We start from the raw sequence: 72,089 nt of genomic DNA on the forward strand, positions 1-72,089 counted from the left end.
AATGCCCGCCAGGTGGGATCCGAACCCACGACCTCCAGAATACCGGGCTGGTGCGATAACCACTACGCTACCGGCGGGGCTTTTTTTCCCCTTCACTTTCTGGGGTATTTATGTCAATGTAATTTTTTCCTGTGCTTGGGGGTGGTAGCCAGCGCCATTCCGACTACTCGGGGAGACGAGGACCTTCTTTTTAACCCCCAGGCCGTGACTGGAGTGTCTACGACATGTCGAGAGTGGTCGACGAGCGTTGAACCCTCTTAAGCTCCCTATGGCACCAAGACTGCCAGAACAGAGGCCCTCGCTATGCATGTAGCGAATCAGAAGAGGAAATGAGGGGCTCGTTGAAAACAAGACAGAAATAAGGGTTGGCAGTCAAGAAAACCTCGGAAAACAAAGGGGAGGATATGGTAGGTCATTGAAACAGATAAAGAATTTGGAAAGAAAGAAAGTGAAGAAAAAATGCCCGCCAGGTGGGATCCGAACCCACGACCTCCAGAATACCGGGCTGGTGCGATAACCACTACGCTACCGGCGGGGCTTTTTTTCCCCTTCACGTTCTGGGGTATTTATGTATTCCTATATTCCTATATATATATATATATATATATATATATATATATATATATATATATATACTTTGATTGCGAGAAGGGCTGTCTTTGGTTGCCGTAGCGAATAGTAAAAAATGGGTATAGCTTCTAACAAAACTATTTATTGGTCGACGTTTCGATCGGATGCCGATCTTTCTCGAGAAAGATCGGCATCCGATCGAAACGTCGACCAATAAACAGTTTTGTTAGAAGCTATACCCATATATATATATATATATATATATATATATATATATATATATATATATATATATATATATATATATATATATATATATATATATATATATATATATATCTAGAAAAAGATAAACTCACAAAGCGCGCAGAAATAGTATAAGTAAAGAGTCGGATACACAGCAAGAACAATAACAAACAATGTTTACTTACGTAGCGGCAACGGGACTTGCCTTCATCAGAGTAAAGTTAAGCAAAATCATGTAACTTTACTCTGATGAAGGCAAGTCCCGTTGCCGCTACGTAAGTAAACATTGTTTGTTATTGTTCTTGCTGTGTATCCGACTCTTTACTTATACTATATATATATATATATATATATATATATATATATATATATATATATATATATATATATATATATATATATATATATATATATATATATATATATATATATATATATATATATATATATATATATATATATATATATATATATATTCAACTAACTTTTGCCACAGTAAAAATATGTCGATGAACTCTAAGACAACGCGGCCAAATGCGTGTTGCTCACTTTTGTATGATGTGGCAGCGCTTTTTTATGTATCTTGCCTGACTGGATAATTGCCATTTTTAATGAGCCAACGAAGCTGGACAAAACTTCCAATTACAAATTTTCCGAGCGGTTTGCAAAATCTCCGAATACACAGTTTCTGTCTTTCTGACAATTAGGTATGAGTGTTTTTTAGCTTCCTGGGGCCCTATTATCGACTGCACAAATTGCCGGCAATTCAGGCAATTTGCCGGAAGTCTTTTCTGATTGGCTTTCAATTTTGGTCACGTGCTTTCGGTTGACAAAGCGGTTGTTTGTGCTGTCGTCATTTTGACGTTTCAGGTCGTTTATGGACACCAGTTCTAAAGTTTGCCTTATTTCTCGTTATTAAATGCGCATAATTCTTAGCCGGCAATGAAAAACCAGACTAAATGCAGCGGACATGAGAACGTAAGCCTGTCTTTAATATTCAACAACAATACTGCTTGTAATACACACCCCCTCTGTGATTGGCTGAGAAGGCGTGCCGTAATTTAAACAGTTGGCGGGAACGAATACGTCATGCATTTGCAACTTCAGCCTGCGTAAAAGTGACGTAATGCTACGTAACAGCTTGAAAATGGCGGCTGTGGTTTATGCAAAATACAAGCAAAAGAGGGCAAAAAATTGCCCCGGCTTACGGCGCCGCGTAATGTGCGGCAATTTGCAGCAGGCGCAGTTTCGCATGCGCGCTGTTTAAAGCATGTTTCCTACCGATACAAATTGTAGTTTCAACTGCTTCTAAGTCAGCGATCATGGAGAATACAAATAACGTGCAGTATTTTGCTTTTATGATTGGCAATCAAATAAAAATTATTTGTTTGGCGTAACCGCAACATAAGAGGGCAGTACAAGCCTCTTCATGACAAAGAGAACCCAATGCATGGCATTTGTGCATACTCGTCCTGGTAAGCTGTTGGGTCACATGATCGAACTCAAGAGAAAAATAACAAAGAAAGGTGACTATTTGGTTGATTACAGCGCTGATTGAAGTCGAGCTTGACGAATGAGTGAATCGGCGACATCGGTGCGCTCTGCGGTTATCAGGCGTAGCGCTTCGCTGCTCTTATCTGTCATAGAAGCGATGGTCGCGGCCGTATTTTTCTGAGATCACGCCATAAACTTTTAACATAGCAGCAGACGATGGCGTGGAGGCGGTGGCGGCATGGAAGGTGATAACGCAACAAAGCTTGCATTGAAGCAGAGAACCCAGCTGTGTTATTAAAAGCGATTGAAAGAAATAAATAAATACGGTAAAAAAATTGTGTGATGTTCTTTAGCTCGACATCCGCCTTTCGCTCGATTTTGGATCAACGTTAGTCGATCGCCTTGTGGTGTTGACGCCAAATTGGACCTCCAGAAATGTGCTTTTCTTGCCAGCCTCAGCTACCGTCCTAATTTTTATAGTACATGAGAAGTGTTTTTATATCTTTCTCGCACAATTTTGATACCTTGGTAGTGATCTTTACGAGTGACTCGTCAAATTACACTGCATGTTGTCATAGCTGTAGGTGCAGCACGTCACTGATTGCTTACGTCGTGCTTACGCAAAAAAACATGGGCGAGTTGCCGGCAATTTGTGCAGTCGAGGATAGGGCCTCTGAGGATGCCCGCGAAACACAAGAAACAACATGTGACGTGGAGGCTTCCGCGTCTTGATTGCAGTGCTTCCAAACGTTCCCCGCACGAACTGCCTTAGACGCGTTTCCGCTTAAATGGCGACCAGGCAGCAACCTGGGCGTTGGCGGTGCCATTTGTGCAAGCGATATCCTTCCCTCGCGCCAGTTCGTCATAGCGATAAGCACACGTAGCGGTTATCGATGTTCTGCAGGAAGCAACAGGTTCGTCATCTGCCTTGTCGTTTTTAAACAGGTGCGGGAGCGCCCGCCAGATGGCGCCGAGCACGAATGCGTGCTCCCGGTGCTCGAAGAGTTTTTACTGGAAACAAAAGTTCCTTCGATTAGCCGACTGTGAACGTCGAGTGCATGTAAAGTGTGTCACCTAGGCAGATGAAGAGCTGGCTATGCTGGAGTTTCTGTATACATAAATGACATTAATATTGGCCTCAAATGTTTATTCAAAATCGTCGCGAATGACTGCGGCGAATGAACTATGGCGAATAACCGTGATTCCGAATACCTGCAGCATGACTCGAATTTAATAACATCCTGGTGTGCTGATTCAGAAAAGTCGTTGAATGTGAAAAAGTGTGTTAACGTCCCCTTTACAAGAAAACATTCATTCCAATTATCCGTAAATTACGCTACTTTAAGAAAAGCCTGGAAATATAAATAACTAGGAGTGTATTTAACGAGAGGTTAGAGATTAAAAAGGCATGTTCACAACACAAAATTTACGGCTGGACGTGCTTTTGTCTTTCTGAGACGAAATTTCAGCGAACCTCCATTTCACTTAAACGAACAACCGTATTTCACTCATGTGCGCTCAATGTTGGAGTACGCATGTGTTTGTTGTGATCCCTTCACCGAAGAGCTGGTTGATACGCTCGAAAACATACGGAATAGAGAAGTGCAATTCGTATTAGGTAATTGGCACTGTAAACTTAGAATAGGGAGGAGTAAAAGTGAACTTAAATGATAAGACGTGAAAGATCACGGGCGAAACCTCAGGCTGAAATTTTTTCGTGATATCTATTATTCTAAAACTGGAATAGAAGGGGCGAAGTATGCCCAAGCGCCATTCTACATATCCCAAAGTGGGACCGCAATCTTAAAGCAAATTATTAACATTCCTTTAAGGGTGACGCCTTGGATGATTCATTTTATATTACATCAATGCGAGCCTGTAATTATCTTCCATGAATGATTTCATCCACTCTTTATATTGACGATTTTCACCATGCTTTGTAGAATTATTGTATTTTGTCTCAAATTTCATGCTTAGTGTTATGTATCTCCCTGCTGTAATGCATGAAAAGGCAAGACCGGTTTCGAATAAATACACAAATGAAAATAAATAAATAAATAAATAAGTATAAATAAATAAATAAATAACCTTGCGGAGCCGCAACTTCGCCCTCGATCGGTTGAGAGCCTTACGCATTCAAACTCAAGGAATGGAATGTTTATTGTTTTATTCGTTGCAGTACGCAAGGTTTGCTTTATGCATACTACCATTGTGCTATGTTATTGGTTTGCAACAAATTATGAATCTCTAGTCTTACGCCTTTCCTTGCGTGAACTCAGAGGGATACAACTGCAGCCACCAGAAGCAGGGCGTCATTCGCAACGTGTCTAGAATTTTTTATCGTAGTACAACATTAGAGGATACTTAAGTTATTTTGGAATATTAAGTGGTGTGCACGTAACTCAAGAAAACAACATCAAAATTAGATTGAAAATGAAAGTATTTGTTCACTCTTTCCTAGGATCAGCCCTGTGCAAGATCGTCAGAAAAGTTGATGGGGTAGAAAATTTCTTTGCAAGAAAAATGGTCAAAAACTAGACATAATTTTTGTTTGAAAGAAATTATGTTGAATGCTCCTGAGTGTTTTGTGGAGTACCAAAACGCTTCGTAAAGGCATTAGCGCCGGTTTTATATACAACTAAACTGCTCAAGCAACTGTTGTAAAAATAGTTGATTTAGTCAGAGATTGGAAGTGTTCAGGAAGACTGTTCTAAAAGAAATTGGCTAAAACCATCACTTTCATTGTGAAATTCAGAACCTAAAGTATGCGACTTCAACCCCCCCCCCCCCCCCCGCCCCCTTCCTTCCCCGTTTATTTCAGGTAAGCGGCCCCACAGAAGATATCAGGTCCTGGAAAATACAACTATTCTAGCTCTGCATTTTCTGTTTCCGATGAACATTTTCTGCATCCCACAGTAAAAGGAGGCACAGCAAATAAAGGAACGAGCATTTCTTAGCAATGTTTAATAAATTAATTTTGCTGTCAACTGACGCTGATAATTAAGCAAGGCTGCGCTGAAGGCTCGACAGCTGGTGGTGGCGTGTGGGCTCACTTTGATGTGGGAGCAGTGGACCCAAAATGATGGATTTGTGCTGCTGCACGGGGTGACTGAGTCATCTGCTTGCGCTGCATGCAGTAGTCGCCGACCGGCCTCAGTACAGTTAACGCCCTGTGGCTGAACTCCAATTCCCGTAGCATGGCTGAACTTCCGGCAGCTTTAGTCCGGCTGGAGTCCGACGACCGCATCTCGGCTGTCCTCCGGTGGCCGTACCTCGGCCGCATTCGGGTGGCTTTGGAATAGACCTTATGCAAAAACTGGCGCCCTCTTGCGGGAACGGCGTGCGCTTCCGCCATGTTGGGGAATTCCCGGATCTCCGGACACCGCAGTATACATGGTAGCCCGGGGTTAGCGACGTGCACGTCGGCATTTATCGTTGTCCAAGATGCTTAAATACGGGGCAGAAACGTGCGGGGCACCTACGGGGCAGAAACCTTCTGCACCTAAGGGGCAGAAACCTGGAGGCTCACTAAGAGGGTTCAACTTACATTGAGAACGACTCAGCGTGCAATGGAGCGGAAAATGATAGGTGCAACATTAAGGGACAAGAAGAGAGCGGAGTGGGTCAGGGAACAAACACGTGTTAAGGACATATTAGTAGAGACTAAGAAAAAGAAATGGACGTGGGCAGGGCATGTAATGCGAACGCAAGATAACCGCTGGTCATTAAGGGTAACAGAGGGGATCCCTAGAGAAGGCAAGCGTTGCAGGGGGCGGCAGAAAGTTAGATGGGCAGATGAGATCAAGAAGTTTGCGCAGATAAATTGGTCACCGTTGGCACAGGACCAGGGTAATTGGAGAATAATGGGAGAGGCCTTTGCCCTGCAGTGGGCGTAGATAGGCTGATGTTGATGTTGGTGATGATGATGATGATGATGATGATGATGATGATGATGATGCTTAAATACTGCCGTGTAACTTGTTGTGCAGGAAGATGATGCGAGGACGACCACGGAAATAGCGTACACAACTTTTTTTTTATTTCTCAACGGAAGCATGACTCGAGCCCTGCGAGAAATCGCTTGCGGGTGTTGGCTTTCCTTCTCGCCTTAATATTATAGCTAGATCGCAAGCATAGTCACGAAACGAATAATATGTGCAGGGCTAAAAAGGTCCCAAAGTGAGCAATTTTCTAGCCCTGTATTTGCCGCTGAGCACTCCTGCCTGCTGGTAGTTAAGGCGCACTGCGTCGGTCTGCTCGTCCTTTATGGTGTGAGATGAGGTTTGAGTCTGCCCTTCGTGCTTTGCGCGCCCGTGTTTTCTTTTTATTTTGGACGTCCGGTGTACTTTTATGGAAGTACTAAGCATTCTTTCGTTTGCCAAACGTTACAGGAATTACGTTACAGGAAACGTTACAAGAAATACAGGAAAAGAGTGTGTCCCAAGACCGGCCCGTCTATCGCCGCTTTCTGGCATGTCTGGCCAGCATTCAGGTTCTGGCAGCCACTGATCATACGATGAACGGCCAACATTCGGCAACCAGCGCTTCGGTATTTCTGTGGCCGCCCTTGTTCAGACGCACAGCGGCAGTTGCCCGGCTTCCAGATATTCAGTTGCCTTTCGGCTGCCGATGTTCAGAACGAAATCGGCCGGAGTACGGCTTTAGGGCATCCGTTTTTCCTTCGGGAAGCGGTGTTCAGCCGAAGAACGGCAAGCGACCGGCCAGAGGATATCCGTATTCTTGTAGCAGTTGGTGTTCGAAAGGAGACCGGCCGTAGCGCGGCTGCCGCGCAACGGTGAACCTCGCGTCCGGCGGCAGAATATTCGTTTTCATCTGGCAGCCGGTGTTTTAAAGTTGACCGGCCGAGTTACGGCCTCAGAATGTACGTTTTTCATTTGGTGAGCGGTCCTCAGCCGAATTACGGCAAGCGAACGGCCGCAGAATTTTCGGCAACCGGTGTTCAAGAGGAGACCGGCCTTCGTAAGTTATGAGGTTATACTTCATTACGCGAACAACGGCGCGCGTCTGGGCGCCGAGAATTCATTCACAGACGTGCTTGGAAGAAGACCCACCGACGTAGGACCGGTTCTTCCCTGGGTGAAGAATGAGCCTATAGGGGGTCGAATGGCGCAGACACGTTTTTCATCCGCTCGGTGTTTCTGCGTTTTAAATGAACGAACTACGTTTGTAAAACAGTAATGAGTGTTATAGGTGAATGGACAAGGTGCAAGGACTCACTGGAAATTACCAGGGAAACGTTTAGGCCATCGAAATGCCATTTATTCCCACAAGAAGACAGTGCCACACCGACGGGTGAGCTAAGCCTCACCAGTCATAGCCGCTACAACGCCTCACCCGTCGGCTTCGTCGACACATCAGCTCGAGGCTATTCGCCCCTCAAGAAATCGAGACCATTGAAGACATCAACCCGGCAGCAATGTCTGACCCGAGATGGCGGTGGTTCACCAAATTAGGTGGGCTTAAAGAGTGTCGAGCAAGCGGCCACCACGCAGGAGCTTAACCGGCGCCATGTCAAGGACTCCCCACCAAAGAAAGGCAAGGGCGTGCAAAAGCGCAAGTTTCCGGCTATTCGTCTCACAATATTACTGCGAAAAACTATGTGCACTATATTGTTTGTGATAAACGTAGAAGAGGCTAAGCTCGTGCATTGGTAAGCTCAACTTCGTGCCCTGTACTATGTTACTTCATGGGATTTTATTACTGCCTATTTATAAACAAGTGTTATTTTGAATTTGCCATAACAACAGAGCCTTGTGGATGACGAACCCTGGATGTTAATTTAGTTGCGGTGTTTGAAATTGAGATTGGCTACACTTGGGATATGACTCATTTGGTTAACCATAATTGCCAGCATCCTAGCAAACACGGATTTCGACAAGTTTTTCTTGCTCAACGCAGCTCGTTGAGTTCACGAACGAGTTGGCTCTAGCAATAGATAATCTTAAAGTAGCTGACTATTTTCTTGCGCGGCAAAAAAGCATTTGACGGTGTTCGTATCACCTTCTTGTTAGTACATTGCGGGAAATAAACTGAATGAATCGGTTATGTCATGGATAGCTGAGGATATCTCTCTAAGACAGCAGTTGGTCGCTCTCAATGCTTGTTCGTCCGGATATCTTCCCGCGACCTCAGGAATTCCACAAGGCACAGTTGCGGGTCGTCTTTTGTTTGTGTGGCCTTAAATCTTGTTTAAAAATGTACGCGAATGACTGCGTAATTTACAGGATTATAGCGAATGAACGTGATTCCGAATACTTGCAGCATGATTCAAATTATTAACATGCTGGTGTGGCGATTCATAAAAGTCGTTGAATCTTAAAAAGTGTGGTAACGTTAACTTTACAAGAAAACCTTCATTCCAATTGAATGCGTATACAGTAAATTACACTGCTTTAAGAACGTCCGGGGAATATAAATAACCAGGAGTTTATTTAACGAGTTGTTAGAGAAATAGGCACGTTCACAACATAACACTTACGGCTGCACGTGTTTTTGGCTTTCGGAGATAAAATTCAGCGAACCTCCACCTAACTTAAAAGAACAACCATATTTCACTCATGTGCGCTCAATGTAGAAGTACGCATGTGTTTTCTGGGATCCCTACAGCAAAGAGCTGGTTGATCCGCTCGAAAACATACAGAATAGGGCAGTGCGATTCGTATTAGGTAATTGGCACTGTCCACTTAGGGTGAGGGAAAATAAAAGTAAACTTAAATGGTAAGACGGGAAATATAATAGACGAAACCTGAGGTTGAAATTTTTTCGTAATATCTATCATTCGAAAACTGGAATAGAAGGGGAGAAGTATATCCAAGCGCCAGTCTACATATCCCAAAGTGGGATCGCTAGCTTGAAGCAAATTATTAACTTTCCTTTAAGGTGACACCTTGCGCGATTCATTTTATTTTAGATCAAGATGAGTGTGTAATTATCTTCCACATATGATTTTATCTGCTATTTATAATGACGATTTTCACCGCGCTTTGTAGAATTACGGTATTTTGTTTTCTGGTCTCATATTTGATGCTTAGTGTTATGTATCTCCCTGCTGTAACTCATGCAAGGGCAAGCAGTATCAAATAAATAAATAAATAAATAAATAATTAAACAAATAAATAAATAAAAAAATAAATAAATAAATAAATAAATAAAAAAATAAATAATAAATAAATAATAAATAAATAAATAAATAAATAAATACATACATAAATAAATGAACTTCCGGAGCCGCAAGTTCGCCTCCGACGGGTTGAGAACCCTACGTTTTCAAACTTGACCAATGAAATATTTATCGCATTATTTGTTCAGTATGCAAGGTTTGCTGTATGAATACTACCATTGCTAAGTTATTTGTTTCAAAGAAAATATGAAGATCTTGTCTTACGCCTTTCCTTGCGTGAACACAGAGGATACAACTGCAGCCATCTGAAGAAGGGCATCATTTGCAACACGTCTGGAATTTTATTAACGTAGTACGACTTTAGAGGAAAATTAAGTTCTCTTGGACTATTAAGGAGTGCGCACGTAACTTATGAAAACAACATAAAAATATATTGAAACTGAAAGTATTTCTTTGATCTCTTCTAGGATCAGCCCTGTGAAAGATAAAAAGAAAAGTTGATCGAGTAGAAAATTTCTTTGCAAGAAAAATGGGCAAATTCTGGACATACTTTTCGTGTGAAGTAAATTATATTGAATGCTGCTGAGTGTTTTGTGGAGTACCGAACCGCTTCGTAAAGGCATTCGCACCGGTTTTATATACCAAAAAAAAAACTGGTCAAGCAGCTGTTGTAAAAATAGTTGATTTAGTCAGAGCATGAAAGTACTGTATTAAAAGAACTTGCCTAAAAGCGGCACTTTCATCTTTGTGAAATTCAACCCAATAAAGTATGCGCCTTCCGCACCACCCCCCATCGTTCCTTGTATATTACAGGTAAGCCGCCCACAGAACATATCAGGACCTGGGCAATACATCTATTCCAGCTCTGCAAAGAAATGAATATTTGCTGTATTCGACAGTAACAGAGGCACAGCAATTAAAGCAACGACCATTTGTGAGCACTGTTGAATAAATTAATTTTGGTGTGAACTAGCGCTGATAATTAAGCCAGGCTGCGCTGAAGGCTGGACGGCTGGTGGTTGCGCGCGGGCTCACTTTGATGTGGGTGCAGTGGACACAAAATGGTGGGTTTGTGCTGCTGGACAGCGCGATTGAGTCATCTGCTAGCGCTGCATGCAGTGGTCGTCCACCGGACTCAGTACAGTTAACGTACTGTGGCTGAACTACAATGCCTGTAGCACGGCCGAATTTCCGGCAGCTTGAGTCCGGCTGGAGTCCGACGACCGCATCTCGACTGTCCTCCGGTGGCCGTACTTCGGCCCCACACGGGTGGCTGTGGGATGGCCGGAGCCCTACGGCTGGAATCTGGCCGTATGAACGTAAGCCGATCGACTGGCCGACGGATACTGGCCGTTGGGCAGTGATGGGAGTACGGCCGTATACGGCCAAAAGGTACACATTTGGAAACTGGCTGAACATGGTTGCCGGAGAAAGGCCGGGCAGAAAATCACCGGCCAAAGTACACCGGCTTGACTAAGGCCGAACAGTACTGTGCTGCCTGGGGAGACCCGGGGGGAAAAGGGGGCGGGGGGTGTCCCTTCTGCTGTTTCACATGAATTAGCTGAACTAACTGGGCAACGCCCCTTTAGACAGAATAATTACCCCATTAGATTGGGTGAAAAGTCAAACTGATGAGGCTAAGGCGTGTAACGTATCAGATGAAAGGTCCCGATTAACGAAATCACGCGAGGTAAACAAAAAAAATGCTTCCTGATTGCAGTCATCAGGCAGTCATAAGGAGTGATAGATTGGGTTAAAATTCAAAATGACGCTGTGAGGGCATGTGTGGAATCAAATTCAAGGTCTCGATGTGGGGTATCATTCGGGACAAAAATGAGTTATGGTTATATCATGACCTAGTCATGGTTAGTCATAAATTCGGCTAAAATTTAAGTTCATGACGGTAGGGCGTGTGGGGTATCAAATTAAAGGATTCGATGAGGATAATCACTTGCTTCCTGATTATTATCATGATTCATGACATTCTCAAGGTGGGTCATAAATTAGGGTAAAATTCACAATGAGGCCAGTGTGTGTGCGGGGCATCGAATTGAAGGTTCCGATGAGGGAAATCACGTGGGACAAAAATGCCGTATAGCTATATCATGAAATAGTCATGGTTAGTCATTGATTGGGTTAACATTCAAATTGATTCCTCTAGGATATGATGGGTATCAAATTAATGGTCTTGATGAGCGGAATCGCTTGGGAGAAATACAAAAATGCTTCCTGGTTATAACCATAAGATAGTCATGGCGAGTCTTATATTGGGTTAAAATTCGAAGTGATCCCGCTAGGGCGCGTAGGGTATCAAATCTACGGTCTTGACGAGGGCAGTCACTTGGTACAAATAAAAAAGGCTTCGTGGTTCTAATTATAAGATAGTCATTATGAGTCATAGATTGGGTTACATTCAAGGTGAGGCCGTTAAAGCATGTGGGGTGTCAAATTGAAGGTTTCAGTTTGGGGAATTACGTCGGACAATTAAATAATGCGTCCTGGTAACAGTCATGCGAGTCATTGTTAGTTTGACGGGTATGAATTCCATATGATCCTTCTAGGGTGTGTGGGGTATGACATGAAAGGTCTCGTCGAGGGGTATCACGTGGGACAAATATAAAAATGTTTTCTGGTTAGATTTATGAGGATATAGCAAAAGGTCTCTTTCTTTCAATGCTGGGTCGGGGTTAACCAAAATTCTTTGCCAACCCGTAAGGCAGTTGTGCTAATACATGCGAAGGCTTGTGCAGAGATGTCCATCAATGCGGTATGTAGTAATAAAAATATTGGCGTGTAATTGCTGAATTATCGAGGCAGGATGGCATGGGGAAAACAAAAGTCATGCCAAGCTCTCGAACTTTAATCACCAGACTCAAAAACTCTCTGCTAATAACTGCCATTCAAACGTTACTTCCTCCAATTCCCCCTCTCCCAACAAACAAGCAAATCCTTCGACACATATGGTGTCGTGGAAATTGTGGACGACCATAGGTAACAGGGGGCATCAGAGTTTATCAGAAAGGCGAATTTCACATTTGTTTATGAATAAGCCTTGCGGCCACGTTTCGTGTTCGTAATTTCCTTCCCACAGTGTACCAGCGTGCACTCGAATCCAGAATTGGCCAATTACATGTGAGACATTACTCCTTGCTAGAGTGTTAGAGATAGAGAGGCAACAGCGCCACCAAGACATAAACAGACATTGCGACAGAAGGAAAACACTTCAGAAAAATAAGCAAGCGCAGTTTGTGTGTGCACTCCAACTACTATTATTAAAATTAAAAATCAGCTCAAGATATCAAAGCTAGCACAGGATAACAATGTAAAGGAAAAGAATTAACTAGGGGTCCGAGTTTTCCAACGAGTACATGTCAAACACAATAAAAGAACGGATGACTGACGCAACACACACGCACACACACCACACACACACACACACACACACACACACACACGCAAACGCACGCGCAAACGCACTCGCACTCGCATTCGCACACGCACAGGCGTGCATGCTGGAAGTTAACAGCTGGGTACGGTGGTGGTAATTGCTTACAATGATAGAGTGGTGCTTTTCCGAGCTACGAGAGCTCATCCCACCTAGCAAATGCTATATAAAAAAAATACAAGTGCATCAGCAAACAACGAGGAACTTTTCTGTTTGTCCCACGTGATTTTTTTCCTCGAGACCCTCAATTTGATACCCCACATTCTTTAGCGCCACATCTCTCTGAATGTTAACCCAATCTGAGACTATCCATGACTCCCGTGTTACACGGTTCGCCATTTTCGAAATTTTTTGTTATTATTTCCTTTTTTAGTTTTTTAACATTTAGTTTGAACGATTGTCTATCTTTACCCTTTTATAATGACTATAGGTTGAACTTCCGTGATATCTGCATTTTTGTGTAAATGCAGGGCGTTACATGATTCTGGCGGGGGTTCGAGGAGGGAGTACTCGGCAAAGGATGCTACGGATTAAAAAAGCAAAGGCATATCCATGAACGCCTCGCGCATCAGAGATTCGCGGAAACAGTTCGCGTTGACACAAGGCGTGTTTTCCGAATGCAGAGCAGGAATGTCCGGAACCATAACCTTAAACAGCTTCGACGTAAATGAACGGACCAGTGAGCGCACGTCCCCTCGCCCAATCTTGCTTGTTTTGACCCAGGGACCCAGCACACCGTCGAGTCTGGACGCCTGTGTCATAAACACAAACACGGAGGCTACATCAAGAGTTTCGTATCTAATATATACGTACAGTTGCTTGCAACCAGCGCTAGTAATACAGCTAAGTATAGCTGTATTAAATCTGCAACGAAAATTGTTTCCGACCTCACAGGAGCTACGGTGTCATGTCGTGCTGAATGCAAGAGTTTGGGCTCACGAATTTGCACCCGTAATATTTTTACCACGCGTGAATTTGAAAAAACTGAATGCTAATGAAATCAGACTCAATCTGAGCCCTAGAACGAGAGAGTTGTGAGGCCATTTGAGTTCTGAATTCATTTTGAGTTCTCAGCCCATTTTGAGTCGAGACTTCATTTTGAGTTTTGAGTATATTTTGAGTTTTGAGTCCATTTTGAGATTGAGTACATTTTCAGTTTGAGTGCATTTTGAGTTTGAGTACATTTTGAGTTTTGAGTACATTTTGAGTTTGAGTACGTTTTGAGTTTGAGTACATTTTCAGTTTTGAGTTGATTTTGAGTTTGAGTACATTTTGAATTTTGAGTACATTTTGAGTTTGAGTCCATTATGAATTTAAAGTACATTTTGAGGTTTGAGTCCATTTTGAGTTTGAGTGCATTTTGAGTTTTTAGTACATTTTGAGTTTGAGTATATTTTGAGTTCTGAGTACATTTTGACTTGTGAGTACGTTTTGAGTTTTGAGTACATTTTGAGTTTGAGTACATTTTGAGTTCTGAGTACATTTTGAATTTTGTGTCCGAGTGAGTTCTGAGTTTTGCGATGAATGTGAGTTTGAGTTTGACTGAGCACAGATGTGTTGCTCAGCCTTGAGTCTGAGTTTGAGTGTGTGGTGATTTGAAAAAAAAAATTGAGTAAGTTTGAGTGAGCAGCGCCAACTTTGCCGAGGTATGCAGATCGCATTTCAGAGGTTGAAACTACATAGTCTGGAATAACAGTTTGGTCTGTCTGCTTGTCTGTCTGCGACTCGATTCAGCCGCCGCAGCGGTGGCTTTTCTGATGGACGAAAAAGCAAAAATGCCCGTGTGTACTAGATTTCGGCGCACGTTAAAGATCCCCAGGTGGTCAAAATTAATCCGGAGCCCTCCACTAGGGCGCGCCTCATCGCCTCCGTTGCGTCGGCGCGTTAAACACTACAATCAATCAATCGATTCAGCCACCCGGCCAAAGTAAAATTGATATTGCGGAATAGTCTTATATACTCACAGCCAAATGTAAACGTGTAAGCCCCTTTATATGTTCATACTTGTCAACTTTGTTGAACAAGAAGAAGACATTACGCAAATATAGGGCAGGGAACTAGTACGCAAGAGAGATTTACAGTGTTCCTTTATTAAAAAATTCATGGATGCTTGGTTTTTCGATAGCAAATGATATTCTACATCTACTGCAGGAAACCGCCGCCCCCTGGTGGCATATGAAAATCACGCGGCAACCGCAACGAAAGGTTCCACTAGCTAGGTTCCACGTTCTGCTTGGAATGCACGTGAAGCACGGCCACACGGTTCTATAAACCTTGTAGTCGGCAGCCTCAGTTCACACGCTGCTCCGCCGTACTGCGGCGCTGGCATCCAGGAACCCGGCCTGTAGCAGTGGAACACGGTAAATTCAGATCGCCTTGCGCAAACCTTTAGTGTGTTTACCTTGGGATGAGCGCGACGGTACAGGAACAGCATGAGAGGTGAGCGGGAAAGCAAAGGGGGCATTTCCTTGGCAAATGTGTACAAAGACTATCGTCTTTTGACGATATTTGCATGGAAAGGAACAGATACGGAGCAAATTTTATTACGTCATTTGAATACAAAACCAACGGCAGCATCTGCAGGTGAATGTAGCTGATATTTTTTCAGAAAGCACGAAAAACAACAAGAGGTTTAGGCCCAGCATTCACAATGTTGATTTGGAAACAATGACTGGCTCTTCACTACAAAATGCATGAATTATTTTTGGTTGAGTCATGGCAACTGCCTATTCACAGAGGCTAGAGGCCTCAACTTTGTGAGTGCTTACGGGTCACCGAATTTAGAAGACGGCAACGCTGTAATGAAGCGCGAATAGCCCCACGATGACACGAACGAGGCTAGAGGAGCTGAGCTCTGTAACCTCGGCGTGTTGAATCGAGACCGAACGACTGGAACAAGAACTGCAATGTTGCATTCATTGTTCTAACACGGCTGACAACTAACGAGACGAGGCTTACGAGGCAAATGAGGCTAAACAAAACATATAGGAAGAAAAAAAAACATAAAAAATTAGCACCAGTCCACCCTGTGATTGAGGTTGGAAAGCAAAGCTGTAAACGGCACCCACAACGATTACCCATGCGACGTCAAATAAATTCACTCACATCGCACTACAAATAGTAAAACCAGAGAGAAGTGAAATGCACTTAACTACACACTCCTCAAACATTTATTCTTGGTAAGGTTAAATCAATGCGTGATGCATCGACGGTGGTTGGTTGAGTTGTATTGGTGTAGCGCATGAGTGGAAACTCTTTTTTCATAATATTAAACGAACCTCAAACCCGGTGTTACACAATCTCACTTGTCCTTCTCTGTCACCATGGACGGAGGCGACGAGATCGGCATCGGCGGCAGAGAGAGAGGAGGGAGAGTAGGAAATACTTTTATTCAGATTTCTGTGCGGCCCAGAGGGCGCCCCAGGGGAGTGGTTCCTTCTTCCCTGCAGGCCATATGCAGTCCGCGCTACCGGTGCTCTGTCCACCAGCTGAAACTGGGTAGGCAGAGAGGGGCTGGAGAGCAGCATCTCCCATTACTCTTGTGCGGTCGTTGACGGAAAGACAGGGAGGTGCTCAGGGCTGACGTCGCACACCCCGATTATGTGGCAGAGTGTTCTTACTTCCGAGCAAAATATACATTCAGCGTCGTAACGATTCGGGTGCATTAAGTGAAGACGCATCGCGTGGGAGAAGGAGCCGGACTGCATGAGCCGTAGGGTAGTTGGTTGTTCTATGCAAAGGTCAGGGTAAGGCGAAGGCAGGGTCTGTCTCAGAAGGCGATAATTCTTGGTTGTGTCTCTGAAAGAGACAAGCGGGTGACTGTCATCATGCAGCTCCGTAGCACGCGGGGTACAAGTGCAGGCTTAGTGGGCGTCTTCGTTGCCCTCCATGGAAGCGTGACGGGTGTCCAGATGAGCTGAATGGAACCATTTAGGGAGTAGATTTTAGCACACGCTGTGCAGGTCGGGACACCAAACCCGACTGGTAATTCCGGTAGGCTTTTTGGGAATCGGTGACTACCTTCAGAATTCCTGGTTGAGCGAGAGCGAAAGCGATGGCGGCCTCTTCTGCTGCCGTCATGTCTTGGGTCTTGAGTGAGGCACACTTAAGGAGGTTGGTTCTGGAGGTTGCTACGATGATGGCGTACTGCTTCCCTCAATGTTGGGAGGCGTCTGTGTAGATAACTGCATGATCCCCACCGAGGTTGGTGTTGAGCGCTTGAGCCCGTGCATGTCGGTGACCCTCGTCGTGTGAGGGGTTCATATATTTAGGCAAAGGGAGCATCTTTAGTTATTGTCACCCAAAGTCCAGGAGTACATCAAACGGGGTGACATTCTATGCTGCCCGGCCAATCTCGTGAAGGATGCGGCGACCCTGCGCAGTTCTGCTCATACAGAGCTTCTGGATAGAAAGGTTGCCCTCTGTCAGCTCTTCCACGGTGTTGTAGATCCCCGTACTAAGCAACCTCTCTGTGGACGCACTCATGGGAAGACCAATGACTTGCTCAACCACCTTTCTATTCCTTATATAAAGCCTCTTTATTTCCTCCTTGCCGAGAAGAAGACAGTGGGTTGACGTAAGTGATTCTCGAGAGGACAAAAGCTTGAACTAATCGAAATGTATCGGATTCCTTGAGGCCTCGCTTCTTGGTGGCAACTCGCCTGATTATGGGTATGATTTTTTTAGGCTGTGTTTGAGGCGCTGCAAGGATACGCCACTCCTGGTGTTGGCCTGAAGACGTAGGGCCAGTATCTTGATGCTGGGGCTTGGAGTGATGGCCTGGCCATCAAAGAGTATTTGAATATGTTCCTTGAGATGTCGTTTGGCGTCAGGGCGGACGACAAGGAGCTGAGATTTTTTTACGTGAACACTAGAAGCCACAGGTTTAACACATTGGCGTACTAGAAGTGAGATGGCAGGGGTTGGTGTGAGGATCCTTTAATCGCTATCGCGTGGCATTCAGCGAGAATGCAGGGGTTAAACCCGTAGATGTGCTTGGTGAGTGCACCACTTGCCTTGCCCGTCTCCGCGTGTGCTGGTAGCTAAATCAGTAAGACCAAGAACTCTGTCTTTGTTACTCTCTTAGTTCTAGGTTCGATTCTTTGCGGTGCCCGTAAATTCTGTTATTTGTTTGCGGGAGTTTTCCGTTGACACCAACGGTTGCTAAAGAACCCTTGGGGGTAGAGGTAAAAAGCTTTGCTTTTAAACGCAACTGCCGGAACCGTAAAAAGCCGATTCTCAAATCAGTGGGTTTCACAAGAAGTCACATTTCTAATTCCGTTTATACGATAATGCGAAAATGTTAGTTCCGATTACTGAGACCTTTTTTAACGTTATATGAACACAAAACCAACTAACTTTCAGGCTAATGTTCCGTTTAAGCAGAAATGCTGCTCAAGCTGTTTCCGTTTATCGAGATTCTACTGTGCACTCAAAAGCCAACTACGACGCAACAAATCCAACAAAAGAACAAAAAAGCGGAGGTTGTACGTTAGCGCTGAGCAGGAAGTCCACAATTTCGAAAGAAAGAAGCGGATATGTAACGCAAGGGGTAAGTCTGACCTTCAGAAGCGGAAGAGAAACGCTGCGAGATAGGTGAAACGGAAAGCACCACGGACTGATGGTCGGCGGGAATGTTTGATATTTCCCGTCTCCAATGTGAGCGATAGCAACATACGTCAGAATTTTGGGGGAATTCCCCAGAAGCCTTCATCCTATCTAGCACGCGTTCGCCGTGCTCGGCGTAGCCATCGAAGCATATTGACGGGCGCATCTTGGAAGGCACACAACTCGCGTCAGCCGCCGACCTCGAGAGGCGGCAAATCGCTGCCGTTTTCAGCTAACGCCCTTGCAACAAGAAGTGTGACCGTCTACGCCCTCCGTTCCGGCACACGTTTGAACATGGGTCATGGCAGACAGGAGTTCGCACTGGTCGGATATTCGGAATACCTCGAAAGGAGGCCCCTCCAGTTCGTGGAACCCATTTATGACTCCAGAATCTGCAGTGCATTCGGCTACATTCCGAGGCAGATGTTAATGCTGGTGTGTGGCCACTGCTTGTGCGAACCATGCTACGAGTGCTCCCAGGCGGCACAGAAAGTGTGCCCCAAGACCGACCCGTCTATGGGCGCTTTCTGGCATGTCCGGCCAGCATCCAGGTTCTGGCAGCCACTGATCATGCGTTGAACGGCCAACATTCAGCAACCAGCGCTTCGGTATTTTTCCGCCCGCCCGTGTCCGGACGCACAACGGCAGCTAACCGGCTGCCAGATATTCAGTTCTCTTACGGCTGCCGATGTTGAGAAAGAGAACGACCGAAGTACGGCCTTCGGGCATCCGTTTTTTTTTTCGGGAAGCGGTAATCGGCCGAAGCACGGCAAGCGACCGGCTACAGAATATGCGTATTCTTGCGGCAGTTGGTGTTCGAAAGGAGACCGGCCGGAGCGTGGCTGCCGTGCATTCGTTGTTTCAACGGTGAACCGCGCATCCGGCGGTAGAATATTTGTTTTCTTCGGGCAACCAGTGTTATGAAGGATACCGGCCGACGTACGGCCCCAGAATATACGTTTTTCATTCGGTTAGCTGTCCTCGGCCGAATTACGGCAAGCGAATGGCCACAGAATATTTGGCAACCGGTGTTCAAGAGGAGACCGGCCTACGTAGAGTATCTGGTTATACGTCATTTTTTCGGCAAATGGCATACAGCCGAACAACGGCACGCGCCTGGGCGCCGAGAATTCATGCACAGACGTGTTTGGAAGGAGACCGACCGGGTTTTTCCTGGGGGGGAGAAAAAGCCGTTAGGGAGCCGAACGACGGGGACGCGTTTTTCATCCGCTCCGTGTTTCTACGTTTTAAATGAACGAACATCGTTTGTCAAACAGTAATGAGTGTTCTCGGTGAACGGGCAAAGTGCAAGGACTCACTGGACATTAGCAGGTAACCTTTTAGGCCATCCAAATGTCAGTTATTGCCACAAGAAGACTGTGCCACACCGACGGGTGAGCTAAGCCTCGCCAGTCATCGCCGCTACCACGCCTCTGCTGCCGGCTTCGTCGACGCATCAGCTCGAGGCTATTCGCCTCCCCGAGAAATGGAGAACATTGGAGACATCAACCCGGCAGAGATGTCCGGTCCGAGATGGAGATGGTTCACCAAAATAACTGGCCTTCAAGGGCGTCGAGCAAGCGGCCACCACGCAGGAGCTAAACCGCCACCATGTCAAGGATTCCCCACCAAAGAAAGGCAAGTGCGAGCAAAACCGCAAGTTATTCTGCTTACAATTAAACTGCGACAAGCAATGTTGCACTATGTTGTTGGTGATAAGCGTAGAAGAAACTCGCTCGTGCATTGGTAGGATCAACTTCATGCCCTGCACTATGTTACTTCATGGGTTTTTACGACTGCCTATTTAGAAAAAAAATGATTTTAAATTTGCGATAACAACAGAGCCTTGTCACTGACGAAGCCTAGCTGTTCATTTAGTTCCGATGTTTGAAGGTGAGCTTAGCTACTCTTGGGATATGACTCATTTGGTTAAACATAATCGCCAGCATCCTAGCAAACACGGATTTTGTTAGGATTTTCTTGTTCAACGCAGATTGTTGAGTTCACGCAGGGATTTGGCTCTTGCAATAGATAAGCTTAAAGTGGTTGACTGCATATGCTTGGACCGCAAAAAAGCAAATGATGGTGTTCCATATCACTTTCTGCGTAGTACATTTCATCCTATGAACCGAATGAATCGGCTTTTGCATTGTTATTACTATTGGCCCTATAGATTTGTTCAAAAGTACTGTGTAGTTTACCGGACTATAGCGAATGAACGTGATTCCGTATACCTGCAGCTTTATTCGAATTTAATAACATCCTGGTGTGCTGATTCAGAGAAGTTTTTGGATGTTAAACAGTATGTTAACGGCACCTTTACAAGAAAACCTTCATTCCAATTGAATACGTATGCCGTAAATTATGCTGCTGTGACAAGGGCCGAGGAATATAAATACCTAGGCGTTTATTTAGGGAGCGGTTAGAGGTTAAATAGGCAGGTTCACACCATAAAAGTTACGGCTGCATTTGTTTTTGGCTTTCTGAGACGAAATTTCAGTGAACCTCCATCTAACTGAAACGAATAACCGTATTTCACTCATGTGCGCTCAATATTGGAGTACGCATGTGTTTTCGTGGATCCCTACACCAAACAGCTGGTTGATACGCTCGAAAACATACATAATATGACAGTGTGATTCGTATTAGGTAATTGGCACGCTCAACTTAGCTTGAGAGAAAGTAAAAGTAAACTGAAATGGCAGGACGTGAAAGATCACAGACGAAACCACAGATTGAACTTTTTTCGTAATATCTATCATTCGAAAACTGGAGTAGAAGGGGAGAAGTATGTCCCAGCGCCATTCTACATATCGCAAAGTGGGACCGCTAGCCTAAAGCAAATTATTAACTTTCCTTTAAAGGTGACGCGTTGCGCGATTCATTTTATTTTACATCAATACTCCAGTGTAATTATCTTCCAGGTATGATTGCATTAACTGTTTATATTGACGATTTTCAGCGCGCTTTGAGAATTATTTCGTTTTTTTGTCTCATATTTAGTGCTTAGTGTTATGTATCTCCCTTCTGTAATGCACATAGGCATCGAATAAATAAATAAAACAATGAATAAATAAATGAATAAAAATAAATAAATAAATCAATAAATAAATAAACTTCCAGAGGTTGAAGTTTGCCTTCGACGGGTTGAGGACGCTACGCATTCAACCTTGACCAATAAAATATTTATTGACCTATTCGTTGCAGTATGCAAGGTTTCCTGTATGCATGCGACCATTGCTATGTTATTGGTTTGAAACAAATTATGTAACTCTAATTTTTCGCCTTTCTTTGCGTGAACACAGAGGGATACAACTGCAGCCACCTGAAGCAGGGCGTCATTCGCAACGCGTCTAGAATTTTTTGAACGTAGTATGACATTAGAAGAAAATTAAGTTCTTTTGGACTATTAAGTGGCCGTGGACGTATAATCATGAAAACAAAATTAAAATAGATTGAAAAAGAAAGTACCTGTTCGCTCCTTCTTAGGATCAGCCCTGCGCAAGATCATCAGAAAAGGTGATCGAGTAGAAAATGTCTTTGCAAGAAAAATGGGCAAAAACTGGACATACTTTTTTGTGAAGGACTTATATTAAATGTTCCTGAGTATTTTGTTGAGAATCAAAACGCTTCGTAAAGGCATTCACGCCGGTTTTATATACATCAAAATTGGTCAAGCAACTATTATAAAAAGAGTTTATGTAGTCATAGCACGAAAGTGTTCCGCAATATTTCCCTAAAAGAAATTGGCTAAAAGCGGCGCAATTTATCTCTCTGAAATTCAACCCACTAAAGTATGCGCCCTCCGCCGCCTTTCCCACTCCTCTTTCCCCGTTTATTACAGGTAAGCCGCCCCACAGAGGATATCAGGACCTGGACAATACATCTATTCGAGCTCTACAAAGAACTGAATATTTTCTGTGTTCGGCAGTAAAAGAGGCACAGCAATTAAAGGAACGACAATTTGGGAGCACTGTTTAATAAATGAATTTTGCTGTCAACTGACGCTGGTAATTAAGCAAGGCTCCGCTGAAAGCTTGACGGCTGGTGGTTGCGCGCGAGCTCACTTTGATGTGGCTGCATTGGACCCAAAATGCTGGGTTTGTGTTGCTTCTGCACTGCGCGAATGAGTCATCTGCTTGCGTGACATTCAGTGACCGGCCTTAGTACAGTTAAGGTACTGTGGCTGAACTCCAATGCCCGTAGCACGGCCGTATTTCCGGTAGCTGCAGTCCGGCTGGAGTCCGACGACCGCATCTCGGCCGTCCTCCGGCGGCCGTACTTCGGCCGTACACGGGTGGCTTTGGAATGGCCGGAGACGTACGGCTGGAATCTGGCCATATGACCGTAAGCCGGTCGACTGGCCGACGGACACTGGCCGTTAGACAGCCATGGGAGTACGGCCGTATACGGCCAAAAGGCCCACATTTGGACATGGGCCGAACATGGCTGCCGGAAAACGGCCGGACATAAAATCACCGGCCAAAGTACACCGGACTGTTTTATGCCGAACAGTCCTGTGCTGCCTGGGCTGTGCAACCACCTTAGAGTGTGTTTGTCCACTAGACGCGTATGCTTGTGCCGACGCTGATGTCGTAAGGAAGGAGTACCGGGCCGAGCAGCTACTGAGGCGAAAGGTGAGAACGCATGGATGGGGGCCGATCTACGACTGACTGTTTGGAGATACGCTTGCCTGGTTGAGAAACTTGAAAAAGGATTTTGAGCGGCGTCTCTGCGTTTACTTGGTGGCATCAATAGGGAACGTATTGACTATTTTGGTTGTCTTGTGATGCGCTCATCCTAGCTGCTTCTCCTGGTTGAATTCATGTTGTCTTGTACGGGCTGAGGGGAAGCATCTAAAGGGAATACAAGTATTTATGGAATTTTTGACACCAGCGGGCGTTTACGCAACACTCCCAGGCAGCACAGAACTGTTCGCCCTAAAGCAGGCCGGTGTACTTTGGCCGGTGATTTTCTGTCCGGCCGTTTTCCGGCAGCCATGTTTGGCCCGTGTCCAAATGTGGGCCTTTTGGCCGTATATACGGCCGTACTCCCATGGCTGTTCAACGGCCAGTGTCCGTCGGCCAGTCGACCGATTTGCGTTCATACGGCCGGATTCCAGCCGTAGCACTCCGGCCATTCCAAAGCCACCCATGTACAGCCGAAGTACGGCCGCTGGAGGACGGCCGAGATGCGGTCGTCGGACTCCAGCCGGACTACAGGTGCCGGATATACGGCCGTGCTACGGGCATTGGAGTTCAGCCACAGTACGTTAACGGTACTGAGGCCGGTCACTGCATGTCGCGCAAGCAGATGACTCATTCGCGCAGTGCAGCAGCAGCACAAATCTAGCATTTTGGGTCCAATGCAGCCACGTCAAAGTGAGCTCGCCCGCAACCACCAGCCGTCGAGCTTTCAGCGCAGCCTTGCTTAATTACCTGCCTCAGTTGATAGCAAAATTCATTTGTAGTTCCTTTAATTGCTGTGCCTCTTTTACTGCCGAACACAGAAAATATTCAGTTCTTTGTAGAGCTTGAATAGATGCATTGTCCAGGTCCTGATATCCTCTGTGGGGCGGCTTACCTGTAATAAACGGAAAAAGAGGATGGGGGGGGGGGGGGAGGGCGCATACTGTACTGGGTTGAATTTCAGAGAGATAAATTGCGCCGCTTTTAGCCAATTCCTTTTTGGGCAATATTTCGGAACACTTTCATGCTATGACTACATAAACTATTTTTATAACAGTTGCTTGACCAATTTTGATGTATATAAAACCGGCGTGAATGCCTTTACGAAGCGTTTTGGTTCTCAACAAAACGCTCAGGAGCATTTAATATAACTCCTTCACAAAAAAGTATGTCCAGTTTTTGCCCATTTTTCTTGCAAAAACATTTTCTACTCGATCACCTTTTCTGATGATCTTGTGCAGGGCTGATCCTAAGAAGGAGCGAACAGGGACTTTCATTTTCAATATATTTTAATGTTGTTTTCATGAGTTAGATCCACACCACTTAATAGTCCAAAAGAACTTAATTTTCTTCTAATGTCATACTACGTTCAAAAAATTCTAGACGCGTTGCGAATGACGCCCTGCTTCAGGTGGCTGCAGTTGTATCCCTCTGTGTTCACGCAAGGAAAGGCGTAAAATTAGAGTTACATAATTTGTTTCAAACCATGACGCCCTGCTTCAGGTGGCTGCAGTTGTATCCCTCTGTGTTCACGCAAGGAAAGGTGTAAAATTAGAGTTACATAATTTGTTTCAAACCATTAACATAGCAATGCTACCATGCATACAGGAAACCTTGCATACTGCAACGAATAGGGCAATAAATATTTTACTGGTGAAGGTTGAATGCCTAGGGTTCTCACCCCGTCGGAGGCAAACTTGAGCCTATGGAAGTTTATTTATTTATTTATTTATTTATTTATTTATTTATTTATTATTTGATGTCTGCTTGCCTTTGTATGCATTACAGTACATAACACTAAGCATTAAATATGAGACAAAATAACAAAATAATTCTACAAAGCGCGCTGAAAATCGTCAATATAAACAGTTAATGCAATCATACGTGGAAGATAATTACAGTGCAGTATTGATGTAAAATAAAATGAATCGCGCAACGCGTCACCTTTAAAGGAAAGTTAATAATTTGCTTTAAGCTAGCGGTCCCACTATGCGATATGTAGAATGGCGCTTGGGCATACTTCGCCCCTTCTACTCCAGTTTTCGAATGATAGATATTACGAAAAACGTTCAGCCTGTGGTTTCGTCTGTGATCTTTCACGTCCTGCCATTTCAGTGTACTTTTACTTTCTCTCATGCTAAGTTGAGCGTGCCAATTACCTAATACGAATCGCACTGGCATATTCTGTATGTTTTTGAGCGTATCAACCAGCTCTTTGGTGTAGGGATACACGAAAACACATGCGTACTCCAAGATTGAGCGCACATGAGTGAAACACGGTTGTTCTTTTCAGTTAGATGGAGGTTCACTGAAATTTCGTCTCAGAAAGCCAAAAACAAATGCAGCCGTAACTTTTATGGTGTGAACCTGCCTATTTAACCTCTAACCACTCCCTAAATAAACTCCTAGGTATTTATATTCCTCGGCCGTTGTCACAGCAGCATAATTTACGGTATACGTATTCAATTGGAATGAAGGTTTTCTTGTAAAGGTGCCGTTAACACACTGTTTAACATCCAAAAACGTTTCTGAATCAGCATACCAAGATGTTATTAAATTCGAATAAAGCTGCAGGTATACGGAATCACGTTCATTCGCTATAGTCCGGTAAACTACACAGTAGTTTTGAACAAAGCTATAGGACCAATAGTAATAACAATGCAAAAAGCGATTCATTCAGTTCATAGGATGAAATGTGCTACGCAGAAGGTGATATGGAACACGATCATTTGCTTTTTTGCAGTCCAAGAATATACAGTCAACCACTTTAAGCTTATCTATTGCAAGAGCCAAATTGTGCGTGAACTCAACAATCTGTGATGAGCAAGAAAATCCTGACAAAATCCGTGTTTGCTAGGATGCTGGCGATTATGTTTAACAAAATGAGTCATATCCCAAGAGTAGCTAAGCTCATCTTCAAACATCGGAACTAAATTAACAGCTAGGCTTCGTCAGTGACAAGGGTCTGTTGTTATCGCAAATTTAAAATATTTTTTTTCTAAATAGGCAGTCGTAAAATCCCACGAAGTAACATAGTGCAGGGCATGAAGTTGATCCTACCAATGCACGTGCGAGTTTCTTCTACGTTTATCACCAACAACATAGTGCAACATTGCTTGTCGCAGTTTAATTGTAAGCAGAATAGCTTGCGCTTTTGCTCGCACTTGCCTTTCTTTGGTGGGGAGTCCTTGAAATGGTGGCGGTTTAGCTCCTCCGTGGTGGCCGCTTGCTCGACGCCCTTGAAGGGCAGTTATTTTGGTGAACCATATCCATCTCGGATCGGACATCTCTGCCGGGTCGATGTTTCCAATGCTCTCCATTTCTTGAGGGGGCGAATAGCCTCGAGCTGATGCGTCGACGAAGCCGGCGGCCGAGGCGTGGTAGCGGCGATGACTGGCGAGGCTTAGCTCACCCGTCGATGTGGCACAGTCTTCTTGTGGCAATAAATGACATTTCGATGGCGTAAAAGGTTCCCTGCTAATGTCTAGTGAGTCCTTGCACCTTCCCCGTTCACCGAGAACACTCATTACTGTTTCACAAACGATGTTCGTTCTTTTAAAAAGTAGGAACACGGAGCGGATGAAAAACGCGTGCCCGTCGTTCGGCTCCCTAACAGCTTTTTCTCCCCCCAGGAAAAAACCGGTCGGTCTCCTTCCAAACACGTCTGTGCATGAATTCTCGGCGCCCAGGCGCGTGCCGTTGTTCGGCTGTATGCCGTTTGCCGAAAAAATGACGTATAACCAGATACCTTACGTAGGCCGGTCTCCTCTTGAATACCGGTTGCCAAATATTCTGTGGCCATTCGCTTGCCGTAATTCGGCCGAGGACAGCTAACCGAATGAAAAACGTATATTCTGGGGCCGTACGTCGGCCGGTATCCTTTATAACACTGGTTGCCCGAAGAAAACGAATATTCTACCGCCGGACGCGCGGTTCACCGTTGAAGCAACGAATGCACGGCAGCCGCGCTCCGGCCGGTCTCCTTTTAACACCAACTGCCGCAAGAATACGCATATTCTGTGGCCGGTCGCTTGCCGTGCTTCGGCTGATTACCGCTTCCCGAAGAAAAAACGGATGCCCAAAGGGCGTACTTCGGCCGTTCTCTTTCTCAACATCGGCAGCCGTAAGAGAACTGTATATCTGGAAGCCGGTTAGCTGTCGTTGTGCGTCCGGACACGGGCTGACGGAAAAATACCGAAGCGCTGGTTGCCGAATGTTGGCCGTTCAACGCATGATCAGTGGCTGCCAGAACCTGGATGCTGGCCGGACATGCCAGAAAGCGGCCATAGACGGGCCGGTCTTGGGGCACGCTTTCTGTGCCGCCTGGGCTTGTCGTCGTGGTGTTATAAACCGTGAAAATGAGGCTGGTGCATTTCGTTTTTTCCGTAATCATTCGCTAAAATCACCATTTGCGTAAATGAATTCCGTAGTCTTTAAAGGAGTACTGAGACCAAATTATGATACCTAAAAAATGATATAATTGGCTTCAGTAGTTTGTACAGATGCTTCACAGAAATTTTTGCAGCGATCCGAGGCCGGAATCACATCTAAAATCGATTTTGAATGTCCAGGCCGCGAGCTTCCACAAATCGGCAGCACTAGCGCAATCGCTTTCGGCGTGACGAAACATTGGCCTGCGTGTCTGGCCGGTTCAGGGTGACGTCATATAGTCGTTTTCAGAACCGGAAACGATGTCCTGCGCTGCTGTTGTCGGTGGTATACGTTTGGGCAGGAGACGTGGGCGTAGCTGTGCGAGCAATGCTTGTAAACGTTGCGTTTTCGTCGTCGCTGCTCTTCAGTTCGTTGCCGGCGCATTGTGTTCGGCACTGGTTCCGGAAACTGCGCTATGTCGACGGGCACCGCGGCGACGCGGCGGTGCGCGTCGCCGAGCTCGCCCAAGTTGTGCTATGGCAAGCTCGCGGTATGCGAAGTACTGCTGGTGGAAGCCTGTCCGAGCAAATCGACGACGACGCCAAGATGCATTATTTTCCACGCGACGACATGCAGCGCTAAACGTGGACTGAGTTCGTGCGCGCCGGCGGCCGCAAGAACTGTCGCCCAAGCCAGCGGGCTCGAGGTTGCACGGTCACCTTGGGTGTTGGGAACTTAGTATCGTGGTGACTATTTGATCGCTGGTATTTGATCGCTGGTACAACTGCGAATGACCATCCCTTACACAACTTTCCACCACACTATCACCCTCTTTTTCGCATTTGAACGTTTATTTTGGCAATAATTTTCATTCCAGCGATCGGCGACCAAGACATCTGCCGCGGCCTGTTTGGATTGATGATGATGATGATGATTAAAGGCCTCCCCTTTGAATCGGGGTGATGGCGTGCGCCATCTAGCCTATCTTAGTAGTTTGAATTTAAATTTAGTCCCTGAACTCGAATTTCTTTTTAATTCTGCCCTGCCGCTACCCCTGCCCAGGCTGTTATTTTATCGACTTCCCTGCTTTTTTTCCACCAATACTCTAGCCGCTGCTTAGTAATACCTACTGCTGACCAGTTAATGTTTCCATCTATTGCGAAGCCCAGTGCCTCAGGAAGTAGGACTTTTCCCCCAATTCTATCCGGCTGAATCTTTTGGCATCCTATTACTATGTGGTCGATTGTTTCTTTATCCCTGCCACATACAACACATGTCTCATCCTGGGACGAATATTTGCTCATGTAAGTTCGAGTTCTCAAGCAGCCAGCCCGCGCCTCGAAGAGCAACGCACTACCTTTATTGTTGTCATAAAAAAAGCGCAGGTGGCGCCATCTTTCGGCTGCTCGCCGCACCGTGGTGCCGACAGTGCTGGGTCGGAGCGCCGAACCTCCGCTGCCGGTCAGCGTAGGCTTACCATCGCGGCAAATATCTGAACGCCACTTTTAAATTCAGCGCTGATAACAACTCCTAGCACAATTTTCAACACACTAACATCTACTTTCTCGCATGTGGAGCTTTTTTTTTCGTGATGAGATTGATTAGAAGAGTGCCGACAAGCTGTTGCTATCACGGTCTGCGCCGGTTCGAGCAGCAGTGATATTAAAAAACGGACGACGGCGAAGACATCGCCGGCCTAATCGCCTGGCCAAATAAAGTTGTTCTGTCTGTCGGGTGGCAGTGACTCATCCGAGTCTGACGATTCAGACGACATGTCGACTACGCGGGCGAGTCGCGGACCATGTGAAATCGTAGCAGACGATGCGGCGAACGCATGGAGGAAAGAAAAACGTTTCTGACGTCACGGGTGAGACCGTGACGTAAGGCTGGCCCGCTTGCAGGCTGGCCTTCGAACGGCCATTTTCCCGCGCGGCGACCAAATTTGAAATTGGTTGCAATAAACGTGCTATAATTAATTCTGTGTTGGCGGCTGACGGCTTTCGGTTCGATTTTCGTAATTACTTGGTCAATAGGTATTCTTTACAGCATAAAAACTGAAAGCGAGAAATTTCGTGTCAGTACTCCTTTAAGCTTGCCTTTGGTCTTACGCAAACAAGAATTTGCTCTCGAGATCTCTTTGCTTCCTAGCGGTTGTAAGTGGCTGGACGATCAGCTGATAGAGCGACAGGACAAGAGGATCGTAAATTGGTTCGAGGCTGGGCACTTTCAAAAGTACAGGGATAAGCAAGTAAATATGAACGAAGCCCTCAGCGCCCGCAATATGTGGCGATATCTGGTTGCTGGTGCGAAAGATTTCCGGATGAACTGGAATTTCACCCGCTACAGTGCACCGCTTAACATTATAGATTACGATGGCGTAGTTTAACTAGCCCGCCTGTTAGCAAGAAGCGAGCTACTGCCCCAGGCAGTCGTATACCGCAACGTGTATTTTTACTGCACTGTTACATGGACTGGCTCGTCGTCATCAATGAGACCCCAGAGCTCTGCTGACGCTGTTCTTTGAAAAGACGAGTGCAAAATGAAGCGCGAAGTTTCGGTTGGTTTTATTTCCTCCCTTAAGTACACCTCACACTTCTGTAAACAAGACTACGTTTGACGCGATACATTCTGCGGACCGAAATTACGTTGGTGCCACAGCGTTGCCAAAAAGCCCAACCAAGTGAATATGCATAGTCACTTCGTTGAATGGGCATTAGAATTCGCAGTAGGCCGTATTTTGAATCAGGCTGAGCAAACCGTGCATCCGCAGAGCTTGGGAATCTATCAACCAGATAGCGCACGATCCATGGAAGACTGCGTACCTTCGTTCGTATTCAGTCGTGTCCGCCGTATACAGGCGACCAGTGATTTATCCGTAATAGACTGCACACACGTGCGCGCATGTGAAAGTATTATCGCGGAATTATCGGTGCAGTAACACAGAATGAGCGGCGCGCCGAAGTACTGAATGCAGCACGAGATCGTGTTACCATCTGGTTTCTGCATAGACGGCCATCACTAGCTGCTGCGCTACAACAAACCGCCACTCAGCGTTAACGTACTGCTGGCATGCGGCTGCACGCTACTGTGACGGAATTGGCCATCTGGCGAGAAAGTCATTGCAAGGTCAACTAGGTTCATATCCTTGTTTAACTCTTCGGCGCAAAACGTTTTGCACTAGGGTTGAATTTACAAACCCGTAACTGAAAAAAAAAACGGACATGCATTCTACTAAATTCATGAATGAGATGAAGGAATCAACGTCACTATGTAGCAGTTTTCATCACGCAAAAGAGTCCTATTTCCTGGGCAGCTTTTAAGGCCGTTCTGCTTTTTAGGCTTTCGTCACCAGCCAAAGCTGGTCGTCAGGAAATGACAGGCGTTTCACAGGCGTTGTAATTACGCTATTGTCGATGTAGCCTCTCTTTGCTGAATGGCTACGATGTGGAGTAACAGTTAGCGTGCAAGTGTTGGTTGCTTTGCATAGCTGATTTCCTACAGTAAAAGCTATTCTTGGTATACAGAGAGCAGCATACGTAGGTAAATACCAACAACTTTTCATCTCCGCCCATTGCCCCCTTTTTTGTGGAAATGATCTCATTTCCTTTTTAACTAAGTTGCTTTTGTACATAGCGCTTACTGCAGTTGTTGCTGCTCGGGGTCGTTTAATGACTCGACAGGGCATACGGCTTACTATAAACTGCTCGGTTTTTATAAAAAACAAACAAATGCTCTGGGATCGCCTAGAATGCCTATAATCGCATCGAGGCATTCTAATAACAGCGGTTTTAACCACATGGAGTGCGTGTCGTGGGGCACAAACTCTACAGGTATATCACAATGTTGCGATGCCTGGTTTTAGACGCCTCGTTTTTTATTATGTGAGCATGTGAGGCCAGTACCTTTAATGGGAGGAAGAATGAAATAATTAAAACTGACAGAAGTGATGTGGAGGGGAGGTGTTCAACAGCAGATGGGTAGGTCATTCGGAGGAGAACAAGGGAGGGGAAGGGTACTTATGGAGAAGGAAGTTGAGCAAGGAGTGGGGAAAGAATACGAAGGGACGTTGGAAGAGAAGGAGAGGGATGGGAAGTAGAGGAGGAGGGTGTTTCCTTTGGAGAGAGGCAGCCTGAAACTCGGACCACAGTCTTTATATAAAAAAGCCTCCTCTCTCTGTCCTTACCACAGTCGACCGATACTCTTTCCGATTCGATCTCCCTTCCAGCGTAACGAGAATAACGCTGGAGATGTTTAACCCTTCCTTTCAGTCCACTCCCTTTTTCAGGCGGACTTTTCCGCACAAGTGCGGTTCACGCCATTTGGCGGTGTCTCGTAGCAAAAACAAAGTTGGAGGCGTTATTTTCTATTCTCTATCATTGCTCAGTTTCCTCTTTTTACGTAGGTGCACTGTTGGAACACGATCAACGGATGCGGTGTCGCCCTTCCGGCTTCTGAAGTCGCCCAGCACGTTCGCCACCATTGCCAGTACCACGTGACCTGCTGCCCCACGTGCTCGAAGGTGGTGCTGAACCTCGACATCTGTGCACATCTGAAATCCCGATGTGCATCGCTTGTAGTACATGCGGCTCCTGGAGCGCCACCGTTGGCCGAGGGAAACGAGCGGAAATATTTTATTGCATTTGAGAAAAACATAAAGCAGAGGGTACACCAGATAGATGCTAAGCTTACTCAATTGTCCTTGAAGAGGGACTCTCTGAGCGACAGACTTGCTCAACTTTGCCACAATGATAATCATTTAGAGGAAGCACTCATAGAACAGTTTCGGCTAGCCTGTTTGGAGATGAAATCTTTTTAATTAGAGCAGCGTGAATCCTTGATGACCGCATCGGTTCAAACTCTAGATCGTTTGGGACAGACCGAAATTGCGGTGAGAGCTCTGGTAGTGCACGAAAAAACGACCGGAGAGAGACTGGGGGAATTAGATGCGCAGCTCGCTCAAGTGTCGTCGGAGAGTTCCTCTCAAACCGAAAAACTCTCTGAACTTTGCCGCCACAATAACAGTATGAAGGACCCACTAACGAAACAGTTTGGGCATGCTTTAGATCGCCACGCAGCTGAAATAAAAGCCCTTTGTGCTGAAAAAAGCGAATCTTTAATGAACGCGATAACACCAGCACTGACGTCGGTTTCAAGCGACCGGAAAACTCATCAGCAGGTCGTAACAGGATATTCGACACTCAAACTGCCCTGAAAGATGGTTGGTCTGATAAAATGAGCGAGAAAGTATATATACGGCGGTATTTAATGTCCTGGGGAGTTTACTTCGAAAAAGAAGGGGACACTGTGTATCTGTATTTGCGCGCCCAATTGCACGAGGGTAAAGAGGACGACTTTCTCGAGTGGCCGTTTACGAAAGAACTGAAGCTCAGCATCGTTCACCCGCAGACACGACAAGAACGGAAGCTCCGCCAGACGCCAAATGTGTCTGGGGCTGAGAGGAAATATTATTGTAGACCAATAGGAGCCACTAATGTAGGTCCATATTTTTATAAAACCAAAGTTGACACAAGCGACCTAGAAAGTGATGGGTATGTTGAGAGAGATCACATTCTTTTAAGGCTCGAGGTGGGCTTGTGATAGTATCTAAGCAGGAACAGTCGATTATCAAAACTTGCTTAATTCCAGCGTGCCAGATAACTTTGGAAATAATCGCACGTTTAACTGGCTATTTTGTAAGCATACCGTTTCACAGGTAGTAAAGTACAAAAATGCGCTTCTGCTTACTTAAAACATAAGGCATGCTCTTATTCAGAAAAGACGTATACGTCAAACCGAATGGCTCGAAATAAATTCCCCAATAATGCCCTATGTATCTGGTGTAACTTTTTCTTTCCCAAGCAAGGAGGGAATTTTCCCAGCAGAAGAGGAAATACCAAACAGAGGCGATTCCTGGCTGTGTGTACCTGGAGATAGCCTGAAATTTCAAGACTTGTATTGGCCTCGACGGAAGTAACAATTCTATACGCCGGTTCCGTACACGGGTCTTTTCTTTCAAACATTTGCTAAAAACGTTTTTGTTGAATCGATGAATGTATTGTTTTTATTATCTGTATTGCTATGTTACTGTTCATTGCATTGCCCAAGTTTTCTTAGTTCAGCTAGGTTGTATGTGTAATGCAAGTGTCTACGTTGTGTATTTTCTTGCTGTCAACCTTTTTACCTTGTTTGGATTAGTATATGCTAGCAAAGTGCAACACGTATTTGTTTTTGTTTACCCGAGTTCTTTACTTTTTCTTATTCTACTTTAGCGCTTTCTAAGCTGTGTTCATTCTTTTTAGTAACTGTTTTTTGGGGTTTTGCTGCTTTGAGTGCATTTATTTTGTAATAATTAATGAAGGGCCCCATTGCAGTTTGTTGACTATGGGACCCTTGTCTGTATACTAACTTGTATGTATTTCACACCGCTGGAAATAATAAAGAATTCAAATTCAAAGCCAACTTCAAAAGGGTGGTGTTGAGGATAGGTTTGAGAGACGACTGTATTTCATGGGATATTTCAACGATACAATGAAGTTATTTCTTATTTCAATCCTCGGACACAGCAAAGCATACAGGCTCAATCTCACTTCGAGCCATCTTCTATAAGGGGAAAACTATGTTTGGATAGAGCGAATTACTTCAGAAGCACATACGCACTAGGCGTGTGCGTGTTAGAGCATGTGTGCGTGTGCCAACATTACGCTTCTCCCGGAACAAGAGTGGTTATGACGTAATCGGGCGCGCTGCAATCACTGGGAGCGAAGGGGGGGGGGGGGGGGGGGAGGCGGGCGACCGCCACTTACGCAAGTTTTAGGAACATGAATTATAGCAAAACAAATTTCCTGGGAAAAAATTGGGCCCATCTCCCCGCGAGGGAGACTCGAATAAATGCGTCGCATAGGGGGTGGGTGTATTGCGTTAACGTTTAGTGTTTGAGGAGTTGGTGGTAGTCAATGCGTTGTATCAGCAGCTTCTTGACGTAGCTTGAATGAGTCAAGGATATAAGGCGCGTTCGTAGCCTCCCATTCTGTGTCGGCTTTGTGGCGCAGTGGGTAGAGCACCATGTACATTGCGTTCCTCCCGCAGGGTCGAGGGATCGAAACCAGGCGCGGATAGTATATTTTTATATAGTGTAGGGGGAGGGGTGTGGACTACGACTACGGACGTCAACGCAGGTGACATCGTGAGTTACTGAAATGCTCTGCATTTAAAAACGATTCGCCAGATTCGTCATGGCGGCACAGGCCCGAAAGCACATATAAGGTGTGGATAAATGGTTAACATCATTCGACCATGGATTCGGCTAACATAGGTTTGCGCTCTTCCGTCTCATGGCCTACTACGCCGCGCTAATGCCATGGACCACTTCGCAAGAACTCCACAAGTGGGGCGCGTTCTTTTTTTCACCAGAAGTCTATCAGTGTTACAAGAATTAACGGACAGCGTTGTGCGGGTGATTTTCTTTTTTCCGCGCCGAATATACCCCACAGCCAGTTTATGCCAGGAAATATAGCTCTTATCTATTGTGATGTGTAGTGCTGGTATCACAGATGGTCAATGATGTACGTGCTTTGCGAGAAATGATTGAATGCATGCATTTCGCGTCTCTACGCGCTATAAGGATGGAGCTTATATATAGAGTATTTGCCTACTTTCGTGTGCAGCAGTATTATGGCGAGGAGTGTAATTTCCACGGAATCTTGGGAATATTATAGTTGAGGCGGGAGCAAACCTTGAAGAACGTTGGACGCATGTTTTCTGCGATTTGGAAAGACTACATGCTGTGCGTATTTTAAACTTTGAGGTAAAAAGGCACAAGAATGGGTCGTCGCACGTTTTAAAATGTAAATTTTGATGTCAAGTGAATATTTTGGGGGGACATTGGTCAGTCCTCGTCATCGCCATAAATTAGTTGTTCTAGACCGAATGCGAGCAATATTCGCGTAGTTTAAAAAAAATGGCAACGTTCACCACCATCACGACGGTTTAGGTCTACGATTGCAGCCGATTGGCTTCTTCTTCGCAGCCGCAACAACTTTTGCTCCATCAGTGCTGCTATAAGTGTGAGCTTCTTTCATTTCTATGGAAGTGATAATCGATGGACTTCATCTTGGAAGGGCGTACGCTATGACGGGTCTTTCTCGTTCCGAGCAAATATCGCCACGATACTGGGGAACGCTGGAGCTTTTCGTTTTGCCAATCGTGGACGATCCCCTTAAGTGGGTATCCTTGGCTTGACAAGCTTGTGCAGGGGACGCTGAGCCGTCCCAGATAGGCTTGCACACACAAGCGCTAGCATTTTCGTGATTTTTTAACTGCCGGGCGGTCGCCGCGAGCCGCGTGCTCACGGGCGCACGCTCGGCAATTTTGCGGTATTTTATACCGACGAAGAACAACAAAGAAAGCCTGTTTATCCTCAACGCATATAGCAACTCGTCACAGGTGCAGCAACGATTCAAATCCCTGCTCCACAATACCGGATACATCGCTAAAGACTCCGAACTACTCGCGTGCTGAAACTTCAACGCAATGGACCAATGGTGGGGCTACCTCAAGAACAACGCTAAAGGCATGAATCTAGCACAAGACGCAACCGAGCTCGACTACATCTCAATCACGGTCCCGGCGCACGCGACGAGGATAGGTAACTCGAGGGACACCACGCCAGACCTTACGTTCGTGAAGAACGCCTCGGAAGCCGACAGAAAGTCGAAAAACACTGGAAATGGCCTGGTCAGTGATTGTGTAATAGTGAAAATCACGGTGCCCGTCCCAGCCGACCAGAAGAGCAACGTAAAAAATGCACGTGTTTCGACTGATCGGAGTTCAGGAAGATCAGGGACCGAGATGAAGCGAACATCGAAGAGATAGACGACATGGACGAATGCACCGACAAACTGGCACGCAACGTGCGACAGCCAGCAAAGGAAATCGAAATGGACGTGGAAACGGAAGCCATGGATAGCAGGGTGGCACACCTACTAGAGGCGAAAAAAGCGATCCAAGACAGGTGGCAAAAGCAAAGACTTTACACACGACTGCGAAAGAAATTAGCCGAGCTCAACAAATAAATCCAAAATCACAATAGAGTACTGATTCAACAAAAATGGAACGAGATGTGTGGTGTGGTGGACGGTCAGCTACACGATGGTAAAACGTGGAATCTCCTCAAATACTTTATGTATGAAACCAAGACTAAGTGACCTCAACGAGACAAACTGGTCAAGCTCCTGCACCAGGAAGTCACCGAAAACGGATCCGAAGTCAACACACATAGGTTGAGAGAAAAGTACGTGCGGACTACGCCCAAGGTGGGCCACGGCCCGTACCGAGGCCGATCTGACGAGCGCCTCGATAGGGGCAGCGAAGTAGAAGAGGTACGGACAGCGCTGCGCACCTGGGTCGGATCAAATCACCAGCAAGATCTTCAAGAACCTCGATGAGAAATCGGTCGAGAACATCACAGCATATTAGAGCGAATGCTGGAGAAGCAGCAATCTCCCAAAACAGTGGAAAAAATGCAAGACTATCCTCGTCCCCAAGCCAGGGAAGCAACTGAGCACGCGCAACATCCGCCCAATTGTACTAACACCGTGCGTAGGCAAAGCAATGGAGCGCATCCTACACAATCGGTGGAAAGAGTACCTGGAGGGCGAAGAGATCTATCCGGAAACAATCATTTGCACCCGACAGCACCTCAGCACACAAGACGCAATGATCCAAATCGGACATCAAATCATTGACGACAAACCAAGAGACAACAAGACCATACTGGGATAAGATCTGCTAAGAGCCTTTGAAAACGTCACGCATGGGGCGGTCCTAATACAAGTGTCGGAGCTCACCATGGGCGAACGATCATACCCGTACGTCAAGGACTTCCTGATGGGCCGAACAGCAGAAGTCAGGGCAAGATAACTAAAGCCAGACAAAAAGGAGCTGGACAGCAGGGCACCACACAAGGGGCAGTCATCCCGCCCTTGCTCTTTAATCTCGTGATCATCCGAGTGGCCAAGAGAATAATCCAGATCAAAGATCAGTGCAACACAATCTACGCGGACGGCATTACTCTCTGGGTAAACGGCGGAAGTGACGCGCGCCTTGAGGCCATACTGCAAAGGGCGGTAAGGAGGTTGGAGAAATCTTGGAAGGGTCTGGCCTGAGATGCTCTCCGAGCAAATCAGAGCTTCTGATCTACCAAGGCGCGGTGAACCAATGCCAGAGAAAGCGAAAAAATCAAGATCAGAACCGGCGACGACAACAAAATCTCAACAATCAACAAGATCCGAATCCTGAGTATGTTTATCGAAGCACACGGAACCAACCAGGGCACTATCACACGACTAACAGGCAAGGTAGCCACTCACAGATGGAACCGAAGCGAAAAGAACAAGCTAAACGCGATCATCAGAAGGGCGTATAAGATGGCTCTAGTACTACCGGAAAACACTAGCAGGAAGAGACTACTCCGGCTAGGAATGCACAACACGCTAGACGAAATAGCGTAAGCGCAGCGCGCAGCTCAACTGCAAAGACTAAGTACAACAAAGGTCGGAAGAAGAATTCTGGACAATCTAAACGTCACGCATCACAGAGAGTAAGGCCCCAAATGCTCAATACCAGACGAAGCCAGAAGATGTATCAGGGTAGAACCTGTACCCGGGAACATGCATCCAGCGCATAACGGGGGCAGAAGGCAAGCCAGAGCGCAAGCCATGGTGAACACGCACGCAACAGATAAGCATGTGAGGTGAGCGAACGCGGCGGATTAGGCCAACAGATACAGCTATGCGATAATAGTGATGGACAACGAAGGGAATACAAGAACAGAAGCCAGCGTGAACTGAAAAAGGCTCAAGAAACCCAATAAATTGCCCTTTTCTTGGCCCTTGCATATCAAGGCTGCCGGACAATCGGCAGCTACTCAAGACAAGAAATCAATAACTATGCCGAAGAAAGGATCAGCCCTAGGGCCGTAAAGCATCCAAAGACGAAAGAAAGAAAAAAAAGAAACGTCAGAATCAAGTGGATACCGGCACACAGCGGAAAATTATCGGAGAAAAACACAAACACCAACGAAACCACAAGTGCTGACGCACGAGAGCTAACGGACCGCGCCCGAGAGGAATACCCGCAGCTGTGGTACATCAACAAAGACGGAATGAGAGCATACGATGAAATCATCAAAATATACAGACTGACAAGAAGAGAACCACCACAAACACGAGAGCCTGAACCGGAGACAGGCTGCCCTGTTTAGACAACTACAAACAAGAACTCTACCGAACCTAGCACTACTACACAAGATGTACCTGGACACGTACCCAGACGACCAATGCAAGGTGTGCCGCTACGAAAGAGCCATCATGGAACACCTTCTGCGGGACTGCAAGAAGCATCCGGATGGAGCACGAATACGAATGTTCCCGCCGTCGCTAGAATGGTCGACGATGGACAGCAGATCAAAAAACGCAACTCAAGGCCATCCAGCGCATCCTCGAAGCGTTAGTCAGGCAGGGACTGAGGCAGCCTAAAAAGGTGAGTCGAGACACTTGTAGGCTCCCCAATAAGACAACGTAGGCCGCGTAGAAAGCGCGCGCGCTTTACTGCAGGGCAAATAAACGTTTTTACTGCAAAGCAGTATATGTCTAACCGACCATTTTTCATTCCGATGTCATCGATTTACTTGGCGCCGCTCCAGGGCTCCGCACCACAGCTGAAACCTCTTTACAGACTATTTTCTCCCTCGCCTCCACCGATGACACTTTTCAATATTGCGCAGTCGGCAGTTAACCACCAAAGTTCGGTTTCAGATGATTCCGTAAAAAAAAACGGATGCACGGTTTGGTGTAAAAAAAGGCATTGTCGATTACTACACTACCCAATATGAAATTTGTGCGCAGTGCGCACTGCAGTCTTCTTTGTCACAGCACATTTCTGCTGCGTGGCAGGAAGTGTTTGCCTGATCAGCGAACGCACGGCGGCGTACGTTACTCTGCTCCTACCTCACAGTGCGCCGCCGCCGAAGATCAGCATGTTTCAAATGGTGTTTGAATCTCCCGTGCAAATGTCACGTGATTCGGCTTAGCCCCGCGCAAGGAAGAAGAGAGCATTTGTTGCGTATGGTCTTTGAACCTCCCGCGCTTCCGCAACGAGGTTGCGATTAGGGGAGAATGAAACAGCGTCTGGGGAAAGGGTCAGAGGGAGGGCGCTCCTTGGTGGCGACGCATAAGACGTGTGACGGAAAGTCAGTGAGTGAGATGACGCCGTAGCCGAATGTGTCCTACTCCACCTCATTCTTCGCTAGACACTCTTGTCCGTATTTACTGCAAAGTAGTATATGCCTAACCCCCCCGCCCCCGTTTTCATTCCGGTGTCATCGATTTACTCGGTGCCGCTGCGGGGCTCCTCCTCGCCACTGCTGACACCTCTTTCACAACTATTTTCCTTCTCGCCTCCATCAATGCCCCTTTGGCCAGTTGCACAGTCGGCAGCTAACGGCGGTATGCCGTCACCAGATGATTGCGAAAAATAAACGGAAGCACGGAAGGGCACGAAACATTGCACAGGCGATTAGTACAATGCCTAATACGAAATTTGTGCCCAGCGCAAGCTGCAGTTTTCTCAGTTCCGGCGCACCTCTGCTGCGTCTCAGGAAGTGTTCGCGCGATCAGCGAACGTACGGCGGCGTGCGCTACTGTGCTGCTACCTCGCAGTACGCCGCGGGCGCCGGCCAGCATGTTGCAAATCATGTTTGAACCTCCCGCGCAAATGTCACGTGGTTCGGATTAACCCGACACAAGGGAGCGGAGAGCATCTTGTTGCATATCGTGTTTGAACCTCCAACGCAAACGTCACGTGGTTTGAATTAGCGGAGAATAGAACTGCGTCTGGGGAAAGTGTCAGGGGGAGGACGCTCCTTGGCGGCGACCCATTTACCATGTGTGAGGAAAAGGCACTGAGAGAGATCACGGCGCAGCCGCACGTGTCGTACTACACTTCACCCTCACTAGACGCCCGTTTCCGCTTTCTTTCATTCGTCGCTGCTTCGTTCGCTCAACCCGTTAAACAGACTCCACTCCCGCGAAGCTCAGGTAACAGCTGTCTAAGGGCTGCCACCTTAAACGACCGATACTCGCCGTCGCCATTTCCTCTCAAATTCACTTCGCCAAGTAGGTGCGAATCCCTCCCAATAGAAGAGAAATTTACCCAGCTGGAATGCCTGTTTGGGACCATAGTTCTTTTTCAGCTTGGGATGCCTTCCGAGCAACATTTTCGCCGGTGTCTTTCATGCCTAAGTTTGCGCCATCACCGGTTGCCGGTTTATGCGTGCACGGTTTGTGGGTAGAAAAAGGGAGGCGTGCTCATACAGCTAGGCTTCATGCCGCTACTGATGAAATGCCGGTCGTGCTGGTATTTAGATGTCCAAATTACATGGCTCAATGCAGTTTGTCGGCTGTCCTCAATCGAGTGGTTCGGGTGTGGGTTGATGTGCTACACAGACATCTTACACACACAGTAAGATGCATAGGAGGGGGACGGAAAACGGACAGCCACATGTTCGTACGCAACAATAGAGCTCAAGGGCTTCCAGATTTTCAATCGTTAGTGGTCGGATGCATGCCGTTCGTTTGGAGAAAGAAGAGGAAGAATTGAAGTGTTGGATTGAATACAATCGTGAATGGGTGCGAAAACAACGGAAAAATGCTGGCACGGACGTTACCACATCGAGTTCAGCTCGTGGAGTAGCGGCGAATCCCTCCCAGATGAACAGCAAATTGCCCGCTTGGAACACCGGCGTGAGCTAATATGACTTCTTCAGAGGGTTTTCAGGGGATATTTTCGACGGCATCTGTCCCTACAAAGCACGTGCACATGACCGGTTGCCGTTGTATGCGTGCGGAGGTTTGTTGTGGAGAACAGTGGGAGGGGAGGTTTGCACGCGCAGCTATAGGTTTCATGCCCGTGCTGATGTATGGCATGTCCGTTGTGCTGGTGCGAGATTTAAACGCGGGCGTTGAACGGCCCAATGGGACCTGCCCCGAGTCCTTAGCTGTAGAGCGGATTGGGTTTATGTGGTAGGCTATGTTCAGAGTACCGACGCAAAACCCGTATCGTGATCTATGGACGTAAAAAATACCTTTTCACGCAGTTCGGTTGGCTGAGAAGTGAAATGACGTCATTCTTTAAAGTTATTACGACAGTTGCGGTTTCAGTCTGAACCCGGCCTTACACAGAAAGTAAGATGCTTACGACGCGAGAGGGACACAGGCAGTTCCATGTTTATCTGCAAGAACAAAGCTTGGACCCGTCAAAGTTTCATTCAGGTAATTGGCTAAGAAATGTTCTCCAACGCAAATTACGATAAACGTGTTTTGTTTTGGTACTCCGTGGCCAGCGTCCAGCTTCGCAGGTCGCCAGCTCGTCCTTCTTCACAGAGTGGAAGGGCACTAGTTTCTTCTTCCGTCGCTGCTGCATTCGCTCCCTCGGTTACGCACACATAAACCCACACCGCTTCCGCAAATCCGAGGCAACGGCCGCCAAAGGCTGCCCCTAAAACGACCGAAACCAGCCGTCACCGTTTCCGCTCAAATTCTTCGTCAACTAGCTGCGAATCCCTCCCGAATAGAAGAGAAATTTTTCCAGATGAAACTCTGGATTGCACCCATATTTATTTTTTATCTTGGAAGCCCTTCCGAGCGATATTTTCGCCGGTGCCTTTCAGGCCTACGTATGCGCCATTACCTGTTGCCGGTTTATGCTTGCACGGTTTGCGGTTAGAAAAAAAGGGGCGTGCACGCGCAGCGAAGCGTCTTGCCACCACCGATGAAATTCTGGTTGTGCTGATGGGAGATTTAGATGTAGAAACTACATGAAATAATGCGATTAGTCGGCTGTCCTCCTTAATTGAGTGGTTCGAGTGCAGGCGGATGTGTTTTGGAAACATTTTCAACAAACAGTAACATGCATAAGAGAAGGAAAGAAAACGGACAGCCACAAGGTTGTACGCGAGAATAGAGCTCAAGGGCTTCCAGGTTTTAAATCATTATGAGATGGATGCATGCCGTTCGTTTGGAAGAAGAGCAAGAATTGAAGCGTTGGCCAGAACAAAAGCGCCAATGGGCGCCAAAACAACGGAAAGCTGCTGGCGCCGCCGTTACCGTCTCAAGTGTAGCTCGTCGAGAAGTGGCGAAACCCTCCCGGATGAACACCAACTTGCCCGCTTGGAGCGCTGTCGTGAGTCAATATCACTTCTGCAGAGGGCTTTCAGGGGATATTTTCGACCGCGTCTGTCTTTTCTAAGCACACGCAAATGACTGGTTGGCGGTTTATGCGTGCGCAGGCTCGTAGTAGAGAATAGTGGGAGGGAGGACAAGGGCGTGCACGCGCAGCCATAGGTTTCATGCCCGTACTGATAGATGGCATATCCGTTGTGCTGGTGCTAGGTTTAAACGCGGACATTAAACGCCTAATGCGACCTGTCCGTTGTCCTTAGTGGTAGAGGGGATTGGGTTTGTGTATTAGGCTATGTTCAGACTACCAACGCAAAAGCCGTATCGTCATCTATGAACGTAAAAAACAGAGTGTCATGGAATTTGGTGGCCTGAGACGGGAAGTGAGGTCTTTCTTTATTGTTATTACGACAGTTGCGGCGACAGTCTCACCCCAGCATTACACGAGAGAGAGACAACTTTATTACGCAATAATGCGAGAGTGGTTCCTCAGTCCAGGAGCCCATGTGCTGTCCAGGCTGCCGTAGCCCTGGTCACAAGCAGTAGCTGGTCCTCAGGTCGACAGCTGGACAGCAGTATCTCCCACTGCTCAGGGGAAGGGGACGGGTTCAGAGGCGGAAGGTCCGAGTTTTTTGTGCAGTCGAATAATATGTGTGCCAGAGTTCCTGGTTCGTGGCAGAATTTACACTTATCAGAGTACTGTGTAGGGAAGAGTAAATGCATACGAATAGGGTGGGGAAAAGTACCTCCTTGAATTTGTCTGGGTGTGGTTTCTTGGCTTTTGGACAGTAAGATGCTTACGACGCGGTAGGTACACAGGCAGCTGCGGGTTTATCTGTAAGAACAAAGCTTGGATCCTTCAGAGGTTCATTCTGCTAGGCTAAAAAGTATGCACCCTCCCAAATTACGATAAACGTGTTTTGTTTCATGCACTCCGTGTACTGCGGCCAGCTTTGCAGGTCATCCTTCCTCACAGAGTGAAACGGCACTAATTTTTTTCCATCCAATTCAATTGGTATTCCTAACTGCGTACGCAAAAATTTACGATTTGCTAAACAGCTTCGGTCTTAATATATAAATGATTTCACAAAGAAAACATGCGGTAAATATGCAAATACAAAAAAGCTCGCGAGAGCTGGGGCCACGTGGCGGCATTCCAAGAGGGTCGACAGTAACAAAAGGCTCCAGTAGGTGGAAAACGAGTAACCGTACGCGAGAATACTCAGTTGACTCGAGGAAGCTTCCACCCTGTTGATAACGAGAAAAATGAAAGGGATGGGAGTGCATGAGAGGGGCTGGAGAAGAGAGGAATCTACGTGGCACAAATGGCAGAAGACTCTTGCCTTCTGACGACATTGCCAGTGAAGGGAGCAGATAGACGGCCATATTTATTAATGTCGGCCGAAGTTACCAACGAGTACAAGGCGGTGGCTTTTTACTGTCCACTTTTTTACGCTCTACGTGGTCTACCTCGGTATACTTTAAACTGCCAGTGAGTACTACGACTAGCAATGGCTGCTGGGCCTACTGCAAGATGAGGAAGCATATGAAGGTCGCGGTACACTAAGACTGACTAGGACTGATAATTTCTAAATAAAGTTACTGCTACTATACTAGGAATGATACTTAAGACTAATTAAGATGAGTTACAAACTGGGAAACTAATCAGAGTGTTTGCCTAAAGGAGCATTCACAAGATTCATAAGCACTTATCTGGTGAATATCAATTAGAACAATTAGGATATATTGGTCCAAATGCGTTGTTGGAACTATGAGGACACAATGCGTCGTCCTCCCTACATGATGTTGTGCTGCAGGCGCTTCAGTAGTTAATGTCGTGAGAACGGTTGGCATCATTGCAAGATATATCGATTGTGGGTCGTTGTTAGGTGGATGATGCCTTGCAGCCGTCTGTCGCACCTCCGGAATGGTTAGTCTGTCAAAGAATCCATCAAAGAGGTTTTCTCGAATAGTTTTTATAACTCTGCGTTAAAGGATAACTAGAAGAGGAAATGCGAGAAATCGCCATTTCTACGCAGGATAATATGCCATATAATTGTAATACAAGCAGTTTCTCTGTAGGGAGGTTTTTTCAAACCTCGCGTACATAATGTTACGTATGAGAGGATGGGACACATTAAGGAAACTGTACTACCGGGAAGTCACAGATGTCGTATTTTCTTCGTGTGAGCAGATAGAAACGAGTTCGTATTCGGTCTTAATATCGACAGCAGCCAACTCTTACTCCACGAGCGGTGCGAATGGGAGGATGACAGGGCACGTATTTGTGCACCCAGAGATCGGCGCTAAATTTTGAGCCCCAGTATCGGTGCTGCAGGCACTGGCAACCCATATACGACGAAAAGAAGCTGTCGTTCTGCCGCTTTTATTTGCAATCGTCACGCATCAAAGAAGCGAAGACTGATTGATCGGTCTATCACCGCGTATATTTGTTACCTGCATAGACTGGAAGACAAGACTGGCCGCACATATGCTCACTTGGCTACCAAAGTTGCCAAACCACGATAGTCAACTGCCGCCCCAGCCACGTATATGACGCGTAAATCTCTCCTCCTCCTCACCAACCTCTCACGCTCTTTCCCTGCCGCCTCGATCTCCTCCAGATAAATACCGTGGAGGGTTGCTCAAGTCAATTCAATTTTCCCGCGTTCCACGGCTCGCGCGCCATACTGGGAGCCTCTTCACGATTGTACTTTGAATGCCGCCTCAAGGTCTATGATCGCGCCCGAGCTCTTTTAAAGCGAAAGCCCTCTCCATGACGATTAAACGATTAAATGACTCGAAAACGACGCCTGTGATGAAGCCATGTTAGAAACTCTATTGTTTAATAGGGTAGGTGAGCAATATAATTACTGTTTAGCTCGGCGTTCATTTCTTACCACCGTCACCGGAAACAAAGGATGTGTCGTCAGTTCATTTTGAGCGATTATCTGTAAAAACAAATCATTCGGTTCAAGAGAAAAGAGCAAGTAGTACGCACATGCGTGCGCGTCGGTGAACGCGTGCGTGCGTGTGTGCCTGTGGGTGGGTGTGTGTTCTTTTCTTCTTATGCGAACAAGAGTTGTCATAATTTATCTGGCCCGCAACAAAGCATCGAAGCGATGGCAGGGTAAACACACATGTGGGCGGGCCAATCAAATGTAACCGGTGGCCACAAAATGGCCCCCGCAAACAAAACATTCCTCTATAGTCGTCATGCTGGCAGCACGGTGTGCGTTGTCCAGAGTTAACTTCCGGGTACACTGGTTACCAGCTGTTACGCTCCGTAGCGTAATAGGTTGGGGTTTTGTCGTGGAACACTGGTCAGGAACGCCATCTTCACGCCACTTCCCTTTTTTTTCCGTAAAATCCCGTAGTCCGACTGCAGTGGTGCAAAGCGTTGAGCGAATGATTCTGACGTCCTGCGAGAAGGAAAGCAGGAAAGGAAAGCAGCAAGTTTAACTTGTAGGTAGTATGGCACGTAATAATGGTGTAGTGCGGTGAACATATTAAACTTGTTGAGTTAATTACCTGCAGGGCGAGAAATTATTGAATGCATGTCTGTGCGCCCCACCCCCCACTCAGGTAATACCGAACACCGGCGCTATTCTAAACATATTTATCCCACTTATGCACCCGTAACATAGTAACAACGTGATACTGAGGTTGTCCTGAGCGCTCTCCTATCATGCACCTTCACGCAGTAGATATCTTCCCTAGTTGCCAAAGGGCTTATGGTAGATCGGAAATATAGAGGCTATCCAAACAATATTGGAATAACAAACCTCGTGTTTTTCTTCGCAGACAGCTAATGCCGAATCAAACTCATAAATTCAATTTTCATGTACAGCCGTTCTTTTCAAGCGTAAAACTGGGCTAAGGCACTACGGATTATCTTGCTGCGCCGAGAGACAGAGAGAGAGAGAGAGAGAATCAACTTTATTGAGTTCGAAAATGCGATGGTGCGCGCAGGCACCGGACGGGGTGGCTCCCTATTCACGGGGCCCAAATGTCTCCAGCAACTCCTGCCCCCTGCCCGTCAGTGCGACCTGAGTCGGCAGGGCGTGGCTGGAGAACAAGGTATCCCATCGCTCGGGGGGTTGGGAATTAAGGGTGTTGGGGGGAAGGAAAGGTGGGGGGTTCTTGAGGTGTTACTCGCCTATGATGTGTGCCAGAGTGCCTCTTTCCGTCTTGCAGAGTGTAGTGCTCCGCCGGGTACATCTGGGGTAACAAAACAGGATGCGCTAACGATCCCGCGGGCGTGCGCCGCAGGATAGGTTTCTGTTGTCTCGTTAGCGGCGGGTGCGGTTCGGGAAGTTTGCACCTCGCGTTTCTGTTCCTCTGAGTTATGTTTTTAAAGCTCGTCACGGGAGCTCACACGGTTCGTCCAAGGCCCGGATAGACAGTTCTCGGGTGTGGTAGTCGGCGAGGGCTTTACCAGAGTCCTTCGAAGGCATTGAAGGACTCTGGCTTTACCTTCAACGTTCGAGAGAGCTGAGACTCGCACAAGCTCGATGGCTCGTCCCGGAGGCTTGGGCTTGGAGATAATGTCTCGCGCCGCGGGAGAGATCACTCCCCCTTCGGAAGCTTGCGTAGGCTGACTTCGAATCTGTGACCATGGTGTCCTTGCTCGGTTGCGCGAGTGCGAGGGCCATGGCTGCTTCTTCTGAAACGGCTGGGTTTGTAGTCCTGAGCGACGCGCTGAGAATCAGCTTGTCAAAGGACGTGGCTACCGCCGTTGCTAGGTCGTCGTATTTTCGGAGCGAGGCGTCCGCGTAGAGTACCGTAAGGGTCTCCTCCAGCTGTCTGGCCAGGGCAATCGCTCGCGCGGTCCGCCTCCGTTCGTCTTTGCCCGGTTGCATATTCCTGGGGAGTGGCTTGGTTTGAATGGCTTCTTTCCACTACTCGGGAAGGGCCGTCTAGGTTGGCAGTGGTTCTACCTGCCATCCTATTTTCCGTAGGGCGAACGAACCTTCACGCAGATATGAATCGATGCGCATCAACAGCGGGCTCCAAGCACATTTCCGTTTCGAATGCTGTTGTTGCTGCCCTGATTTACGCTGCCTTATAGGGGCCATGATGACAAAATGCAAGTTTCGTTCATTCAAAAGATTGTCTCGTTAGAATCATGCGGACCCCAGCTGTAACGTAAGCTTCGCTCGAACAAGCTATATTATTACGAAAAAATGGAATGGCCATGTGAACCATTAGCTTATTTCCCGCAACAGAACCTATGATGTCATATGTGCCAGCTGCACAATTGGCAGAGGCAGAAAACAGCAAACGAAAAATGGGAATTTCTTATAAGCTTGCCTAACAAGCCATTTGCGCTTAAAGTTAGGGTACATTCTTTTCATATCAGTAAGAATGGTGGGACAACTTTTGTTAGTTACAAAAGCACGCGTAAACATAGAAGTACCGATGCGTACAGCTGTTGATACTGGGCTCACTATGCTTCGTTTAGATCCGCAGCACTTCGGGGCTTAGAGGTTGTCTCAGACGACACTGGCCAATTTACGCAAGCGACGGTGTCTTACGGGACCATATTTATCGAGCGAGAACCATCTTTCACGAAAAGATTACTTTTTCATGAACAAAAAACAGGCTAAGTTTAAATACGGTCACAAACAAACCAAAGCAGAAACCGGCTTGCCGCTGTGTGGTGGCGCCATCTAGGTGGAGTAACAGTAAGCAAGTCTCCGCTCAACACCAAGTATAGCTGAAAGATCTGTTCGTTTGACGTCATTGCAAGCGTCGTTCAAACACACGTTTTGGCGCGACAATCAACATTTTTCGTTAAATTGATTAATTTCGCAGTGACGAAAACATCGTTTACTTCCCGACAAGCGCTGGGGCACTTTAAATACGAAATCTTTCGAATAAAACGAACGTATTTCGTCTTCGTGGCCCCCTTAAACCGACCACAAGGGGTCACTCGAAGGAAAACCAAGAGTTCCGTTTCTTTGTAAAGTACGCTCTCTTTAATGACTGGCTGCCCTGGTTGTAATGTCGTCAGACCAACAGAACCATCAGAATAACTATGCGCAACTTAAGATCCGCGCAAAGACATAAATATGCCATAGGCGAGCATGCTTCCGCATCTACACTTTGCCAATGTTTCCCGGTAACCGAATTAGCTAGTTATAGGCATTCTGCCCTGGACAGAGGCCTCCATGAGCGCAGCACTTTTCTAATGAAGCTGCCTGTATCCCACTCTCGGGAATCAATAAAGGAGTGGGGATTTCTCAAATACTTACAGCCCTCCATCTCCGCAGCGTTCTGTGACAACCCTTCACGGGGCTTACACTGAGACAAGGCCTAACGAATGTCAGCAGTGATGAACCCATCGGTTCCTGCTTGGCTTTTTTAAACGCAGAGCATTTCTTTAACTAACATGTAGCGTCCGCCGTGCGTCCGCAACAGTTCAGCGCGCAGGCGCGCCCTCTCCCCCACTCCTCCTCTCCCGCATCACGCTACCCTCCTCGCTCTCAACAACAGGTCCGCACCCCTCCCCCTACACTATATAAAAAATAATACTTACCGGCGCCTGGTTTCGATCCCACGACCCTGCGGCCGGAACGCAATGTACATGGTGCTCTACCCACTGCGCCACAAAGCCGACACAGAATGGAAGGCTACGAACGCGCCTTATATCCTTGACTCATTCAAACTACGTCAAGAAGGTGCTGATACAACGCATTCACTACCTGTGGGCGGAACGCGAGGTACATGGTGCTCTTCCCACTGCGCCACAAAATCGACACAGAATGAAAGGCTACGCACGCGCCTTATATCCTTGACTCATTCAAACTACGTCAAGAAGCTGCTGATACAACGCATTCACTACCACCAACTCCCCAAACACTAAACGTTAACGCAATACACCCACCCCCTATGCGACGCATTTACTCGAGTCCCCCTCGCGGGGAGATGGGCCCTTTTTATTGTCTACAACCTGATTGGTCGCCTACACAACCAGTGACTTGCGTGTTGTTATATGCACCTCCTCAACTGTTGGTTGGTTTCAGCTTTTGTTGCACCAGGAGGCCTTTTGTGTGTGGACGCCCGCAGCTTCACATAATAATTATGGCAATTTAGTACTGTCCTATACGCCGAGTTGGTGTATACTGAATGTTACGGAGACACGCCGGGAGGAACATAATGTGTTTTACAAAAACGTACACTGCCAACCAGAATGGTCTGAAAAATGGCGCTTCTGAGTGGGCAGAAAACGTCACTGCAACGTGTCCATACAGTTCTACATTGCCGTAATCATTTTTTTATGTTCCCCGTTTTCAATGTGAGCGAAAGCATCAGGCGTTATGCGATTGGCAATGCACATTCGACAGGCCTTCCACCTATCTTTTAGCCATTGGCCGTCCACGGTGCCGCCACAGCAGCATATCGCCTCTTTTTTCTTTATTAACGGCTTCCAATCACACAGGCTTTAACTCAACCTAAGGATAAAAACCACACCCATTACTACGGGTATACCGTGCTAACAACGTTTCATGCATATTCGTCTAGGATGTTGCCACAGTCCGGATGCGCATCCGGCATTTTGATTGCATAACTGAATATGTGATGCTATGAATAAAGTATTCCCATGGCGGTCGTGCATCTGGGTGTGGATGTCGCACGGCCATACGAGGTTTCCCGAGACTGTGCAGGCGCAGGGCCATAAACATGGCCAGTGGCATGCCTCTCTTATTACGTGTTCAAAGGAAACGTATTCCGCACGGAGATACCGGTAGTGATTTAGCGCACGCTATAGGGGAATGTCCTAGTTGTACACTGCCTCAAAACAGTCCAAGAAAATTTGTTCGATGGTCTCCTTTTTACAGCAATATCGGAAATTCACGGACGCCGCTACCAATACTCTCCCGCAGCCTGTGGCCGCGATCCAGTATTTAATTTAAAGACGCTTTTCGTTGATGACTTCACAGGCATTTTTTTAACTCTCTTTACCACATCTTTTCCGAACCTTCACTGTATAAGTAGTGATAAACAGGCATCGGCAAGGGCACGTCAATCACATCCTTGTACAGCTACTTTTAGGTATGAGAGTACGGTTATCGTACGAAAACCTGGCCTTCAGTAACTGAAAGGCCATAACGACCTCTTTCTAGTAGCTCAGTTCGCTGTACGCCACAACAAAGTATGGCAAACATTTCACCAACCTCGTCTGCTCAACTGTTCGTACAAAAGGGTCTGTCTGGTATCTCAGGAAAATAAAACTGGAGACAACCTGTCTAAGAAATAGGTGACCAATCGAACACGTCCTTTTTTAACAGAAATGGAGCGATTCGTACGGCTCATGCGCTCTCCATCCGAGTGCCAAATAAACACATCAAAACCTGACGAATTTTGTTCACGTTCAATCTTGACTTTCTCTGCACCTGAAGCACATACCATCATTTAGCAACGAAAATAAATGAAAAAAAATTACAGACAGAAGCGCGGAAAAAAAAGACATATGATGACCCCCCATTTTAGCGTTTCACTGTGGACTCTATCAGTTTCTTCAGATAAGAACTAAGTGCGGTTCTGGTAACATTGTCATGGTACACCAAGGTGGCTAGTGGGCGATGGGCTCGAGCTGACGTTTGCAAATTCTTCTGGCGTGCTCTCCCACTCTCACTGCCAAGCGCCTATGCATTTACTTTAATTGAGAGCGCTTCCTGCCTGTCCACAAAATTCCGTCGGTACACGGACCGCTCTACTGACGCTCTCTTGATCACAGCACAAGACCCCAACATCGTCAGCATAGCAAAGAACCTTTAGCCCACTCTCTACAAGATAAAACCACTTTTTAGGGCGCAGACGTTTGGTGGAGGTCTCGGGGCTGACCCGGTAGTCGGAGTAACCGAGGAAACTATGGCCTGGACCGACGACTGAAAGAGAAAGCGAACGATGAAAGAAGCAAAGGGTTAGAGTATCGCGAAATCTGGAGCAAAGGGCGGTTCACCATGGCAGCGCGAGCCAGCGCTCACCGAAGTGTGCGGTGGGGGTGTAGAGGAGTCAGTATGCTGTGCCCGCACGAGGCGCTCGAGTGCGCTATGCTTGGGGAAAAAGTGAGGGGGGCGTGCGCGTGACTCTGATGTGCGTTCGCTCTACACGCACTTCCCTGTACCTTCCTGAGACGCACTTCGCGCCGTCGACAGAACCCACGACTGAGTGCTGCATCAGCGAACTGCTGGTGTGCCCAAATAGCGCAATAGATAGTATTGTAATCACGAGCCATTTTTTCATTACTATTTAATCTTTTCAGCCAAAATGATTTCAGGTAAATAGTACAGAAGAGGGCACTTACCCCTGCTTCACGCTCGACACAACCTCAAAGTTCTCGCTAACTTCCTTATTTACGGTCAGGCTCGTGAAACTGTTAGTATAACTCATCTTTACCCGCTCTAGGATAATCGAGCCGGCATTTACATGCTCCAGAAGTGCAATTGTCGAACTTAAGGCAGCTGTCGGCACGCTCACTCACGACGGCACTCACACACTCTCCACTCACCACTCATGAGTGAGTGGTGAGTGATCCTCGCCATCATGTTGGACTGGCGAGTTTGAGTGCGAGTGAATGTTAGCCCCACCCGCAGTGAGCCCGCTTACCACTCGCGAGTGCGAGCGAACTCGCGGGAGCCCCACTCACCACTCTCGAGTGCGAGTGGCACCCGCCTTGAGCCCCTTTCAACACTCGCGAGTGAACTCGTGCTACTCGCACCATTTACAGGGCTTACTGCGGTGAGCGCCACTATTGCGCTTGTACTCGCTCTTGGCTATTCGTCGCAGGAGCAGCTGGCTGTGATGGTCGTTAATTGCGGGATTGCTTTGAGCTCCGGAAATGAGTCATGAAACCGAGGCGTGACAACGCGATCAAAATCATAGTCCTAAATCAAGCGCCACCAGAAAATTAATTGTGGGGTGCCCCATAGCAGAAGCTCAGTGACATTTATTTATTTAAATCAACAATTATATAAATGTCGTCACTGAGTTTCTGCTATTGGGCGGCCCACAATTAATTCACTGGTGGCGTTTGATTTAGGACTATGATTTGGATTGCCTTGTGACACCGTACTACGCACTAATACCTGTCGTTTTCATGACTCATGGACGGCCCGCTTCACACACTCGCGTCCGAAGGGAGACGACGAGTGGTGAGTGCGAGAACGAATGAGTGCGAGTGGTGACAGCGAAGGGTGAGCGTGAGCGAGTGCGAGTGGTGCTGGCAAGGGCTGAGCGGAGGGCAAGTGGTGACGGCGAGCGGTGAGCGTGAGCTCAAGTGAGTGTGAGTGATCGCGGCGAGTGGTAAGCGTGAGCGCGAGTGCACATGGGTGCGAGTGGTAGAGGGTGCGTAGTGAGCGTGAGCACGAGTCGGTGCGGGAGGTGAGGGCAACTGGTGAGAGTGAGTGTGAGTGAGAGCGTGAGGAAAAAAATGCGGCTGATCTCTTTCATAGGAATCGGTACAACACGAAAGTAAATGGGCCTTCACACGAGTAGTTAAATGTTTACTGTGCGTCGATGTGAACTTGTACATTCCTCTTTTAATTTCATCGGTAAGGGACCGTTAGACACATCAACATTAGACACTTAGACACCGCTAGACATTAGACACGCGCCGGAGCATTGCGCACATCCGGTTGAAACCACAAGCGCTCGCAAACTGTGCGAACGCAACCAAAGTGGTTGTCAGCGAATCGCTTGGTGAAGTCACGCTCCGCAGCAGCAAAAGAGCATGACGTGCACGTCGGCAGCTGTCTTGTGGGTGAGAATGAAGACCGACGTACCGCTGGCTGGTCGCTTCGGCAAAGGCGCGACCGCTTCAGTCGGGCTCCGTAGCGTCTACGGCAAACGGTTGAGTTGCGAAGAGCTCATCTTCTAGAACGCGCGAGGCAGAGTTCGCGGCCCACAGCAGCAGCGCCAACTATCGGCGCTCTTAGCGTCACAACGCACAACTTCGCTTCATTAATTGATTGTATGGTTTAACGCGCCGACGCAACGCAGGCGATGAGGCGCACCGTAGTGGAGGGTTCCAGATTAATTTTGACCCCCTGGGGATGTTTAACGTGCGCCGAAACGTCGTGCACACGGGGGTTTTTGCTTTTCGCCTCCATCAGAAAAGCAGCCGCCGCGGCCGGGAATCGAACCCGCGACCTCGTGCTTAGCAGCGCAACGCCTTAGCCACTGATCCACCGCGGCGGGTACAACTTCACTTTACCTCTCCGAAACAACAGCACCATATGAATAGACAGACTTGTAGGAAAGGGTATAAGGCGCATTTGAAGATCTTAATAGGCGCGACTCAAAGCCGAGGTGTAAATGTTTCGTCCTCCAAATGCTTAGAATTTAATTTCCATAGGTCCCATGTAAAGGGGGACACTTCGTTCCAGCCCCCATTCTTGCATTTTACCAAACATTGATTGGAAAAGGAAACCGCGTTCACATCATAGCTTTGACATTGCTGTATTATATCCAGCAAAACGTAAATCCTATCCAGCCTCGCGTGGCTCCAACCTTGGAAGTGTGTGAATTATACGTCTTTTCCCCGTCTATTCATTTTCGCACATCAACGAGTCTATAATCCGCAACAACGTCAGATAACAAATTAGTACTACCATTTCTATATTGTTGTTCTATATTTCTATATGTTGTTACTTTTTTTATCCAGGGCAGAAAGTACGCAGTTGAAATCACCCATTACAATGAGCATTCTGCCTGTATCAACGTGTTGCATGAGAGTCTCCAAAAACTTTTCCCTCTCGTTTACACCATTTGGAGCGTATAAACAGACAATTCGAAAGTTGGCATTATCAATACTGCAGTAACACACAACAATCCTGCCCGGACGACACGACGTACCACCCTCCACAACCAGGCCCGGCAGTTTCTTCAGCAACAATGCATATGCCGCGGAAGTCCCCACAGAATGACTTACGCAAGCATAGTACCTCGACGTGAAACAACGCACCATGCCCGCGGTCTCCTCCTCGACTTTCGTTCCCTGAACAGCTACAACTTCAATGTCCTGCTCTTCTAACACATGGTAAACCTCACTTTGCTTTCGACGTTCCGACAGCCCCTGAACATTTAATGCTGGTACGCTCAGGGACCCACTCAATACCGTTCACTTATGAAGGCTACAGACCGGGCGCATGGGGCTTACCTGACACGTGAGGACTACGTTACGCGTTTTTACCGCCGCTAAAGACTCTGGCGGAAGTTCCTGCACAGGCGGTGTCTCTGGAGGCCCCCCATCGCGATGGACGTCCGTTGGAGGCTTGCATGAATAACAGCTGTCGCCCCTAGTCCGTCTTCAGTGGCGGCTCCTCGCTGCTGGGTGTGGCTTTGTGGCCGCATCCTTCATTCGACTTGTCAAGGCTGCGCTTGACTGTGCCTCCTGTACCACCTAGCGTCTCCGCGGGGTGGTGCTTGGCGTCCCCCGTTGGGGGCTTAGACGCCGCTGAGGCTTGGTCCTCCTGCGTTCTAGACTCCGACGTCGGAAGGAAATTCGTTGTGCTTGTAGTCTCCTCCGCAGTTGAGAGGTGTCCCGTGCCTTCTGCGGCCGCGTCCGCCCCGACCATGTCAAAGAGGTGCTCGTTAAATTCCTCGCGTTGCACAGGCCCCATGACCGCCGCGTAAGTGCGAACGCACTGCGCTTGCGAGTGTCCGAAACGCCGGCACCGGGAGCAGCGTGGCACTATGCAGTCCCTGCGGACGTGACCTGTTGCCTGGCAGCGCAGGCATCGCATCTCCCTACCCGGTGCGATGAGGAGGGCCTGCTACCCAGCCACCCGAATTCGATGGGGCAAACCTTCCAAAGTCACGCCAGTCTTTATCTTCAACGTTCCACCCTCCTCGTAGACCCCTTGTCAAGGACACGTTGTACTCGCCATCTTTCCTTGGTGATATCGATGACCTCCTTGCCGAAAGTACCGAGTGCCGCGTGGACGTCCTCGTCTTGAACCCCGTGCAGCAGCCAATGTAGCTTAAGCCTGACGGTGCTCTTGCAGGTCAATGTCGATCGAGACACCAGCGTCTCTTCACCTCCGGTTCACAGGCCGCTAGCATTTTATTTGTGGCCTCGGCACTCTTGAAGTACACCACTCACACGTGGTTGATTTGGTACGCCCCCAGCGGGATCACATCGCGGAGCATACCAACACGGGCCAGCATGTCTCGGAATTGTAGAAGGATTTGTAACTGGGCTAGTTGGTTGATGGCATGAAGGTTAATAGCGCCGTGACGGGACTGAGTGCTGATTCCGCAGAAGTACGTCATCACTGCTTACAGGAAACTATTCCTGAGGTAGCCAAATACGAGGGCTCGATGGAATCGGGTATGCTGACCAGCGGTAATTAGTGTGTGGAAAGGAGCACAATGATACTGCGGCCAATGCCAAAGAAAGATACGCGATTATTGCAGGCGCAGCTTCTTCGTACTGAAGTTTGTTGTACACGCCGTGTGCAGTATACACGCTGAGAATACATGGTCGCTAGCTTTGCCTGGAACTTGCGCCTTCACCAATGCGGATCTCCAATGACATAAAACGATGCCGGTGCCAGCGCTCTGTCGCCTAGCCTATTAAGGCCGCAACGCTAGGTTCTCAAAATCCAAGTAAGGCCTACATTCTAGCCCGACAGGAGCTAAGATGTGTCCCAGTAAGAAAAGCAACCGTGTATATGGTGTCTTATTACACGTATTTTTAAATAACATTGTTTTGGTCGTGTCCCAAGCACCCGTGTTTGTCGCCTCTGCAGTCAGTCCCGTCCCTGTGCTATTAAAGTTCATGTCTCGGAAGTCTTCTACACGAAACGGTCGCGCTTTCACGACGCCGTGAACCAACACCATATTTGAAACAATACGTCCTGTAGGCACCGTAGGCAAATAAAAAACTCCCACCTCCCCTCGCGGGAACCCCTGTGTAGATGCGACGCATAGGCGGAGTGGCGAAGGGACCGCGTTTTATAGCGCGCATAACGTTGAGGGGACTGCGGTGTAAGCCGGTCCCAGTCGATGACGACGTTGGCGTACTTGTAAAGCGGCGTGGACTGTAGGTGTTTGAGCCAAGCGTGGATGTTGCTTCGCCGGAGAACGGCACACCGGTTATATGCGCAGCGCGCCTGAAGGAGAGGAAACCGCGGAAGAGAGAGTACTGCACATGCGCCCGCCCCAGCGCGTCTGCCACGGCTATGACGCAACACAATCCAACACAATCCACTTTAATCCAATCCAATCCAAACCAAGCCAATCCAATCCAATCCAATCGAATCCAATACAATGCCCCTCGCGAGAGAGTGTTCGCTATCGGAGAGGAGAGGGGGTGAGCGGCGGAGAGCGCAGCTGGCGCGGCGAGGAGAATGGGGGAGGGGTGGACAACGCCGCCGCCGCCGACGACGACGACAACGACGACGACGCCGGAGGGACAAGGCTAGTGAATCAGATGCTCTGCATCTAATAACTTGATACTCACTATCTCCTTTAGCATCTACCCTGTTTCTGCGGGCGGCCTGGGCCGTTGTCGCCTCTCCGACGGAGCACATGATTCCGCGTCCGCACGCTTCGGTGGCACGAAGTTGTTCGAAAGAAAGCTGCCGAACTTGAAGGAACACATCGTGATATCGGGGTGCTGTTGGAGTTAAGCAAGCAATAAATAGGAAGAAAGCAAAAAGGAAAGAATACTTAGAAACAACCTACAAAAATTAACGTTAGAGGAGGGCAGAATTCCCTGGGCGTTTAAGGACGACGTTGCACAGATAAAGCATAAGCTTCAACTTATCGACGAAGAACGCTACCGCGGTGCCCTGTACGCGCGAGAGCAGAGCCTTGGGCAGTCGGTGAGGCGCCCACAAAGCGTGCGCTCGGAATAGAAAAAGCACATGCACGACGCAATCAGATAAAGGAGATAACTTACATGGGTAAAGTAACGACTGAAAAGAGCGAAATCGATAAAGCTTTTTACGGCTATTACCAGGCACTGTTCGCTCTTAGGGCGGTGACGCAGAAAGCTTCAAGCGGTGTTTCATTGACGTGCTGCACCGTTTGGTAGACGATATGAAGGACTGGCTTGAACGTCTTATTTCACAAGATGAAATGAAATGTGCTATTGAAAGCCTGAACCCGGGAAATTCACCGGGGCCGGATGGGTTAGCACCGCTTTTTATAAGATGTTTAAATGCGAAATGGTACCCGTGCTAACGAAGATGTTTAATGCAGCGTATCATATTAAAACACAGCCCCCGTCATATTCCACGTCTCACAAAGTCCTCATTCCTAAGACAGATGAAGCGCTGAAACTTAAACTTGTCAAGTCGTACCGGCCGACATCATTAACAAACGTTGACTACAAAGTCTTTATGAAAGTTCTGGCAGAGAGGCTTCAAAGTATTGTCGAACAAATAGTAGGGCCACATCAGACGTGCAGAATTAAGGGTCGCAATATTTTTACCAATATCTATAAAGCAAGGGGTGTCCTCGGGTGCTGCGACGCCCTGCACACGGGGGTGGCAGACCTGCAGATTGACTCGGAACGAGCGTCTTGCTTGTGTGTCATAGGAGATATTGTTTTGTATTTTGGACCATGTGAACGTTGGATTCGTTATTAAAGAGGGCGTCGCTGGGGCGTACCGCAACTACACTACGAGGCTGATTGTGAACAAAAAGTTGGGAGCCCCAATTGAAATGCAGCGTTCGGCGCGCCAGGGCTGCCCCCTCAGCCCCCTATGTTTTGCATATACATCGAAGCCTTGTGTATGAGTATAATCAGAAATAGTGCCATCGAAGGTTTCCGACTGGAAGTCAAACTTTTGGCTTACGCAGACGGCATGGCTCTTTTTTTGTATGAACGAAGAAAGTGTTCAGTTGGTAGTTGACACGGAAAAACGTCTGGGATGGTGATGGCTAGTTTCGGGAACTGGGCAAAGTGCCTAAGATTTTGGCATGGGGAATGGTCATCAACACCGCCAACCTTTGCTATTGTTAGTTGCGTCACCACTCCAATGAAGTACTTGGGCGTTGAACCGGAATATTAGACAGATTTAGTTAGGCGTTCCGGGAGTTAGCGTATTGCTGGGCGTAAAGCGGACCGTACGCTCGTTGCGACGCGCCCATGGAGTACAGCATTTTTCGTAGCGTGCGCTAACGCTTGCGGCGCCACCTGTTGAACCCAACGCGAAGTACCGAAATATGACCTTTTTTACGTGGCTAATCAAGGCAAGCTGTAGCTGGACGGCATTTTTTTTTCAATGCGTTAACGCTGGTTTTGATTCTAAAAAGCTTGCAAGTATGATAAAAAAGACCCTCTTACCTTGATTCAGTATTAGGGAAAAATATGATACACCCGTCACGATTGTTTTGCTCAAACTCGCAACGCCAAAGTTTTGAAGCAACGCGCAGTGCTCGGGATACTCACTTTATTCAGCTCTGAAATATGTTAGGACCACGCGTCAAATACAGCTGAGCATGGCATGCGGCGCTAATGCGACGCGCAAAATGAAACAGCGAGTAGTCTGGCACGGCGGTTTAGTGGTACACTTCACCCGGGTGTAGCAACTCAATAAAATATACTATGCGTTCCTATTGCTCACTTCCTTTATTTGTGGAGTCCAACCACAAATACTTCCCGTTTCAAACGGGTAGCGCAACGTTCTCGGCTCGCACCCGAGGGTGCCATGACGGACGGCACAGGCAAAATTCTTGAATTCCCCAACTGGTGGCCGCCGATCTGTACCAACACTTCGCGCATTTCACCACCGCGACACGCACACAAACATCGCCACCCGCTTCGGGAGCCATCCGGGTTGTCCTTGGTCGTTCATTTCTGGCCTGTATGCCTGTTGGAACTGAAAAGTTTTCGCCTAATGAGAAACACAAGCGACGGTCCGCGTTTTCAGTCGCAGAACCTCCGGCCGCCGACATCGCCGAGGCAGCAGCCATTTTGGAAGCAAGGTGGCTTCCCGGAAGTCCGCAGCACCCCGCCGCGCCCCACAAGCGCCCCAGAGCCACGGAGGAAAGAAAAGTTTAGGAGGGAGCGTCACGTGACTATCGTGAAGCCTAGTCATAAAAAATAAAAAGGAAATACTGATGGGAGGTGCCCTACCTCACGTGATAGGCAACCGGTAGTTCTTTGCGCCTCACGTGGCCGCCCGCCTGCCCGCGCTATGCTGCGTCGTACTGTTTGGTTGCCGGGCCGTCCGGGTATTCGGATTTCGGCGACGAGTCCCCGTCCGGGCGTTGCGCGCAGCGCTACCTGCAACCCTAAACGCGCAGCGGGCTGATCGTGCAGGCAAAGTGTTCGGACGGGAGAGATAGAAAACATCTTTATTTATTGAGCTCTGGGATCCGTCGAAGTGCGCCGCAGTCGAAGTGTCGTGCTCCACCGCAGTGCAAAAGTGGAGATGTCAGAGTACGACATCCGTTCCTCACATTTTATTTCACAAAACACAGCTCACTTCCTTGGTTCTGGTCATTTTACCTTTTCACCTCCCAGGCGTAATTTAGCGTTCGTTACCCATATACCTATCGCACGGATTGAGCAGTACTCAGACAACCAGCCCGCGTTCTGCCTGCGACGCGAGGCGGAAAATGATTTGTTCTTCCCGCGCCCGCACCCAACATCAATGGTTCTGCACCTTTTGTTTTCTGATGCACTGAAGGAGACAGCAACGCAAAAGAGACGTCGTCACGACAACTGTGGCACGTAGAACGTGCCACCATGCCGGTGCGGCCGATACGGCGAATGTATGCAAATGCGCACGCGAGCAAAACCAAAGCTTTGCGCACCACCTCTCAGCTGATGTGACACTCGTTACAGCGCTATGATGTAAAGGGAAGGTGGCGCGATAACTCCCAGCAAAACTCGAAACGCAATCGTCAATGCACACCTGGCAAACACCACGCACCCGTAGGCCGCTCCGTGCTTGTGAATGTTTACAGCGGCGCGTTCGAGCAAATCCGGTCGTGGTTCCAGCGGTAAGCGTCAAACTCGGCTCGCAGCTCGTGAAGGTGCTCCCTGAGCATGGGATCTACGTATCGTGTCGCTTTGAACAGCGACAGTACTTCCACGATACGAGGGTGGGAGCGCAACGCTGGCGAAAAATCTCGTACGGCGCCTTTGGCAACGCCACTCGCCTCCACCTCCACCGGCAGCCAGCCTGAGCCACTAAATGCTACCGCGGGCCTGAGAGTCGTGCAGCTTCCATAATGCATTGCGCGGGAGGAGCCCGAAGCGAGGAGAATGCGGCGTCAGAGGAGGTTGGCTTGCCAAAGCTGTGCTTCCTGACGTCATGCTCCCTCCTAATATTTTTCTTCCTCCATGCCCAGAGCATACGATCCCAGCCGTTGCGTGTGTAGCACCGCATCGTCGGGGCGTTTAAGTAGCGTACTGCGCATGCGCAGTCGTGACCCGCCCCGCCGGGACGTACGCTCGTCCGGAACGCGCGCCCAACTAAGTCTGTGTGTTACAGGGATAGAAACCCATACCGGCGTAGCCAGACACGGGCGTTGAGGGAGAAGGCCGAGACATGGAAGGGGGCAAGGTTGGCAAACTTTGCAAGTGCTACGGCATGTAAGTTATTCTTTGTAACGAAGACCTGGTATATTATGCACGTACTGCATTGTTCGGGAATGAACATCCAGAGGCTTCACCGAGTATTTGCGGTGTCCGGTTGGGGTTCAACATGGGAGAGGTGCAGCAGAACAAACCTGTTTCGGAAAGCCCAAGATGGTGGCTTGGGGCTGGCGCACCTGTATGTGCGACAGCTGGTGAACAGGTTTTTGTTCTCGCGAGACGTTCGCGACCCGTTCTTGCAGAGTTTCATGCAAGTACGGGTGGTGCGTGCTATGCCGAAATACGTAGTATCAACATGGTGCACGGTAGTATCAACATGGTAGTATCAACATGGCGTAGTATCAACATGGATATTTGAAGGAAATAGTCACGATGGCCCGTTTCCTATTCGCGCGTTTTTCTGGCGGGTACCTCTCCTCTGTGACACGCAAAAAACTGTATAAGGAAAATTGCGATGTTATTTTCCTTGTTCCTATGTATAAATATAATTACCGTGCTGGGCCAGGCCAAAATGTGCTAAAGCGCGCCAAAAAAACTGTGGTTCACCCTGGAGTGAAAACCTTTTTCTTCAAATTACACACAGTCACTTTGTCTGCTGTTACCTGGATGCAGGATAGAAGGATGTTTGTGCCATGGGGAACTCAGTGTTCAATTTGTAAACAGCCAGAAACAATTCAGCCCGTTTTTCTGCATTGTTCTGCGGTGCTATTTTTGTGGGATGTTCTCCAGAGGACCCTTCTTAAAGACTTCCCGATGAACCCCCATGGCATGCGCTTTATAGCTGTAGAAAACGGGGAGGGGGCACCGTACGACCTCGTTACGTTGGTGGCCTTGCATAGCATATGGCGCTGGCGCATGGCCTGGCTCCACGGTGATGCAGACGCCCGCCCTACGCGGCACTGTTTTCGTTAGTCCATGACACAGTACGTTGAAGTGCAGAAGTGCAAGGCATTCGCTCATGAGAGGCTGTCAAGGAACCTTGACTACGCTTAGAGAATTTTAGACATCAGCCTTTATAGGTTGGTGGCTTGTCGCTCGAGTTGCTCATGTAAGTAAGTTTTTTTTTGTGTGTTTCTATGTTGTTTCGAAGAGCGGCGGTAAAGAAGAAGAAAAAAGAGTCAAAGCCCAGTTGGCAAAGCGTCTGACACTTCCCGCTGCGGCCAGAGCGATCGTGGGCTCGAAACCCAGCGCCTCTGCGCCAGTAGCACTTTTTCTGACGATGTCACTTCCGTGGCGGATATGACGTTGGCGACGGCTTGTTGTAGCCCTGAATAAAACACTTTCGTGTTAATATATTTTTGTCTGTGAGTGTGAGTGAGTGGCGCCCGGTGTGGCCGAGGTATGGTTAGCGTACTGCTCCCGTTAAGTCCCGCTTACGAGTACCCACCTGCCTGCTTGCGTCTGGTCAGCAAGTGGTCTGGCCCGCATGCCGACCCTTGCACATCAAGCAGCGTCAAACGTACGGGTGTTCAGAAAAAAGAAAGGTACGGACGAGGCGGTGAAGCGGTTTAAAACATGGGGAAAACGCCGGTTTATCCGCGCCAGGGTCCGTCGTATGAAGCGGATCGAGTGCACCCGAGCTTCATATCATCGGTGTTTTTAATGCATTGTTTCTATGGGTAGTTTGCCGGGAACGCGGTGATGCGTCGTAAGAAGCCGGTCATCGCAAGTCCGACGGACGAATCAGTGGGGTTCCACTGTATTAAAAATGACAGGTCCACATTTTGTCTTTCTTAGACACCCTTTTGTGCCAGGATAGTGGCCCCTGTGCTTTCTTGAAACGTGATACAGGACACAATTTAAATACTCTTGCGGAGAGAGAGAGAGATGCGCTTCGACGGAATGCATTTAGGAGGGTACTCCTTAGGAGTCGGCGAACGCACGTGGGTAATGTGCCGGGCGAGGAGAGCCCAGAGGATCGGGCAACGATCCTTGCGGAATCTGTGAAAATAGGGAGGTTAAGGGTTGCCCTATATGCCGCTATAATGGCGGTGCTTATTTTGACTTCTTCAGAGCGGTTAAGCAATTCCTCGTCCTGCAAGCTATACTATAGCTGGCTCAAATTCAGTGCCTGCGCAATTGTTATCATTTTTTCTGCCATTTCTGCCCTTACCCTCTAAAGGTGTGTTGCAATGTAGGCTAAATGGTTACAGATTTTGAGTATTTTGGAGGTTGTGAGATCGGACCTACCACGTCTATAGACGGCCATGCCGATGATTCTGACGTGGTTTTTCTGGGATCACATGTAGACAGATTTTAGGTAAGGTTTTATATTTGCCGCGTGCTCCCATTCATCGTTTGTCGAGCACAGTTTTCGGTAGGGACATGACCAAAACAAAGTTATTTTAATATGCGTGCAATAAGACACCATACACGTGGTTGCTTTTTTTACTGGGACACATTTTGTTTCCTGACTGGTTAGAATGTAGGCTTTACATGGTTTACGGTAACCTAGCGTTGCCGCCTTTATAAGCTAGGCGACAGAGCGCTGGCGCCGGCATCGTTTTAGGTCATCGGAGATGAGCTTTGGTGACGGGGTAAGTTCCAGGGAAGGCTAGCGACCATGTATTCACAGCGTGTATACTACGCACGGCGTGTAGAACGAACACAAGTAGGAAGATGCTGTGACTGCCCAAATCGGGTATCTTTCTTGGGCCTCGGCCGCAGTATCATTGTGCTCCTTTCCACAAACTAATTGCCGCTGGTCAGCATACCTGAATCCGTCGAGCCCTCGTATTTGGCTACCTGAGTTGTAGTTTCCTGTAAGCACTGAGTACGTACTTCTGCGGACTCTTGATGAGCACTGCTGATAGCGGACGGCTAGCAGGCACGTTAAATACCAACAATGAGCCTTATAGCATTAGCGCTTTAAAAAATGATGCAGCGGCGAAGGCTGCTAGGCTGCAGAAACAACTTGCCACTAAAAATGTTCATTCCTTGGCTGTGTTAGCATGCGCTAGAACCCGCGTCAACGGTCTTCTCGGACTGGGGGGGGGGAAATCCGACTGCCACCTGCTAGTGGTCCCCCCTGCCAGCTGGCTGGGCAAAGGCGGTTTCGGCTGCCTAGCTTTGGTCAGTTGCCAACGGCAGCGGTGGGTGGGTTCCAGGTCCCACCCGGGGAAGCAAAACACCAAGGGAGTGGCAGTGACTCCCTGGAACTGTATGGGCCAGTTCCTTGCCCCAGAGCCGATGCTGGACGCGGAGGCAGGCCCGGACAGCCTGGGTGGCTACCGAGGTTGGCTCTGGGAACTTGGCTTAAAAGCGGTGAAAAAGGATCTCTTATTAAGGGTCCGCCGCAGTCACCCCACGCGGGCACGACTGCTCTCTGCCGACACGAAGGTTCCTGGACAACAGGATCCAGGGCCTTCGATAGGTGCTCATGATGACCAGTGTCTTTGGCCTTTAGTAGCGACCAGTCTAGGAGGCGCGCACTTGCTAGGACCGAGGAAAGAGGGATTGGCTCAGTTCATAGGGAATCTTCTCGTCCTCAGTATCGGGAGTAGGGCCGGTCGTACTCTATAAGGTTTACTCCTTCCACCTGACGACTGCTGCCCGTATGGGGGTTCCCTGGTGGGTGAGTGGTTGGCATAGGAGCACATTAGAGGTCCACCGAAACCCTATAAGTCACATAGGCTTTCCTATGGAGATAGGTGATTCAGGTGCACATAGGGATCGACAAGTACAATTACCCCGTCTGTCGGACAGTTAGCTTTAACCAGTATCCGAAACCGTCGAGACGAGGGGGATTAGTACCTATGTAGGCTGGGCAGGTGTCTCTTGAGTACTCGGGGGACCTGGTGGGTGTTAGTCGGGGGGCTGGTTGTGAAAGGGGTCCGGAGACTAGGTGTCGTCACTCCGTCGTGGGTTCTCCCTGTTCTTCGATGTCGGAGCTCGGAGCTCAGATAGTTGGAACCTATAGTGGGGTCCGCTGAATTCCAATTGGAATCGTCTGACGCCCATCCTGAGTTTTCAGGCCTATTTTAGGAGTCATCTGAGGATTAGAACAAAAACCTCGCTGTCCCCATTCCCACCCACTTTCCCATAACCCATTCCTTATTACCACTATCCACATCCCTCATCCCAACCTTTCCTGCTACCGTCCTAGGGGAGATCAGGGGAGTCTCCCCGGGCCCGCTCTCCTGGCTGTGGTGTCGCTGTGTAGCATTTTCCCCTTTTATTTTCCACTTCGGTGGGTTTTCCTTCTCGTCAAAACTCTAGTTGACTTCGGTCCAGTTTGTTTATTTTTAATTGGCGTCACCCGTGATACGTATGTGGTACGGGTTGGGCTTTTATTTTATATTATAGCCCTTTAGCTTTATGTTTTCTCGAACTGGGGGGGAAAATCCGACTGCCACCTGCTAGTGGTCCCCCCTGCCAGCTGGCTGGGCAAAGGCGGTTTCGGCTGCCTAGCTTTGGTCAGTTGCCAACGGCAGCGGTGGGTGGGTTCCAGGTCCCACCCGGGGATGCAAAACACCAAGGGAGTGGCAGTGACTCCCTGGAACTGTATGGGCCAGTTCCTTGCCGCAGAGCCTATGCTGGACGCGGAGGCAGGCCCGGACAGCCTGGGTGGCTACCGAGGTTGGCTCTGGGAACTTGGGTTAAAAGCGGTGAAAAAGGATCTCTTATTAAAGGGACACTGAAGTGAATTTGTCAAGCTCCCGTTTTTGCTTGCACTGCGTAGACTGGCTCAAATTAGCACACTTTTCATCGTTTATCCGGTTGACAAATCGGTAATTATTTTACAAAGCGCAAAAGAAGAAAAACTACCATGCGCGGTTTGCGGCGGCCGCACCAACTAAGGCTTTGACGTTGAGAGGAGGGGCGCCGTGATTAGACGATGCCCAAGGTTAGCAATCAAACAAGTTTCGGTTTCGGTTTCGGTTCTGTAAAACATAACCAATGGCGTTGTTGGATGGGCATTCTCAATATCTCAGTAATCATCGTACCGCGCTTCTGCCATGTTGTCGGCTGTAAAATGCACAAGATAAGACTCCCAGGACGGCTTGTAGTCGTAGCATTCACTAGCCGAGACCTACGCAGTGCATGAACGCCCTCCGCGTACCCGCAGAGGCCCAAATGTCGTGCGCTTTCCCCCCATATTTGGAGCTTGCCTCCCTCATGCCTGTATCGTAAAAAGTGTGTTCGCACCAGGCCAAGGGTTTGTTCATTCTGGCATGTGCCCACTGCCTGCAAGCAGTCGGTGCTTATGGCAACAGCACGCCAACGAGAACTCGCTAGCGCGGCAGTGCCAGCCTGCGCGCGTTTTGTGAACTAGTTCGTGTAGCCATGAACGTTGCGGCCGAAAAAAAGGTGAACTCAATATAGAAAACATCGGCGGCAAACAAAAAAGTTAACTTACAAAAAAAAAAAAAGCACATACCCGCGGGGATTTGAACTCGTGACTTGCAAAACACTTACGGTGACATACCTAGCACCTCAGACAACTGAGCCACGGAGCGGGATGCGATAGCTCCGCTAATATAGGGTATATATTGTACAACCAGTTTACACTTTTATTTAGTTTTGGCATTTCAAGCAGCTTAGGTGACTATTTGTTGTACTGCGCTCGTGCAGTAAGCGTCGCCCGAGTTTCCACAGTAGCTCACGTCTAGCAATTGCATTTCGTAGATGGAAAAGCGTTCGCAGATACGTAGTCGTGCTGCTGACCGCTGTGCTTGTTCGCCCAGCGCAAAAAAGTACTTCCCGCGCCCTAGTTTCACGCTGTACGGTAAAAATATCAGTTGATTTTATTTCCTTAGTACCTATATTGACTTCGCTGACTCTTCTCCCGCCTTCAAGAGGCCTTATGTTTTCCTACTGGCGTACCAGTCAGCGAAGCGTCGCATGTGCGCTTGGGGAGCCGTGCAGTAGCGCCGCAGCCAATTGCCAGCTCATCCCCTCCTGACGTCACACGAAAACGCCGCAGAAAATGGGCGAGCGTAAAGAGAGGAGGACAGCATTTTCGAATTAGTTTTTCTACTAAATAAAATCGCGTAAACGCGTCTAGAGTGGTCGAAACATGGCCTGGGGACTCCGGACTACAATTTGCGCTAGTAATCCCGCAATGTTTACATATCACTTCAGTGTCCCTTTAAGGGTCCGCCGCAGTCACCCCACGCGGGCACGACTGCTCGCTGCCGACACGAAGGTTCCTGGACAACAGGAACCAGGGCCTTCGATAGGTGCTCATGATGCCCACTGTCTGTGGCCTTTAGTAGCGACCAGTCTAGGAGGCGCGCACTTGCTAGGACCGAGGAAAGAGGGATTGGCTCACTTCTTAGGGACGCTTCTCGTCCTCAGTATCGGGAGTAGGGCTGGTCGTACTCTATAAGGATTACTCCTTCCACCTGATGACTGCTGCCCGTATGGGGAGGGTTCCCTGGTGGGTGAGTGGTTGCCATAGGAGCACATTAGAGGTTCACCGAAACCCTATAAGTCACATAGGCTTTCCTATGGAGATAGGTGATTCAGGTGCACATAGGGATCGACAAGTACAATTACCCCGTCTGTCGGACAGTTAGCTTCAACCAGTATCTGAAACCGTCGAGACGAGGGGGATTAGTACCTATGTAGGCTGGGCAGGTGTCTCTTGAGTACTCGGGGGACCTGGTGGGTGTTAGCCGGGGGGCTGGTTGTGAAAGGGGCCCAGAGATTAGGTGTCGTCACTCCGTCGCGGGTTCTCCCTGTTCTTCGCTGTCGGAGCTCAGATAGTTGGAACCTATAGTGGGGTCCGCTGAATTCCAATTGGAACCGTCTGACGCCCATCCTGAGTTTTCAGGCCTATTTTAGGAGTCAGACATCTAAGGATTAGAACAAAAACCTCGCTGTCCCCATTCCCACCCACTTTCCATAACCCATTCCTTATTACCACCATCCGCATAACCTCATCCCAACCTTTCCTGCTACCGTCCCAGGGGAGATCGGGGGAGTCTCCCCGGGCCCGCTCTCCTGGCTGTGGTGTCGCTGTGTAGCATTTTTCCCTTTTATTTTCCACTTCGGTGGGTATTTCCTTCTCTTCAAAACTCTAGTTGACCTCGGTCCAGTTTGTTTATTTTTAATTGGCGTCACCCGTGATACGTATGTGGTACGGGTAGGGCTTTTATTTTATATTATAACCCTTTAGCTTTATGTCTTCTCGAACTCATTGTCTGTAGCATGAGCTGGTCTCTGCTCCCCTTTTAAGGAGCGGCTGAACATGAACTGGCGCGTGGAAGAGCACGCGAGAGATTACGCCACAAACTCAGGTCACAGTGTTCTCGAAGGTCCACTTAGATGAAGCCCGGCGCTCCTCACGAGGCGCACTCTCACGTACGCTCAGTATTTTTCTTGTTATTTTTTTCCCGAACGCGCGCTCCCCCAGTTCAAGCTTATAAAGCCCTGGTGTTAAGAATAGGCCGCCTATCTGCTCACTTATGCCGTCGAAAGACGATAGTTTCTTCCCGCCCCTACCACGTATATACATCACTTCTGTTCCCCTGCTTCTTCCCCTCCCGTTTCGTTCCTTCCACAATAAACGCAGTGGACGATTGCTCAAGTCCATTCAATTTAACCGAGTTCCAGCGCTGGCGCCGTATACTGAAATCTTTTTTCCCTTTTGAAGAGTCACCATTTCGACTAAGGGGTGTCGTGGTCGCTTTTTTGTATTTTAGGGTGACAAAGATTTTTTCGAGGCATTTTTTATTTTCCATCGCAAAAAACAAGACAGCCACTTATCTTTAAGTAAAGAACAATGCACACGTCCCTTATGTGTTGATGCCCTGCTTCCAATATGTCTTAACATTTCTTTTTGCTAAACAATGTTAACAAGTATAGGTATTGCCACCAGATTTGTAGTTCAGACCTTCGTTGCCTGTATAAACGTCTCGTTCAAAAATTGTTCTAACTTTTAGCCAGGAGATTAAATTAATGGAGAGATAAACATAGAGACCAAAATGTTCGCGCTTAAGAACCCCCAAAAAGATTATCGCATTTAAAATGAACACAACACTCACTCATTTTGAATATCCGTAAATGTTTTTTTCTCTCCTTCACTTAGGTGCACTGCTGGAACGAAGTCCAGTAGTGCACCGGCTGGCGGGTGTCCTTCCATCTTCGCAGCTCGCGGAGCACGTTCGCCAAGATTGCAAACATCACATGATGCGCTGCCCCACATGCCTTGCGGTGGTCCTGTGCTGTGACGTGTCTGCACACCTGACATGCCGATGCACAGCGCTAGTACTCTATGCGGCACCTAAAACATAAAGGCGGCCAATAACCACGAACATGCACATTTTGTAGCGTTCGGAAGAGAGGTAAAGGAGCGAGTACGCGAACTATATGCTAGGCTTCTTCAACTGTCCTTGGAGAGCGGCTCGCAGACCTACAAACTTGTTGGGCTGTGCCACAACGTTAATCACTTGAACGAAACGCTAAAAGAACAATTTGAAGCACTGGCAAACAGTCTGAACTAGCCTGAGTTCAAAACATCGATCGTTTGAATCGAAACGAGCCTGAGAAGAACGCACTCATGGCGTTGGAAAAATGATAGGTCAGCGCTTAGGCGACCTGAATCTTAAGCTCACTCAACTTTCCTTAAAGACCAAGACCAAGTCATTTCGGCAGAATTGCATGGTTCGGGTCACGCACGAGGCCGAAAAGAGCCTCGGCAGGGACGAGCTAATTAAGAGGCTGAGTGCCAAGTATTTACCTGAAACGCATGCCGAGCAACACCCGGCGTACGCAGCGATCTCGAACGAGAAACTAGATCGGGACATCACGACGGCCGAGGTCAAGACCGCTGTGCGGGAGCTGAACCCCAGGTCGGCGGCGGGACCAGATGGGGTTTCGAACAAGACCCTGCGAAATTTAGATGACCTGTCAATCCAGGCGCTTTTGAGATACTACAACGTGTACTGGAGGAGTGGCAAGATACCGATGCAATTGAAGAAGGCGAAGACGGTAGTGATCCCGAAACAGGGCACGCCACCAGGCATCGGGAACTTCCACCCCATCTCGCTGACTTCGTGCGTGGGGACCTTAGGTCCTCGAGCACGTGTTGGTGAACCACTTGCAAGATTACCTAGAGCAAGAGGGGCTGTATCCTGACTTGATGATCGGGTTTCGGAGGGGCATAAGCACCCAAGACGCGATGATACAGCTGAAACAAGAGATCATCGAGAACGAGACGATAGACAGCAGGGTGATCCTGGGATTGGACCCGCAAAGCACCTTTGATGGGGTCAAGCACTCGGCCATCCTGGCGTAGGTGACCAAACTCAACCTGGGCGAGAGAAGTTATAAATATATCAAGAACTTCCTCTGGGGGCGAAAGATCGAGCTGCACGCAGGGGCGATCGAGCTACCAGAACGAGATATTGGCAGCGTAGGCACGCCCTAGGGGTATGTTATCTTACCGCTGCTGTTTAGCATCGTCATGGTCCTGGTCGCCGAACCGGTATCGGGCGTCAAGGGTGTCTGGCATACCATCTATGCTGACGATATTACGCTGTGGGCGACCGGTGGCACGGACGCTAGTATTAAGAGGAGGCTACAGAGACCAGTCTCGGCTATCGAAGAGCGGCTTGATGGGACGGGCCTGCAGTGCTCGCCATCCAAGTCAGAGCTCCTGGTGCACTCGCCTCGCAAGGCCGGGTGACCTCGGTTGGCCCCGAGAGAGTGCGATCGCCTGGTTCTAATCGCCAAGACCGGTCAGAGAATTCCCGAGGCTCCTGAGATCCGGGTGCCGGGCATGCTGATCAGCGGCAACGACAGCAAGGATACTCTGATGAAGAAGTTGGCAATCACGACAGCAAGTACCCTGCGGCTGATCCATCGCATTTCGTCCAAGCAGGCGGGAATGCGTGAGGAAGGGCTCGCGAGGCTGGTGCAATCCTTCACTGTCAGTCACATAGCGTACACGGCGGCTTACCACAAGTGTTCGCAGACGGACAAAAACAAGATTGACACCAGGATCAGAAGGTTGTACTAGCGAGCGCTGGGGTTGAAGGAGTCAACGAACAGAGAGCGACTGATACAGTTGGGCGTTCACAACACTCTGGACGAGCTCATCGAGGAGCAGCAGGCGGCACAGCGACAGAGACTGGCGGGTACCAAGACGGGCCGGGCCATACTCGCAACCTTGGGGTACGGCTATCAGGTCACGGGGAGGCAGCTTCAGGAATTCTGTGATAAAGTTCGAGAAGACATGTGGGTAGGTTCCATCCCGAAGAACGTACATCCAGAGCACAACCGGGAGCGGAGGCCAGCCAGGGCCAAGCACCTCATCGAGCAGTACAGCGGTGACTCGAGAACGAGATATGTGAATGCAACAGACTACGGAAAGGGCAGATACGCAGCGATTACCATCAATGCGAGAACGGGGGAAGTATCCACGTTAGCGATTATGCGGTGTGTTAATGCAATCGAAGCAGAGGAGATCGCCATCGCCCCAGTAATGGCCGTGCCGTGGTGTGACACCGTCCTAAGCGATTCGCTAGAAGCTGCCCGAAACCTAGCGAACGGCCGGATCAGTGAAAAGGCAGCCAAGATAATCGAGGGAGTGGTTGCGCAGGAAGAAAGAAGAGTTGAAGTAAGGCGGATCCCTGCGCACACGGGTGAATGCTCTCCCAATACACCCAACCACAACGAGATGGCCCACAGGGAGGCGCGCTATTATTCACCGCGCTCCCAATGTGGATAGTCGTCCTGACTACGAATGGTGGTCGGAGACCAAGGACGGAGCGAGAGG

This window comes from Haemaphysalis longicornis, unplaced genomic scaffold, assembly GCF_048455015.1.
Source record: "Haemaphysalis longicornis isolate Haplotype H1 unplaced genomic scaffold, Haemaphysalis longicornis Haplotype H1 scaffold_187, whole genome shotgun sequence".
Taxonomy (NCBI): domain Eukaryota; kingdom Metazoa; phylum Arthropoda; class Arachnida; order Ixodida; family Ixodidae; genus Haemaphysalis; species Haemaphysalis longicornis.